Below are 71,839 nucleotides of genomic sequence, written 5' to 3'. Positions count from 1 at the left end.
TTGGTGCTCATTACCTGGGATGCAGGGCTCCCAGAGATGGGACTTTATGTACAAGCTTATAGGCAACATTCCTTTAGTGGTTAACTCGTAATAGGTAGAATGCAAAGGCTCCTTCTTTATGATGCATTCAGGCCAAAGCTTGGAACTGCAGGGCACCCGGGGACAGCGGGAGAGGCCTCATGGGGTGCCCATTCCACCCCTCATAGCTGGCTTGCTGACAAAGCAGCCTGTGTCTTGACTTCTGGGGAGCACCTGTTTGCCCTCTTCTCTTGGACAGTGCTGGATGTAAGGTATAGATTGGGCTGAGGCAGAAAATGAGAGACGACCTCAACGGAAGTAGGTGACCTTTATTCAGGCAAGGAGGGGTGGCAGTCGGCCTAAGGACCAGGCTGAGCCTGAGAGAGATCAGGGAAGCTTCATATTTAAAGGGAGCTTTGTGGAGGTGATAAGGGAAATGTTAGTCAGGCAGGATGTTTTGGGTATTCTTTAGTTGAGATGGCATTTGTAGTTGGGCAGGGGGTGATAAATCCTCTGGACAAGGGGTGATAAGTCCCAGGTAGATGCAACCAGCCTGGAGCATCAGGGTGGGACCTAAAGTTTGGTTTTGTTTCCCCCAAGTTAGATGATTCAGCAAGGGCCTTTGAGACTGCTGTTTTCTTTTCTAGGCCCAAAGCCTCTTTCACTTGTCAGAAGCAACACTCACCTGTGCCCTTCCCTGATCAGGCCCAAGCAAACCAGCTGCCCTCACCTGAAAGGGTGTTAGTCTCTCAATCATGTCCCTGTGACCCCATGGACTATAGCCCACCAGGCTCCTTTGTCTGTGGGATTTTCCAGGTAAGAATACTGAAGTGGGTTGTCATTTCCTTCTCCAGGGGATCTTCTCGATGCAGAGATCAAACCCAGGTCTCCAACATTACAGGTGGATTCTTTACCATCTGAGCCACCAGGGACATGCATAAGAAACTGCTACCTCCCAAAACTGGGGTCAGAAGGCTGGGCATGTGGTTCAGGCTCTACAAGGCATTTCCCATCCTCCTAGTATCTCCTCTTGTCTCCCTAAGAAGCTCTTACATCTCAGGACACCTCTAACCAATACCTTCTTTTGGTGGGAGCTAGTGCTCAGCGGTTAATATTTTCAGCCTAGAGAGACACAGCCTGTGCTTTAGACCATGGAAACCCTCCCAGCTAGCCCCAGTCCATCCAAATCTCTCCTGTTCCTCAGATCCCATGGCCAACAGACAGTCCCTGAGTCTGTTCAGAGGACAGGCTCCCACAGTGTCCAGAGCTGAGGCTTCTCCCACCCCCGTGTCCCCTTGGCCCTGCATGATGAGCCCGCACCCCTGGAATGGAGGGTTCCCTGTGCGCTTCTTCTGGGGCTGCTGCTGGGCCTTCTTCCTCCTTCAGGCAGAGCAGGGAGCTGGCTCAGGCAGGCCCATGAGTAGGGGGAGGAGGGGACAAGCTGTCAGTCCCTCTGTCTTCTGCAGGCCGCGGCCCTGCGGGAGGAGGCGCTGGGGACTAAGAAATGGGCTTGGCCTGCTCAGCAGTCAGGACTCAGGGCGCCTGCGGGGGAGGCTGAACCTACTGGGGAATGAGACAATGTTGATGGTGACAAGCTGTTTCCATCTCTGTCGAGCTGGTCCAGTTCACCAAATTCTCTCAGAACTAACACCTGTATATAAACACTCTTCCTCTGGCAACAGGGGGTGGGCTGAGTGTTTTCCAGGAAACTCCTCACTAACCTCTGGGAAAGATTCTGACAGAGTCTCTGATGATGCAACAAATGTCCGCTTTGGTTAGGAATCAACAAGGACTCCCTGTGTGGCACATGGATGTCAATGCTATGTAGCAGCCTCGATGGGAGGGGAGTCTGAGGGAGAAAGGACGCATGTGTGTGTTTGGGTGAACTGTTCCCCTTGGTGTCACTTGAAACTGTCACAACACTGTTTGTTAACGGGCTACACCCCAAATACAAAGTAAAAGTTAAAAGAGAACAACATGTGACCAAACACAAAGAGAAGACACTGGATGATTTGAACGTTTGCTTCAAAAGTGCACTTTGGTAACACAGAAAACTACAGTATTTTAAAATCCTAGTTTATGATTTAGAGTCTATGATATTTAGGTGACTGATCAATTGTTTAATACAGGCACTGATAAGAATACAAGCTAAAGGCTAAGCAGTTTTAATATCATTAATTTCACACTACAGTCTAAAGCCAGGGCACATAAGTCTACTTATCTGTCTCCCTCCCTCCAACTCCTCTCTACAGTTTTAAGATTTGTGTCACCAGTGAGCTCACTCCAGCTCTCCTGCAACACACACCCTTCATTCTGTGGGAGAAGTGATAACACTCATTTACACTAGTGTAAGTGAGGAGGTGATGCATGGTGACAGAGGAAGGAGACTGGCGGGGGCTTGGCCCGGCCTTGGCCTGGGGGCATTGCCCGGACCCTCACTCCCTCTCTCACTGCTGACAGTAACAGGGGCCTGGAGAAGCCTGTGAGGAGCCCTGGCCAAGAACCTTCATGCACGTCTTGCCATTTACATCGTGAGCATGAAGTTTTCTCAAAGATCTTCAAATTTCTGTTTTTTTCTGACTTCTTTAGTCTTCATTAGTCTTCTCACCAGGGGTGTCGTTAACTAAATCAGCCTATATATTATTAATATTAACATATATCATTGATATATAAATATTATATTAAAATAACAATAGTACATAACATTTTATATTTATTTACATTATATGTGCATACATTTATGTAGCATTATGTTGTACTAAATTAAATTAATAAATATAAATAAACTAGCATAGCGATATGAGTATATCTTACTCCTCAGAGGCAGACCTTTGCCTTTTATGCAGTCAACTCTGCCTGCTGACCATATTTTGTTTGCCAGAAAAAAATGAAGACAGGCCAGAGTGAAAAGTGAGGGGAAGGCAGGCAGAGAAGACCCAACCTGAAATTACAGGGAGGCATAATTGAATCACTCAAGTGCAACAAGAAGTGTCTTCCCGAGACCAGCCTGAGGTGAGGGGAGTGGATGCGACCCCGCACCTGGCCTGGCCGGTGGGCACCTTCTGGGGTGGGGTGAGCGGGAGGGCGCCTCCTCCGGGTGTCTCTCCGCCGGCTCCTCTGAGGACCCGCTCTTCCTCCCCAGGCTCTGCCGCGCCCTTTGTGCTTTGCCTCCAGGAGGCCCGTTTCCTGCCCTGCACTGTTCTCCTACCATCTCTCTTTCCTGGATTCTCTTGGCTGCTACCGGCCAGGCTGGAGACACAGGCATCACAAGACCTTCCCCGCAGCCCATGAGCTGTCCTCGCCGCGCCCTCCTCCTTTAGCGCTGGGTTAACGGGGTGCCTGGTGTTCATTACTGAGACTTTCCTTGCTCCCAGTTTCCTCCATTCCTGATGGCGGGATGCGCAGGGCAACTGAAGACATTTCTGAATTTCCCCGAATGTGGATGCTAGATGAACCTAGTTTGCTTATAGCAGAATCGTGTTGTTCTAAAGAAAGATTTTCATATTCGTATTGAAAACCACTGGAAAAGCTCCAAACAAGAAATGGTGACAACTCAGTCATACTGTTACATGACAAAAGCAAGTTGTAAAACAACACACATTATTTGTCTGACTGAACTAAAAATGAACCTATATTATCTGCGTGTAAATAAATATATATTTGAAAATGTTTTCTAAAAAGCTGGAGGAATATATACAAGTGAACCACAGATACTTTGATAAGGATGAAAGAGAAATTCTACTTTTACTCTAAATTATCCAGTTTCTTTTTGGGTGTACTTTTAACTCAGGAGGAATTTGAACGAGAGTGTATATTGTTTGCATTTAAATAAACAGTTTACATATGATTGTACAGAACCAGCTTATCATAAAAACTGAATCAATGTATTTCCGAGTCAAACAAATGATAAGCTGCATAGAGAGTGAATATCTGCTGAAGGGCTAGAGACAGAAAGAGCACACGAGCAGCACAAACAGTGAAATGCTGGCTGCACGCTGCTGTCCCCTCCAGTCACTGGGCCATTCCCTGAACGCTTGCTGGGTTTAAGGCAGCCTGGAAGTCAGTCACCTGTCCAAGGCAAGTCTGAATTGATGCCAGGCCCATAGTAAAAATGTGTTTTAATTAGTATCTCTCAGAGGTAGAAAATGCACACTGTATTCTCTAAACTTATTTTGGCCCGTTCTATAATGGATTGTTTCACTAAAAACAAAACACTCAAACCAACATTAAAACCACCCTTTTGGTGTACCTGAAAGCTTTTGCCATTTTAGAGCTTTCTCTTTTGCTGTCATCTCTTAAACATGTAAAATAAATACAGTCAAGTCCCCTCAGGAGGGGCTACTCAGGGAGCTCTGGGCCTCAGTCCTTACTAGGAATAAAAGTGGCAAAGAGCAGTTTTGCTCCAGAACTCTCAAGGCATTTTGGTGTGGGATAATCGGGACCCGTGGAAAGCATATGAAAGCCTGATACTGTTTCTTACATCTGCCACAGTTCAGTGATTTTCAATATCTTACTTTCTTAAACCAAAGATTGAGAATGCTCAGGAGAGAGCATAAACATAACTACATAACTCGTTATAAATAGCATATAAGTAGAAAGTATAGTTAGATGTGAGTCTAACTTAGGTTAATATCCTAGTTTCTGTGGCTCTCAGTCCATAAGGCTCAGACTACATTTCTCGGGCACCTCTGCAGATTGGACAGTAGGTGGCGCTTTCAGCCTGTTTGAAACAGTTCACGGGCTTTGGCTTGTATACTTGCTTTTTAACTGTTTTACCACCATTGCACAGAAAACAGAGTAATTTGGTACATAAGTGTATGAAGTCCAGATCAATGTCATGGGAGCAATTTCAGAAGAACACAAAGCCATATAACTGGATCTGTAGGAAGCATTTACAAATATCCACAGAAAAGACTTTACCTCTCTGTAGATTCAAACTGAAAACAGAAAGTGAAAGTCACTCAGTCCTGTCGACTCTGCGATCCCTTAGACTGTAGCCCGCCAGGTTCCTCTGCCCATGGAATTCTCCAGGCAAGAACACTGGAGTGAGTTGCCATTCTCTTCTCTACGGAACCGTCCCAACTCAAATTATCCAGTAATAAAACACTTTAGGGTTTGTGTCACAGATGCTCTTTGCTACCTTGATTCCTGGTAATTGCAGAATCTCAGGCCGACCGGGGACCCGCCCTAAAGCAGTTTGTGTCCTGTGACCCTGGTCAGACACATAGACTTCAGTTCGGTTTTCTTGTGTGGAAACAATTTGACCTAGCTGCTCACAAGCGAAAAGCAAACTACTAGATGTTAAAATGTTCCAGTAGAGTACAGTCAGGTGCTCTTGATTCTAGGTACTTCAAAGGATGTTTTTAAGCCGTGTCAGCCACCAGCTTCTCTTGATTCTGAAAGCTGGGTTTACTAGGGACCGGCAGCAGTGGAAGTGTGATGAAATCACTGCAGCGGTGTTGTGCTTCAAAGCACAGGGTCTGTACAGACTAGGAACAAAGATAAAATATTCTGAAGGGGTGAATCCAGGGCATTTACTCTTATCTGAACAAAAGCTTGTGCACAGATGCATTTTATGCATCACTTCAGGGAGGGCACAGGCTTCCTGGGCTCTCCAAATCCCTCAGGTTAAGAGCTTCTGGCCCGGGAGTGAAAGAAAGCAAAGGCAGCCCTTCCATCTTCCCTGTTCCGATCTCTGGTCCCATCACATTCCGACCTCTGGTCCCATGAGAGGGACCGTGGACGCTCAGCGCGCTGTCCCAGCCGCACGGCTGCCAGAGGAGTTACAGGAGCAGACCTGCCCAATGGTGCCTCTGCTTCCTGCCTGCTGCCGGGCGCTGTGAGAAGGCCCCAAGGAGATCTAGGAAAAGCAAAGGGGAGTCCAACTCAGCAGAGCAGCCCCGAAGCACAGGGATTTAAAGAAACAGGAAGCATGAGTCAGGTCAGGGAAGGACCCCTTTCTGACAGCTGCGCTGATAAGGGCTGTGGCTAAAGCGTCCCGCTCCCTGTGCACGTGTCTCTGCGTCTGCAGGCACTTCCGGTTTGCCTCACCGTGAGCGGTGGCTGCTTGTCAGAAGTCAGATCTTTTTTCTACCATCAATAAACTGTCTTTTCCCCGCTGTCAGCCCTGTAGTCTGGCACTATATGCACCTTGCTCCATTGGCTGCTAACACTTCTGTAAAGGGAGATCTAACTGTCGAGAGTTCAAAATTCCAGGGGTCTGTGGAGTCCCGCCACCAATTCACTCCCCAGAGCTGTGTCTGAATGAAGTAAAAACGCTCATTACAGGCTTCGAATTGAAGACACTAAAGTGAGAACATGAATGAATTTAGAACGTTTGGAAAGTCTGATTTTAAAAGTACTTGTTTATCTTTAAAGTCCAATAATAAAAATTTACTCTTGCTTGTCTTGTCTGAGGAATAAACATGGAAAGATACTTACTGAAAAAAAGCTACAAAATCTGAGGCTTTGAAGAAGGGAATTAAAAGAGAATGGGTCTCATGAAGAGTAACTCCTTTCAGACGGAGAAGCTGAGAGGAAAAAGAAATTGATTTAAGACAAGATCTTACTATTAGAGCTGAGGCCATCTGCCATTTAGTCAAATTTGGTTTTCTGCATGCAAGGTCACCTTATACAGACTCGTACAGACACACAACACAGCTACCATCTCCACTGATACCCAGAGGGGTGCCCTGGCCACCGCTTCAGACCACCTTGTGGGCACTCAGGATGCTCAGGACTCTGTCCTGTGTGTCCCTGGGAAGTGACTCCCAGGAGGTCCATCCACTGAACCGAGTTCCATTCTGTTTTCAAGCAGCCCTTTAAATCCCTGAGGCCAGCGCCCCTCTCTCACCACGTAAAATGTACCCCCACAACCCCATGTCACTGCTCCTCATCAACATGGCTGCTGTTTTTATAATCAGTCTTCAGATATGGTCACCTGATTCTATTATTTTTTATTATGCTGAAGTCAATCAAGTGTTTTATATCTTACTAGCATATTAATATGTCAGATTCAGAGAAATAATTCAAGTATGAAGTCAACTGATTATCCTCCTATCCATATGAAGTATAAATATAATCTCTGGAAGATGGTGAAGGACAGGGAAGCCTGGTGTGCTGCAGTCCATGGGGTCGGAAAGAGTTGGACATGACTGAGTGACTGAACAATGATAAAATATTATCTCAATTGATAAAGAATGTACAGTGCATAAGAGAAAGTGGGAGAAAAGTATTTTAAAAATTGGACAAGCTTAGCTAATAAAATTAGCGGTTGCAAATATTGTTTGAGGGAAGAACATAATGAATTATGAATTAGGAAATTCTCCTCTTATGTGAAAGGAAAACAGCAAAAGTCACAGAACATTCTCATGAGTAGACATATTTATTTATTTAGAAACTGCTTATTTTCTGTGAACCAATTTTCATTTTAAGAGTTTGTGGGGTTTCCATAATGGCTCATGGTAAAGAATCCTGCCAATGCAGGAGACATGAGTTCAATCCCTGGTCCAGGAAGATCCCATGTGCCTTCAGAGGAACTAAGCCTGTGAACCACAACCATCAAGCCTGTGCTCCACAGCCTGAGGGCCACAGCTCCTGAGCCCACTCTCTGCCACCACTGAAGCCTGGGGGCCCTGGGGCCCACACTCCATAACAAGAGAAGCTGCTGCAATGAGAAGGCAGGCACCACAACCAGAGTGCTCCCCGCTCACCGCAACCAGAGCAAACCTGTGCAGCAGCAAGGACCCAGCACAGCCCCCATTGAAGAGAAGAGCCTGTGAAAGAACAGCTGAAGCGCACCCAGTGCTGTGCCTACCCGTCCAGTGGCCTGAGCAGTGGGCGCTGCAGGCCAGCCTTCAGGGGAAACTGCGGAGTAGGCAGTGAGCTCACCTGCCCACCTGTGGACTAGGCCAGCACCTCAGATCCAGTAGCGTTGCACTCAGCTGCTGAAGTGACCCATTCACGGTGAAGTCCTCCTTGGTCAGAGCTTGCTCAGCTGGCACCTGCTCTTCCCTTTTAATCTCTTCAGAATCTGCAGATGTAGAGATCAGGCACGACCTCCCAAGAGTGTTCACAGGAAACGGTGCCGCGCACGGGCAGAACTTCCCGGGTGAGCATCCGCCAAGTCAGACCCACCGACAGCTCCCTGGTTGCCGGGAATGGGTCGTCTCCAGAGTGCAGAGGAGAGTCCGTGTCACACAGACCGATGGTAAGAAGTTCACATACATGCCTCTGGGAGAGGCCGGCGGTCAGCCCTGGCCTCGTAACCACCAGGAGTCTTGGCTCCTGGAAGCTGCCTGGGTCTGGTTAGTGGAGGCTCCAGGAGCTAAGCGGCTGACCAGAGGAGCGGCGGCAGCAAACTGCAGCTCAGCTCGCTGGCGAGGGTTCCTGGAGGACGCAGCAGGGACAGCAGCTGGGTTTTCAGTGGCAACGATGGCATGAGCTGCCTACAGAAGCTTCTCCCAGGTTCTCTTCGGATTCCTAGTGTAGACACCGCCACTTTTCCTTCTGTAGATGTACTGCTCCGTTGGGAAGTAAAGGTCGGTGCTACCTAAGTGGGCCCCTGCTGCAAGGAACGTGATGGTGTCGTCCTTCATTTGCCGGACATCAAGGACCCAGGATAGTGTAAAAGATTCACTTCCCGTTATGACAAGAATCCAGACAGTGCCCTATGGACCACTGTCTGGGTAGCATGGGAAAAGCCCGAGAAGATGTTTTAGAGAAGCCAGATAATCTTTCTGATAAAACAAACTTGACTTTCATTCAGTTTGTAGAAATAACGCTGTGAGTTTTATTCTTTAGAGGTTTAAATTTTTTTGTAATGTCTTGGCATTTCTGAGAAACTTATAATACATGTACAAGGTTCAAGAACCTAGAAATATAAAATACTTCATATTACATTGTTCTTCCTACCGCCTCCCTTCTTGTCAAGGCCCTGCTGCTTCCACAGTCAGCCACGTGTTTTGTTTCTCAAGAATAGCTTCCGGAGGTTTATTTATTTTTTCTAATTATTTATTTGGCTGTGCCCGTGGGACGTTTGCCATGGGAACTCTTAGCTGTGGCATGTGGGCTCTAGTTTCCTGACAAGGGATTGAACTCAGGCCCCTAAAATGAGAGTGCAGAGTCTTAGCCCCTGGATCAAGAGAGAAGGCCCAGAATGTCATTTTATGGATACACAAGCAACTATGAATATCTATTTCTTCTTCACTCCACATGTGGTGCTAATGGTAAAGAACCCACCTCCCTATGCAGGAGACATAAGGGACTCAGATTAAATCCCTGGGTCCGGAAGATCCTTTGGAGCAGGAAATGGCAACCCACTCTAGTATCCGTGCCTGGAGCATCGCCATGAGCAGAGGAGCCCGGTGGGCTACAGTCCATAGTGTCACAAAGTGTCGGATGTGACTGAGTGACTGAGCACAACCACATGTAAAACCATACATGGTCGCACACTGTGCACAGTGTTTTATGTATCTTGCTTATATTCAGCTGACAATATCTTGGGAATATTTTCTTGGGACACTATTTTCCACAAATCAGTCCACTGAATAGATGATGTACTATAATATGCTTTACTGGTCCACATTGGAATAAACACTAATATAAAATGACATCTTGACATCACAATAAACAATGTAATACATAACCTTAGCCTAATTTATTCCATTGCAGGAAAATGTATAAATTTCTAATGCATATGGAATTTCTACAAATCTAATGGATTTGTAGCCTGAAGTATTTCCAACTGAAATGTAGCATCTGATAGGATTCTGCTGGTAAACTAGCACGTTGCTGGATTCCCCGCCCCGCTCCCGAGGAGCTATGCAATGATCATTTCTCTTTCCTTAAGACTCAACCTCTCCTCTCCCAGATTTCTCCCTGATCTGTTTTTAAAAACATTCTCCAACCTCTTCTGCCCTTGTGACTTCTCTACAATCTGCTCCTCTTCTTAGCACTGTCCTTCATTCTCACAACCTCATTGCCTGGCCTGGTCTCTACCTGCCATCTCAACATTGCCCATCATTGCTCCACCCACTCCCCTGGAGATGGTATCAATATGACCAGATAGTTGGTTGAGTATAGAAAAATTGTTCGTGGATGATACTGAATCACTGAGCCTGGATGAGAAGGAGACATCCACAGGGGAGTCTAAGGTAGCTGGGGAAGAAGGAGAATTTAGGTTTTATCTGTGGTCTTCACTCAGGGGAAGATGCTACAGGGCCCACCAGGGAAGGAGAAGTCCGAGTCAGAGGTTAATACTTGGGAGGTGGTGTCCAGAAATTCCAGCAGGAGCTCTGGAGAGAAGAGTGAGGGAGAGCACCTGCTGTGAGGCTGCTGTGAGTGTCGGGCAGGGACACACACGGGGCAGCAGAGAAAGGAGCAGGAAGGTGATAACAGGCTTCCCAAGGAAGGGAGGGTGTCAGGTGATAGTGATGTGCACACAGTTACACATGTCACGGAGATGAGGGAGGATGGAAGAGAGCCAGTGAGAGGGAGGGCGGGTGCAACTAACACATCCTGTATGCTGTTTCCTGAGAGGCCAGGAGCAGAGGCCGAGAGAGGCTGAGCCAGAGCACAGGACACAATGAAGGAGACATGAAAGTTGATAAATAAAAACATAGGTGTTCAAATCAAGATTTTGTGAAAACACTCTTTTAAGGAATACAGTTGGGATTTTAAGGAACTCCTTTTAAGGAATACAGAAATAAAATTGCAGGTGAGATATTAATTCTTAGATGATTCACAAGAATGACTCCCCTGCCTAAAAAGTGACACCATCAGAAGCAGTTCTGTGCAGAGGTGAGCGGGGAGACGGCACAGCACAGTGGTGGAGACACGTGGTCGATGGAGACGCTGGGCCTTCACGGGGGGAGGGGGGTCCTGTAGACCCCACACGCTGGTGTGCTGAGAACATCGAGCAGGAGTTACTGGAGCCATTGAGAGTCACTGTACTTGAAGGGGTTTTTGTTTAAATATAATTTTATTTCCTTTTGGCTGCCCCGGGTCTTCTTTGCTGCATGCAGGCTCTCTCCACTTGTAGCGAGCAGGGCCTGTGCTCTAGTTGGGTGGCTGGGCTTCCCGCTTTGGTGGCTCCTCTTGCTGTGGAGCACTGGGCTCTAGGATGCCTGGGCTCAGTCTTGGCGGTGTACAGACTTAATTTCTCTGTGGCATGTGGGGTCATCTGGGACCAGAGATCGAACCGGTGTCCCCTGCACTGCAAGGTAGATTCTTAACCACTGGATCACCAGGGAAGCCCCTGTACTCGAAGTTTTCATTGGAGCTACCTAAAACATGATAAAAGTGACCTCAGCAAAAGGGGGAAGGAGCAGTGAGTGCACGGCCTGCCTTCCACCAAAGAGAGCCTGCTGGGTTTGCACAGACCCCTTTCTGTTTCTGAACCACACTTGCCATTTACTCACTTCCTCTTTCTCCACCTAAAAACCACACATCTCTTAATTTCTCCAAGCAGTCTCCCTGGTGGCTTTCTTCCATGGGAGTAGAATTTCTAGGCAAAAGATTCTGTGCAATCTTTCTATGTGAATATCAGAATAAGGTGAACATTTTGTTTGAGGTAATTGTTCTGGAAATTCAGAATTAAATATGTTTCAGCTCACATTGGCCAAACATGCTGTACCTGGCCTCAGCCTCCTGTATTGTAGTTGGCTCACTGATGTCATTAAGGTCCTGGGATCTCTCTAGCCTCTCAACCACTGCATCCACCTCCTATGGCATGGCGAAAAAAGCCTCTCTGGTACCATTAAGATCCATGTTGATTGCAGATCCTGTGATCTTGCTGGTGCCTTGACTTACTGAAGCTTCCTAAGTGCTTACCTAGGATTTGTTGGCATAAAGTTCAACCAGGAAAAACAGAAAACAAAACCTGTTTTAATGTGTCTCTTGATATTTGGTTTTGTTTTTACATTTGCAAGAGCAAAACAGAGAAAATGAAGCAAAGGATACTTTCAAACATGTACGGTTAACTGACTTAGAATTACTGATTCAAAGAGTGTCTGTAAAAATAAAATGTGACTTCCACTTCCAGCTTTAAGAGGAACAGTATCTGAACATGCTCACCTGGCACTGGTAATTACAAAGCTGAACAAAATACTTGAAACAACTGTTTTCAGATCCTGGACAGCAGGCCATGCAGGACTAAGTTCCTAGAGTGAAGATGGATACACAAATCCATTTGATGATTCCTGGCTGACTGCCTTCAGGCAATTTCCATGCTGCGGGTACAGGGAGGGGAACCCAGATGCAGCCCAGCAAAGCCCTGATCTGAGAACACAGGTGAGCCAGGGAGGTGCAGAAGGTGATATGTGTGGGGCAGGGCATCGATAAGAGAGAGCTACTCAGACAGAAAGAATGATTACAAGTGCCTAATGAGCCCGTTGAGTCTGTCATCTGATCACACACAGGTGAAATTCAACAAGGCTGGGCAGGAACAACTTTTGAAGAAAGAATGATTACTGGAGACCTATTCATTGAGTGGGGCCGGATGCCATGATCTTAGTTTTCTGAATGTTGAGCTTTAAGCCAACTTTTTCACTCTCCTCTTTCACTTTCATCAAGAGGCTCTTTAGTTCCTCTTCACTTTCTGCCATAAGAGTGGTGTCATCTGCATATCCGAGGTTATTGATATTTCTCCTGGCAATCTTGATTCCAGCTTGTGCTTCTTCCAGCCCAGCATTTCTCATGATGTACTCTGCATATAAGTTAAATAAGCAGGGTGACAATATACAGCCTTGATGTACTCCTTTTCCTATTTGCAACCAGTCTGTTGTTCCATGTCCAGTTCTAACTGTTGCTTCCTACAGGTTTCTCAAGAAGCTGGTCAGGTGGTCTGGTATTCCCATCTCTTTCAGAATTTTCCACAGTTTGTTGTGATCCACACAGTCAAAGGCTTTGGCATAGTCAATAAAGCAGAAATAGATGTTTTTCTGGAACTCTGTTGCTTTTTCCATGATCCAGCGGATGTTGGCAATTTGATCTCTGGTTCCTCTGCCTTTTCTAAAACCTTTCCAGGTTGAACATCAGGAATTTCACAGTTCACATATTGCTGAAGCCTGGCTTTGAGAATTTTGAGCATGACTTTACTATCGTGGTGAGATGAGTGCAATTGTGCAGTAGTTTGAGCATTCTTTGGCATTGTCTTTCTTTGGGATTGGAATGAAAACTGACCTTTTCCAGTCCTGTGGCCACTGCTGAGTTTTCCAAATTTGCTGACATATTGAGTGCAGCACTTTCACAGAATCATCTTTTAGGATTTGAAATAGCTCAACAAATAGATGGGGAAACAGTGGAAACAGTGGCTGACTTTATTTTGGGGGGCTCCCAAATCAACGCAGATTGTGATTGCATCCATGAAATTAAAAGATGTTTACTCCTTGGAAGGAAAGTTATGACCAAACTAGACAACATATTAAAAAGCAGAGACAGTACTTTGCCAACAAAAGTCCTTCTAGTCAAAGCTATGGTTTTTCCAGGAGTCATGTATGGATGTGAGAGTTGGACTATAAAGAAAACTTAGCAGAGAAGAATTGATGCTTTTGGACTGTGGTGTTGAAGAAGACTCTTGAGAGTCCCTTGGACAGCAAGGAGATCCAACCAGTCCATCCTAAAGGAGATCAGTCCTGGGTGTTCACTGGAAGGACTGATGCTGAAGCTGAAACTCCAATACTTTGGCCACCTGATGTGAAGAGCTGATTCATTGGAAAAGACTCTGATGCTGGGAGGGATTGGGGGCAGGAGGAGAAGGGGATGACAGAGGATGAGATGGTTCGATGGCATCACCAATTCAATGAACATGAGTTTGGGTGAACTCAGGGAGTTGGTGATGGACAGGGAAGCCTGGTGCACTGTGGCTCATGGGGTTGCAAAGAGTTGGACACGACTGAGCAACTGAACTGAACTGAACTGAACTGAATGCATTGAATAATGTGCAACATTCATGTGGGGCTGAGAATCCTCACCAGCCAGAGTGAGAAACCTCCTTGAATATGTGGGGCATTCAACTGAGACAGAAAAATTCAACTGAGACAGAAAATGCATGTATTAGAGCTGAAACTAAAAAAAAAAAAAAAAAGAGAGAGAGAGAGAGAGAGAGAGAGAGATGAAACTAATCACAAGCCTTAAAATAAAGGGCACATAGAATTGTACTAATAAACCTTAGCAATAATCCTCAAACGTGTCTGTTATGAAGGTAATCATTTCCTACCAGGAAAAAACAAAATTAACACTTTCAGGAATCATACAAAGAAAACAAACCAAAAGACATTTCTATCCCCCAGGAAACTTCAAGACATTTAGGGGTCCTGTGTCAGACAACAGGTCTGATGTATATTTCATATTATCTCATACCCACCCACAAAAATGAATATAAACCCCTTTATATACACTGCAAATATATGAGAATATTCAAGAAATTGACTACTTTCTGGAAAAATATGAATTCTCAAGACCAATATTTAAAGTAGCTGTAACAAAAGAAAAATAAGCAAGGAAGGCTATAAAATAAATTTTTTCAAGAATTATTTCTGAAAATCATGTGAAGGCTATGCAAGCAAAGAACAACTGACTACAAAAGCACCACATAATTTTAGAGAATCAAGAATAGAGGAACAGAAGAAATCTGTATTTTGTGAACATAATTTAACCCTGATATGAGTTGGACAGGACTGAGTGACTTCACTTTCACTTTTCACTTTCATGCATTGGAGAAGGAAATGGCAACCCACTCCAGTGTTCTTGCCTGGAGAATCCCAGGGATGGAGAAGCCTGGTGGGCTGCCGTCTAAGGGGTCGCACAGAGTCGAAGCAACTTAGCAGCAGCAGCAGCATGAGAACTTGACATAAGTGACATAAAACAAAACCACACACCAATTTTACCTACTATTCTTGGTCTCCTAATCCATTGAATGCTGATTAATGCTATATGAATCATTGCAGAGAAGTTCTCCATCTCTAAAAAAACTTAGGTTTACTTACAGCTTTTGTTCCTTTAAAGGAAGTCAAGCTGTACAGTCTAAGAAGTGCTTGCTCCAGAAGATGTGGAATATATATACAATGGAAAATTACTCAGTCATAAAATCAAATGAAATAATGCCATTTGCAGCAACATGGATGAACATGGTGATTTCACTTTAAGTGAAGTAAGTCAGACAGAAAGAGACAAGCATCGTATGACATCACACATGTGGAATATTGAAGAATGATACAGATGAACTTATTTACAAAGCAGAGGTAGAGTCACAGACATAGAAAACATGCTTATGGTTACCTAAGATGACACGGGCGTGTGGGAGAGGTGAGTCAGGAGTTTGGGGTCAGTACACACACACTGCTGTATGTACACCAGGTGACACAAGGAGCTGCTGTGTAGTGAGGGAGCTGTACTCATTATCTTGGGACGACCTGTAACAGGAAAGAATCCAGAAGAATATATAGTCGCTCAGTCGTGTCCAGCTCTTTGGGACTCCAGGGCCTGTACCTGCCAGGCTCCTCTCAAAGGAGGGATCACAAGGAGCTGGACACAACAGAGGGACTAACCACACAAGTCCTACTCTGCTCGTTCTCAGCCAACTTGGAGAAAGACAGGACGCCTTGTCAGCACTGCAGTAAGTTCTGCTCTAAGATGCCTGCCCTGTAGGGAACAATTTGAGCATATTCTGAACTTCAGTTGTGCTTGCAAGTAATTTTGTCAGGAGAAAGAGTTCGTGAAAGAAAGCACAGCTGACCCAGAGGAACCTAGCCAGGCGGGAAAACACAAAACACACGCTTAACACACAATAAACATTAAACTGACTGAGGACATTGCGGGAAGTGTCCTAATTCGTTCTCTATTTGTCCACACTTCATTGAGTGTGCTCAGTTAAGACACTCTGTGTCTAGAGTGCACTGTCATTTTTGGCTAATTTAAAATATAGTGTATTAATAGGAAATTGGAGGCATAATAAGGCAAACAGATCAGGAGACAACTGTCCTCGAAAAGAGAGTTGACAACTTAGAGTTCCCAAGAGGAGGGACAGGCCATGCCATTGGGCCACATGGGAAAGGACCGGCCTTGTCCAGAGAGGGAGGGAGGGGAACTCAGCACAGGGGCCTTGACTGTGACTCCTCAGGAGGGAACAGTGAGCTGGGTGCGCAGGCTCAGGACTGGCTGGTGCGTGTGATGTTAGCGGCCATCCTCGGTGTCTGCCTCTGGGTGACAAGGGAAGGGGACAGTGGCCCAGAGCACAGCTTAAATGTCACCTCCTCAGAGACACGTCCCCGTGTGCATCTGCAGTGACAGCTTCCCCATGTCTCCTGCCCTTACCACCTCGGTCTTTCACGGCACGAGGGCCGGCCCTGTCTGCACCCACTGGGGCTCATCACCCATCAGTCCTCGGGCCTCGGGACTCCTTTCCTCCCCGCTCCCCCACCCCGCCCCAGCACCCCCTTCTCTCTGGGCCATGATCCACCCTTCACTCCATGGAGCTGACTCTTCCACAAGCTGTTTATTCTTTGTCTCGCTCCACAGCGTCAGCTCTGTGGGAGAAGCAGGATCATTTCTTTTTAAAGTATGGTGGTTTTCTGTCTTACTTTCCACTTGAATGTCAAGGACTGTGAGGTGTCGTGGCTGGGTCCCTGCCCCCAGCACAGGCCTGGCACAGAGCACATGCGCTCTCAGCATTTGGGGAAGAACCAGCAGTGGTAAGCCTTGTTGCTGCTGCCGGGGGACTGTTAAAAACAAGACAACAGCCCCAGAGGAGTTGCTTAGTTAGGAACCATGCTAGCAAAATAGACTTAAATGCAGTTTTGGCTCTTCCAGAAATGAACTCTTTTTTTTTTTTTTAGATGCTCAGTTAAATGTTTATTTTCAGAATTCTCTTGACCAGAAAGAAGTCTGTTTGATAGGTGAACATCCAAACTTTTAATTCCCCAAACAAGCAAGTAAAACATAACAAAACACAAAATTGAACTGGAATTTAAGGATATGAAAACTATTTCCCAGTTTCCCTGATCCAGAGTTAAATATACAGCCAAATAAACCTGAAGAATCTTCTCAGGTCAAGAAGTAAAAAGTTGCTATAAACAGCTTGAACTATTTCATCTGTCTTAAAAGAGTCAGAACTGCAGTCCTAATTCAATTGCTAGAGACATGAAATTTTGTTGGAAATACAAAGAACCACTGGATAGAACATGAGTGTGATAAAGGCAACTACTGAAGAGAGAAGGAAGACTCTTCCTCCAAAAAACAGCCCCCCGCCCCTGCTCCTCTGCTGGGAGAGCTCTGCTTTCAGATTTCCCATTTCCTTCTCACTGCTACTCTGACAGAAGTCAATATCTGGAAGCAGTCCAGGTTTCTGGATAGAGCCCATGGCGTGGTTGCTGCAGTAGCTGGGTATAAAAATGACATCATCAAGCAAGGAACCAGATAACCCTGATGGTGAGATTTAAGGGCAAATTAGACAAGAGATTTCTGCAGCAAGTCCAACAGGGGTTCAAAAGAACATCCTGCATGTCATTTTCTGCAAGGTTCTACTTTGGGGACATCTAGAAAATTATAATTACTATTATATCAAGATATAAAATGGTACTAAAAGATGTCATGCATTGAAAGGTCAAAAAAAATCTGTGCATTCATTTCAGAAATGAACTCTTGAACCAGTCAGCCAGGAATCTTCTGATTATCACTAGTTAAGTCATCTGCCTGAGAAAGCTTTCCAGCCTCTATTGGAAAGTAACCTCGCAGTAACCACTTGGATTCTTTGCCCAGTACAACTTCCTTGTTCCTGATCCCTTATGCCTATAAAAGTCTTTTATTTTGTGCAACTCCTCAGAGGTTCTAATTGCTAAATTGGATGCTGCCTGATTCATAAATCTTTAAATAAAGGCACTAAGATTTTAAAATTTTACTCAGTTGAATTTTATTTTAATAGAGCTTATAACTTATTTTGGAGAAGGCAATGGCACCCCACTCCAGTACGCTTGCCTGGAAAATCCCATGGATGGAGGAGCCTGGTAGGCTGCAGTCCATGGGGTCGCTAAGAGTTGGACACGACTGAGCGACTTCACTTTCATTTTTCAAATGGCAACCCACTCCAGTGTTCTTGCCTGGAGAATCCCAGGGGCAGGGGAGCCTGGTGAGCTGCCGTCTATGGGGTCACACAGGGTCGGACACGACTGAAGTGACTTAGCAGCAGTATAGCTTATTTTAAGATTATATTTGGCTTTTAAGAGATTGTTATAGATTCAATCGAGCTTACTGTGAACGATATCGGATTCAGGATCTCCGAAGAAGATTTAGCTTCAGGACAAGGGACCAGGATTGATCACTCAAGAGCGTTTGTGTAGCAGAGTTTTATGACAGTGGAAAAAGGTCAGAGAAAGCTTGTGACATGGACAGAAGAAGGGATTGAGAGTGCCCCCCTTGCTAGTGTTAGCAAGGGAGGTATATACTTTTTAAATTAGTTACTACAATAAATCAAAAGAATGTCTCAGGTTTGTGAAAGTTTTACCAGACCCACTCCCACAATTAACATTTTAGGATAACAGGATTAGAATTTAACAGAAAGATCCTACCAGACCCATTCCCATAATATACATTCTAAGATATCAGGATTAATTGGAAGGTTTTCAGGAAGGAGAAACTGTCCTCAAGCAGGATACATGGTTGTTATATAATCCCTAGTACAGAGTTTAAGTGGCTCAGATGGCAAAGCATCTCCCTACAATGGGGGAGACCCAGGCTGGATCCCTGGGTTGGGAAGATCCCCTGGAGAAGGAAATGGCAATGCCCTCCAGTACTCTTGCCTGGAAAACCCCATGGACAGAGGAGCCTGGTAGGCTACAGTCCATGGGGTTGCAAAGAGTCAGGCATGACTGAGCAGCTTCACTTTCTTTCACAGAGTTTAAACCGAGTTGTGTAATCGTCAGTTCTGGGCCTAAAGAAAGAAAGAAAAATGTTTTAAGTGACTAAGACTAAGGAATGTAGAGGAAAAAAGATGTTTGTCCTTTCCTCCTCCTTGAGAACTCCAGACCCTCTCTCCTCGGCTTCCCCCAGACTTCTTATCAACCTGCCTACAAATTGACTCTCTCACTTTGAGCACCTCTTCAGCCTGTGAGCTCCATGAGAACATCAGGCGAGAAAGAGAAAAGACCTGAGTAAATGTCATGATGACTGAATAGCTGTACAGATAAAATGATTAAACAGAGTCCATGTGAAGGTTACATTCACTGAAGATTAGCTTTTTCTTCCTCCTCCCTCCCTCTTTCCAGAATAGAAGTTCAAGGGACCTTATATCACCCTCACCTCATAAGGAACTCCAGTGGTCTGGGTGAGTTTTATCTTTTCTTTATTTTTACACTGGAAGACATTTCATGACTGTACCCCTCAAAACTGAGAAAATTACTACTTGAGGGGCAGGGACCCTCCATGTTGTCTGAGTCAAAACAGAACAATATGTGAACACAGGATATTGAGGAGGTGGCTGGGCCCCTGGGCAGCTGGAAGGAGGGAGACAAAGGCAGAGGGGTGCTGTTTCCACCTCCCTCCTCCCAACATGACACACTTGTCCCTCTTTGTACTTAATCAATCCGATCCTGATTATCTGGAGATTGACATGTCTGCTGGCAGATGGTGTGGTCTTAGGTCACAGCATTAAGGCCACCAGACCTCAGTTCTGAGCTGTTTGCCAGACCTAGGACAAGTCTTCAGCGTCTTAGATCTGCTGTTTTATCCCTGAGCATTGACAGCGGCACTCCCTATGTGAGGCCCAGAGCCAGAGGCATCGGCACTTGGGATTGGTCACGGAAAGGCTGCAGCCCCGTGAAGGCTGCGCCTAGAGTCCCAGCCGGAACACGAGTGGTGCATGCAATATCTGGATGAAGCAGTGAAGATGTCAGCGAGAGACATGCAGTTGGTGCCAGGACAGCATTGAATTAGAGCACTGGGCTTTTCTCCACTCACTTCCAGAGGGTCAGGCCCTATTGCCACTGGCCACATACCCTGAGTGATAACCATCTCCTGGGAACTCCAAGTCACAGCCTGATGGCTGGGCCTCCACAGGGCTGAAGGATGTGTCAGGAGAGGTTTGCCCACAGATGCTGGGCACCTCAGGGCTCTGACAGGGGCTGGTGAGGTTGGCATGTCAGGGCCCCACAGCACAGGGTACTGGGGTGCCTGGTCGGGGCTGCCATCACCTAAGGCCATACCACCATGAAGGCCCCTGGTAATTTCTGAGCTCAGAAGCTAAAGCAAGGTTGAGCCTGGCTAGTACTTGGTTGCAAGACCAGCTGGAAAGACCAGGTGCTGTGGACTTTCCCGCTTGTCTCTCCTTTCCTCTCTCTCACCCTTGGCCGCCGCCCCCTCCCCTGGCACAGATGGGCTCTCCTTTGGCCATTGGGAGGTGCACCTATTGTTGAGCCTTGGCCTGGGTGGGTGCTGTGGGGGTTCTGACAATGGGCAGCACAGTTGGGCTGGCGTCCTCTGTGCTTGCTGGCCACTCTGGGTTGGTGGGCAGGTTGAGTGCCTACAGGAAGGCAGTACTTTACAGCATGGAACTGTCTGCATAAAATGGTTCTCATGGTGACATTGGACCTCTGTGTATTTTCCACATTTAAAGAACTGTAGCATGTCTCTCTGTGTGTGTGTGTGTGTGCATGTGTGCATGTGTTAAAGACTTAGGAAAATTCTGAAGCCAAACAAAAAATTGGATCACATGATAAAATATGAATAAGCTTCAAAAACATGACACTGTGTAAGAAACTGGACCTAAATGGCCACAGTTGTACAAACCCATGTGCTTGAAATACACAGAATAGGCAATTCCATGAGGATGAAAGAGTGAGGAATGTGGAATTTAAAGTGACTGATTAAGGAACACTAGGTGTCTTTGTAGGGAGATAAAATATAAAATATTCTGGATCAGATAGTGATGATGGCTACACAACTATATAAATAGCCAATCAATAAAATATAGTGCTCAAAGGAGAATTTTTTGGTATATGATATATATCTCATCTTAAAATGATTAATTTGAATTTTTTTTCAAAAATAACAAAACCCACATATTATCCTCAGTGCTTTATTTGGTTCTCACTCTAAGCTCTGTAGATATAAATGAAGATGCCTGTGTCTGTGTGTGCATGGTCAGTCGTGTTTGACTCTTTGTGACCCCACAGCCTGTAGATGCCCAGGCTCCTCTGTTCATGGAATTTTCCAGGCAAGAATACTGGAGTGGGTGGCCATTTCCTACTCCAGGATATTTTCCTGCTCCTTCACTGTTTCTTCAGAATTTGTCTCCAGAGCAAGGAGTCAGCCACCACCACTCGCCTAGTCTGAGACTCAGGGCACACAGAGGAGTGGGGACGCGCTCTGGTGGGAAAGAGGGAAAGCGTGTCCTGCTCAGAGCATGTAATGTGGGGTAGCCGGAGGCAGGCTGGCAGGAAGAGGGCCGTCCCAGGTGACTGCTTAGATGACAGATTTGGTTTCCCCCATTTGGTACTAAACAGAAAGGAAGGAAAATAAAGAAGGTGGCACACACTGGATCCTGGAGCCTATTGCTGCAGGGGCTGGGGTCTGGTTTTCCAGGTCGGTTGCTGCAGGGCAGGGCCTCCTGCCTGGAACGAGAGGTTCCCCGAATTCCCAGTGTGTTAAGTAAGTTCTTCATTTCAACATCCTTCTCTGGTCGTCTTCAATTGGATACTCTGTGGATAAACTTGAAACAGTGTTTCTTAATTAATTGCAAACAAAGGTAATAACTACGTTATTGTTGAGTAACAATGATAACGGTGATTTTCATTATAATTAATTTCAAGATTTCTCATTGAATACCTACATCACAGTACACATACTGAAAAAAATCCCCAACAACCTGTCGGGCCATCTGGTCAACCTCGCCACAGCAGCCACCAATCTGTGGGCTTTGTGATCTTCACATAGATGTATCCATGTCTCACACCCGCGAAACACAGCGCCTCCACACGGACACCATCCTTTCCACTTCTGAGCCCGAAGAGAATAGTAGGGACGCCTGGCGCCCCTAGAGTAGATGCAGCCCGACCCGCAGGAAACCCGTCTGCGGAGTCCTGAGCACGTGACTGGGAACCGTGGCCACTTGGGAGCAGCCTCAGCGCCGAGAAGGCAGTGGGAAGGCCTTTCCCCCAAGGTGGCAGGGGAGCGCTTCCGGGCGCCCCTTGGGGAGGAGGACGGGCGGCCCGTGGTCCCTGCCGGTGCCTCCTGTTCTGGACACCAGGGCCGACCCTCTCCGGGGAGAGGACACACGTTGTGAATCGGGACTATCGGGGTCCATGGGGGAGGCTGGGAAGACTGGACATGTCCGCGTGCATCCATGTGGTCCGCACCTCCGGGTGAGTGAAACATCGAGAAGGTGTAACCCCGCGGACGCCGGCGCCGTGACCTTTCCTGCTCGTGCTCAGGTGCCCCGGCTGTGCCCAGGGGCAGAAGGGGCCCCGCGGCGGGATGGTCCACCGGGCCGGGAAGCGACACCGCCCGCCGCCGCCCGCCCAGGCCGCGGACCTGCAGCCCGAATCTCCGGCGACAGCAGGCTGTTCCCGGGTCTCATGGCACCGGGAACGTTGCCGCTGCCCACCCACCCCCCTCCCCCCCCGGCCTCTGGAGCTCTGCCCCGGTCTTGGGCCGAACCGTAGCCTTCGCGGGAGTCGCCAACGTTCCCCAGGAAGGGACCGGCTTACGGCGGCAGCTGGGTGGCTCCCGACGGGCGGCGCACACGGCCCCGGGGCGGACTCTGACAGCAAGGCCGCCCTGACGCCCCGCTTGTCCCGCGCGTCCGCCTGGGAGCCGGCTCCCGGCCCGGCAGGGCGCGGAGACCCAGACACCAGACGGGAGGGCGGGAGCTGGGAAGACCTCCCCGGGCAGCTGCGGGAGAAGGCGCGCTCCTCAGCGATTCCCGAGGCTCGGAGCCAGGCGGCCCAGAGGGCAGGCCCTGCTCCCGGGCGGACTTAGGAATTTAGTGAGACTTAAACTGTGTGGTGGAGAAGGAAATGGCAACCCCACTCCAGTACTTTTGCCTGGAGAATCCCATGGGCAGAGGAGCCTGGTGGGCTGCAGTCCATGGGGTCGCTAGAGTCGGACACGACTGAGCGACTTCACTTTCACTTTTCACTTTCCTGCATTGGAGAAGGAACTGGCAACCCACTCCAGCGTTCTTGCCTGTAGAATCCCAGGGACCGGGGAGCCTGGTGGGCTGCCGTCTATGGGGTCGCACAGAGTCGGACACGACTGAAGCGACTTAGCAGCAGCAGCAGCAGACTGTGTGGACTGCAAAACTGAAACCATGAAAGGATTCGGTAAAAACATGTATGAATGATTTTTATTCTGTGGAATAAAATGAGTGGAATCAAGATACAACATTAAAAAAAAAAAAGTGTCTTCAGAAGCTATCAAAGAAATGAATAATAACAGCCATAAAACCACCTCTTCATATTCCACACGGAAGGTCCAATGATAACAACTGAGCGTGGGAGGAACATTTGTGCAAATACTTGTGTAATAAGATTATTGATATTAGTATCGCTCAGTATAAAAACAGAACATTCAGGAAACAGCCATTAAGAGGGATCTGGGAAGGAAATTTGTATCGGTACTGACTTGGAACGATCTGTATGATGAATTGTTGGATAAAAATAGCCAAGTTATAGGATTTCCACTGGTGCTAAAGAAAAAATACATACATTTGTACATTTATCTTTTATCCATGAACTAAGATGGAAAGGCAAATGAATTAGAACACCTAAAGCAGTTTTATAAAAAGAACACAATCTTTCCCATAGCTTGGCACCTGGTGCCAGAAAGAAGTGTCTTCAGAAACCAAGACGAGCCACACCGTCTGCTTTTCTGCCCCCTCCTCCTGTGGCCTCCAGGCAGGCAGCTGGCATCCTAGCCCCTTAAAGTCACTGCTCCACTCAGACAGACGCAGATCCAAGGAGGGGTTGGTATAACCTTGGCTCTGCAGACTTGAGCTCCTCAGCCTCTTGCCTCATCCTGGGAGCCCCCAGCCAGTCAGTCATCACCCCAGTCTTTCCCACCAGAGGCTACTGGCCCCACTCTGCAGGGGGCAGCCCTTGTCTCTATCTGAACTGTTTTCCCAAAGGAAGGATTTTCCCTTTGCACCACAGGTACGAAGCAAGGGGATAACTGACTTTTTGCACCTGGACCCAATCTGGCCCCAATTATCCCCATGAGGGTAAAAGAAGGCCGTTCCCTTTACATAGAAGGTGTGAGTCAATGGGACGCCTGAGCTTTTACATCTGGACCTTTCATGCACATTTGGTATGCACCACGCTCCTGAAGACACAAGACAGAGACAGGGTTAGGCCTCTTAGCGTGGTGTGGTCATTGCTCTCATGAAATATCCAGGGTCACTAAGCACCTCCAGGGTGGCAAGAATAAAGAAGCAGCATGCAATCATTCATGCCACACACACATACACACACACACACACACACACAGGAGAGGCTATGGAATCCACCTGATCCTAAGGGAAAATCCAACTCTGGAATCAACCATGTCAATACGTCATGCAGAAGTAAAATCACCTAAATGACCTGATTCTTTAACAAATTTTCAAATATCAATAAATATTTGATGTCCTTGTGTTTATTCTGAGATTACTGAGAGTAACGTGGCCAGTTTTACATTACTTAAAAAAGATTTATTTTGTGGGGCAAAATGTACTAAAATTTTACTTGCTTCCAGCAAAATTCCAGCGTAGAGTATTTAAAAATACTACTTTCCTGTGAGGAGTTGTGAGCGAGGACACTACTTCTGTTATGTCCGAGCGGGCAACAGCCAATGTTATAAGACGGATGATGCCAAGGTGACCGCCTGAGAAGAGACTGCTGCCCTGAGCCAGAGCGCCTAAGTCCTGTTCTACGCCGGGGAGGGTGCGTGGGAAGGGGGTGCTGGGGGAGGGGCAGCAGCCCCCGTCGGCGCTGACCCCACAGACCCCGGGCAGCCTGCAGGGGATGCCAGCGGCAGAGCTCCTGGGTCGGAGGAGTCCCCGGGGGACACAGAGGTCGAAGGGATGAGCTCAGAGCAGTGGAGACGCCTGCAAGAACACAGCCGACCGAAGCCGGCCTTGGAGCTGCGGAAGGTCCAGTCTGCCCTGCCTGCCGGCGCAGTCGTGATTCACCAGTCCAAACACGGAGGAGGGAGAAACCGCACGCCGCCCCAACAGGAGCACGAGCGGCTCGACCGTCCCAGCACGGACACCCCGCCTCCGGGGCCGAAGAACGTCGGCAACGGCCCTTGTGCCAGCGGGAGGGCCAGAGCCACCGAGGGGAAGAACAAGAAGCCGCGGCCGTCTCTGGGGCTGTGGCGGTAGGTCGGCTCTGACGCACATGCGTGCAGACGCCCAGGCACACGCTGTGTGCGGCACGCCCTGTGTGACGCACCAAGAGTTCCGACGAGGAGCGAGTTCCTCTCGGCCGTGTGCGTGCTGCAGCCTCCTGGGAAAAAGCGGGGCCTGCCTGGAGTGTGCCCGGGGTCTCGGTGTTCACTTGGGACGGGCTCGTGCCTGAGCGGCTGAGCTCTCTCAAGGGCTGGCTTTGCTGAAAAGTCACTGGAGAGGATGGGGTGATGGGGTGCACGAGCGGGTCTGGGCACGGTCCGAGGGCCTCCCACTTCTGCGAGGGTGGGAGAGTCCTCTCTGGATGGGACTTTGGGTGTGGGTTTGCCTTTCTTTCCCTGTCTCCATTCCCTGGCAGCACCGCTGGCCTCGGATGAGTGACGCGGCCTGGAGACGCCTCACAGAACGCTCCCAGCCAGCCAAGCAAGGAGACGATCTCCGGAGCCCTTCGAGGGTCAGGGAAGAGCGGCTGCAGGTCCACGGACCGTGTGCTTCCGGCCGGTCAGGCTCTTGAAAATGCCCCAAACATCGAGCAGCGTCCGGGGAGAAGATGGGCAAGTAGTCTTTATGGGTGGCTGTCCTTGGGAGGCCTCGTGCTACTTTGCAGAGGGTCCGGCAGGAATGAGGCGGGGATGCGTGGGTCCCTGGCAGGACACTTGTCCACAAAGATCCCTGGGGCTCCATGTCCGGTGCAAGGAGTATGCTGGAGAAGCTCCAAGTGCCAAACAGGAGAAGCGATCCACAAGGCCATGAGCACCACCACCAGCGCCACCAGCACCACCAGCACCAACACGAAGGCCAGGGGGAGAAAGGCAACCCAACCAGTCCCAAAGAAACTTCTCCACCAGCATCGCACCGGTGCCTGAGTGGAGATATGTCGCGCCACGTTCATTTCTGAAAGCAAAGTTCCTCTCCGCACTGAGGAAAGACCCTAGCCTACCCTAGATTGTGATAGCAAGACAACTGGACTTCCGACTCCACCCATCCTGTCTGGCAGTCTCATCCAGCTGGGCCCCGGACAAACGCTTCTGGACGCCAGGAGATGCGGCCGGCCTCTGAAGTTCCTGGGGCGGTGGGGAAGCTGTCCTCCCCTAGCTGCTTTCTCGACTGCCTCATGGGCCCGTGACCCGCTGGAGGGGCACCTGAGGCCCCTTATCGACCACCTCTTGCGTTTTCTTTCTTTGGCTTGGCTGATGGCTTCAAACCCCAAACCCTCCATCAAACTTTGGCAGACCGGGAATTTGCGATGTAACATGTCCGACCTCGAGGGCCAACTCTGGCTCCTGACTGCGCTAGTCGGCGTGGCAAGGAACAGAGAACGTTCCGATGGCTTGTTTCCCCCACATGGCTACCTACGCCGCACCATGCCCTCCGCACGTAGAGAGGACAAAGAATGATGAGCAGTATCTTCCCCCGAGAACACGAACAAGCGTGCCCTGCACGAGGAAGCGGAGCCACCCACAGTCCGCCCTCATCATCACCACGCATCTTCCTCCGCCCCATCGTCTCAAATGGACTTACTGCTTGCCCCATCCACACCCTCTGAAGAAGGAGGAGGAGGAGGAGAAGAAGAATGTCAATTGGGGTGGCGTGACAGAGGGAATGGGAAGGTGGCCTTATGCTGGGCGAAATCCGTGCAAAAGAGAGAAAAATCCTGGCTGATCTCGCTTCTCTGTGCTATGGGAAAGAGGCAAGAGGACAGCAAGGGTGTGAGCACTTGAATCATAAAGCACAAAGCGGTAGGCTCCTAGGATGGGATGGGGGAGCGGGAGGTGGGAGGGGTGCAATAGGCTAAGGAAGAAAGCGAGGTCAGGGCTCTTCTTTCGTAGTAAGGATCAACGGAATCAACACTTCAGCTATGGTGAACCCGTGGACGGTCAAACCCCCATAGTCCTGGAAGGCAAGCATAAGGTCCAGGACAGGAGAGCAAACAAACACACCTGTCACACACCAAGAAGGAAAGCAAGAGTCATCCTCCTCCAGGAGGGAAACCTTTTTTATACCTTGAGTTATAGCACGTTTTGAGCCCTGGAATCGGAAAGACGACTGTATGAGTCAACTAGTGTATATAAAATAGAGAAACAGAATAAAAGCAACAAAGAATAACAAAATAGACACAAAATTTAAAGAAATGGAAAAAAAAAAAAAAAACAACCCTCAAAAACCCAAAAGAAACCAACCGGGGGCGGGGGGCGGGGGGGGGGGGTGTGGAATGGAAGAAGGAAAAGGAAGAAAAAACGGCAGCGGAGAGAGAGAAGGAGCTGCAGAAATGAATCCAAAGTTTCAGGAAGCCTATGCCTTTCTAAATGAGCTCGCTTTGGGTCTTGACCAACGGCCTTGAAGGGAGAAAAGCATATGTGGCACTCTGCTGGCATCTTTTGGTGCTAGGACCCTGAACGCTAGAAGAGTGGCCATTGAGAACGCATAGAAATTGGGGAGGACCTCACTGGAGAGCAACGTTGAGGCAAGGGTTGATTGTTGTCCGGGGAGGGGTTGTCCTCAGGCAGGGGTCTGGGGTGGGGAGACCCCTAAAGGGGAGAGGGTCAGTGGGCAGACATATGTTTCCACAAATGTGTTAGGATGTGAATGGTGAGCCCACGAAAGTCCTGTCCAGCCGGCATTTGTGTGCTGAACTTGGAAGCCCCACAGTGACTTTCTAGAAGGCAAGGCTGGAAGGCCCAATGACCCCGAATCATTTGCATCCTGAGCCCTTTGGTCCAGGGGGTCAGGTAGGAAGTGCGTGTGGGGCCTCTTCAAGGGGACTACCCCGAGAAAAGTGTGGGTGGTTGGATGGCGGGAGTGGGAGTGGGCACGCCCTCGGCCGCCTCAGCCAATGAGGAGCCTGCACGTGCGGGGGTGGGGCTGTGGGGAAGCCCCCAGAGGCCCGAGGGGGCGGGGCCCAGGCCCTTTTCTGGAGCCGGACCGCCTGAGGGAAGGAGGCATCAGTGTGCAGCTGCAGGTAGGAGATGGAAACCCTCGTGGGCCTTGTGTGCAGAGCCCCAGGGGCTGCTTCTGAGTAAGGGGAAGTACGTGTCCATCTCCCTTCGACGTCTTCCCCGGAGGGTAAGGTTGTGGGCCCAGCGCCGCTGGTGCGGATGCGCTTCCGGGACCCTCTGTCCCTGAGGGGCCGTCGCCGGCGCTTGGGTGTCTGTAGCGGGGTGACTTGGCTCCTGGGTCAGCAGGGCTGACGCCTGGCCAGAAAGGCGCCCTGAGTTGGCAGGGGCCGTGGGGGGTGGGGGCTGGGCTTCAGAATCGGAAACACCTGCTACGTGAATGCGGCGCTGCAGTGTCTGAGCCACACGCCGCCCCTGGCCAGCTGGATGGTGTCCCAGCAGCACGCCACCCTCTGTCCGGCCCGCAGCGCCTGCACGCTCTGTGCCATGCGAGCTCACGTGACCCGAGCCCTCCTTCTCGCGGGAGAGGTGATCCGGCCCCGCAAGGACCTGCTGGCGGGCTTCCACAGACACCAGCAGGAAGATGCCCACGAGTTTCTGATGTTCACTCTGAATGCCATGCAGCCAGGGTGCTCGAGTGCATCCCAGCCGTCGAGCCATGCCTCCGAGGACACCACCGTCATCCGTCAGATCTTCGGTATGTAAGGTTTTCACAAAAGTCGATCAGGGTCCTTGGCTAAGAGGAGACTGTGCCTTGGACTTGCTGGTGTAATAAACTGCACTCCACTGTCTGCACGCCAAAGCCTTTGACTGTGTGGATCACAATATATGTGGAAAATTCTGAAGCAGATGGGAATACCAGCCCACCTAGCCTGCCCTTGAGAAACCTGTATGCAGGTCAGGAATCAACAGTTAGAACTGGACATGGAACAACAGACTGGTTCCAAATAGGAAAAGGAGTATGTCAAGGCTGTATATTGTCACCCTGCTTATTTAACTTATATGCAGAGTACATCATGAGAAACGCTGAGCTGGAGGAAGAACAAGCTGGAATCAAGACTGCTGGGAGAAATATCAATAACCTCAGATATGCAGATGACACCACCCTTATGGCAGAAAGTGAAGAGGAACTAAAGAGCCTCTTAATGAAAGTGAAAGAGGAGAGTGAAAAAGTTGTCTTAAAGCTCAACATTCAGAAAACTAAGATTATGGCATCCAGTCCCATCACTTCATGGCAAATAGATGGGGAAACAGTGAAAACAGTGTCAGATTTTATTTTTGAGGGCTCCAAAATCACTACAGATGGTGATTGCAGCCATGAATTTAAAAGATTCTTACTCCTGGAAGGAAAGTTATGATCAACCTAGACAGCATTATTAAAAAGCAGAAACAGTACTTTGTCAAAAGATCTATCTAGTCAGAGCTATGATTTTTCCAGTATTCATGTATGGAGGTGAGAGTTGGACTATAAAGAAAGCTGAGAGCTGAAGGATTGATGCTTTTGAACTGTGGTGTTGGAGAAGACTCTTGAGAGTCCCTTGGACTGCAAAGAGATCCAACCAGTCCATCCTAAAGGAGATCGGTCCTGGGTGCTCATTGGAAGGACTGATGTTGACGGTGAAACTCCAATACTTTGGCCACCTGATGTGAAGAGGTGAGTCATTTGAAAGACCCTGATGCCTGGAAAGATTGAGGGCAGGAGGAGAAGGGGACCACAGAGGATGTGATGGTTGGATGGCATCACCAATTCAATGGACATGGGTTTGGGTAGACTCGGGAGTTTATGATGGACAGGGAGGCCTGACCTGCTGCGGTTCATGGGTTCACAAAGAGTCGGACTCGACTGAGTGACTGAACTGAACTGACTATCTGCATTGTCCTTCTGAGTGAATTTGTTTCCTAGAACGCGTGGCTACAACAGATTTGCTAAATGAGGGAAAAGCACAGTTTGATTCCCTACCTGACAAGCTCCAAGGTATGCCGGCTGTACCCCATTGCTTCAGATAGCTATTGGTTCCTTGGAATTAACTCTGGACGCCTATTCTGAAATGGCGAAAAGTCCATAGATTTTTCAGTTCCATCTTCTGTTTCAGTTATTTGTGACTGTGATCAAGGTTGTATAGTAGTTTAGAAAATTTTATTCCAAGCAGAGCAGCTGTCCTCTGTGTCTAATGGTTAAACATCCAGTGGAGAATCTGATGGTGGATACTGGGGGCTTTTTTCTAGGAATTGAAATGGATATGGTCACTGTGGCACAGAAAAGAGGCATTCCCTACCACCCCCCGCCCCCTGCCCCAGAAGACCTAAAAGCCAGATGACACTCTTATTCTTCTAGCATGGCTCCAAGGAGTCGGGCACACCCTAGGCATGAGAGCAGGCATGGCTGGATCAGAGCATCACAAGTGCCATCTGCAGATAGGCTGAGCACTGAGATTTTCCGTGACTTAACATTCATGAACAGTATGAAAAAGCAAAAAGATATGACACTGAAAACCCCCTCAGGTTGGTGGGAGTCCGGTGTGCTATTGGAGAAGAGTGGAGAAATAGCTCCAGAAAGAATACAGAGGCTGAGCCAAAGTGGAACCAGCGCCCAGTTGTGGAGGTGTCTTGTGGTGAAAGTAAAGTCGGATGCTGTAAAGAACGATATTGCCTAGGAACCTGTAATGTTAGGTCCATGAATCAAGGTACATTGGAAGTGGTCAAACAGGAGATGGCAAGAGTGAACATCGACATTTTAATCAGTGAACTAAAATAGATGGGAATGGACCAATTTAATTCAGATGACCATTATATTTATTACGGTGGGCAAGAATCCCTTAGAAGAAATAGAGTAGTCCTCAAAGTCAACAAAAGAGTCTGAAATACAGTACTTGGATGCAATCTCAAAAATGACAGAATGATCTCGGTTCATTTCCAAGGCAAACCATTCAATATCAAAATAATTCAAGTCTATGACCCAACTACTAATGCTGGAGAAGAACAAGACCTTCTAGAATTAACACCAAAAAAAAAATTTTTTTTTTTCATCATAGGGGTTGTTGTTCAGTCGCTCAGTCATGTCTGACTCTTTTGTGACCCTATGGACTGAAGTACAGACTCTGTCCTTCAACATCTCCCAAAGTTTGCTCAAACTTATGTCCATTGAGTTGGTGATGCCATGCAACTGTCTCATCCTCCGTCATCCCCTTCTCCTCCTTCCCTCAGTCTTTCCCAGCATCAGGGTCTTTTCTAATGAGTCAGCTCTTTGCATCAGGTGGCCAAAGCATTGGAGGTTCAGTTTTAGCCTCAGTCCTTCCAGTGAATATTCCAGGTTGATTTCCTGTCAGATTGACTGGTTTTATGTCCTTGCCGTCCAGGAGACTCTCAAGAGTCTCCTCCAGCCCAACAGTTCAAAGGCATCAATTCTTTTGTGCTCAGTCTTTTTTATTGTCCAACTCTCACATCCATTCGCAACTACTGGGAAAACCACAGATTTGACTATATGGACCTTTGTAGGCAAAGTCTTTCTGCTTTTTCATATGCTGTCTAGGTTCATCCTAGCTTTTCTTCTAAGGAGCAAGCATCTTTTAATTTCATGGCTGCAGTCAACAAACTACAGTGATTTTGGAAACCAAGAAAATAAAGTCTGTTACTGTGTCTGTTTTCCATTCTATTTGCCATGAAGTGAAGGGACCAGATGTCATGATCTTCATTTTTTTTTTTTTTTTTATGTTGAGCTTTAAGCCAGCTTTTTCCCTCTCCTGTTTCACCTTCATCAAGAGACTCGTTTTTTCCTCTTTGCTTTCTGCCATAAGGGTGGTGTCATCTGCATATCTGAGGTTATTGATATTTCTCCCGGGAAATCTTGATTCCAGCTTGTGATTCATCCAGCCCGGCATTTTGCATGATTTATTCTGCATATAAGTTAAATAAGCCGGGTGACAATATACAGCCTTGACATACTCCTTTCCCAATTTCAAACCAGTCAGTTGGTTCCATTTCATGTTCTAACTGTTACTTCTTGACCTGCATACAGGTTTCTCAGGAGGCAGGTAACGGGATCTGATATTCCCATCTCTTGAAGAATTTTCCAGTTTGTTGTGATCCACACAGCCTAAGCCTTTAGCATAGTCAAGGAAGCAGAAGTAGATGTCTTTCTGGAACTCTCTTGCTTTTTCTATGATCCAAACGATGTTGGGAATTTGATCTCTGGTTTCTCTGCCTGTTCTAAATTCAGCTTGAACATCTGGAAGTTCTTGGTTCACATACTCTTGAGCCTGGCTTGGAGAATTTTGAGCATTATTTTGCTAGCATGTGAAATAAGTGCCATTGTGCAGTAGTTTGAACATTCTTTGGCATTGCCCTTCTTTGGGATTGGAATGAAATCTGACTTTTTCTAGTCCTGTGGCCACTGCTGACTTTTCCAAATTTGGGGGGCATATTGAGTGCAGCACTTTCACAGCATCATCTTTTAGGACTTGCAATAGCTCAGTTGGAATTCCATCACCTCCACTAGCTTTGTTTGTAGTGACTGGAATGCAAAAGTAGGAAGTGAAGAGATACCTAGAATAACAGGTAGGTTTGGTCTTGGAATAAAAATGAAGCATGGCAAAGGCTAACAGAGTTTTGCCAGGAGAACACGCTGGTCATAGCAAACACCCTCTTCCAACAGCACAAGAGATGACTACATATGGACATCACCAGACGGTCAATATTAAAATCAGATTGATTATATTCTTTGCATCCAAAGATGGAAAAGCTCTATACAGTCAGCAAAAACAAGAAAAAGAGTTAACTATGGCTCAGATAATGAGCTCATTATTGCAAAATTCAAACTTAAATTGAAGAAAGTAGGGAAAACCATTAGGCCATTCAGGCATGATGTAATCAAATCCTTATGGTTATACAGTGGAGGTGACAAATAAATTCAAGGGATTTAGGTCTGATAGAGAGTCTGAAGAACTATGGGTGGAAGTTCATTAAACTTTACAGGAGGCAGTGACCAAAACCATCCCTAAAAGAAAGAAATGGCTGTCAGAGGAGGCCTTAAAAAGAGCTGAGAAAAGAAGAGAAGTGAAAGGCAAAGAGAAAAGGAAAGATATACCCATCTGAAGGCAGAGCTCCAAAGAATAGAAAGTAGAGAAAAGAAAATCTTCTTAACTCAACAATGCAAAGAAATAGAGGAAAGCAACAGAATGGGAAAGGCTAGAGAGCTCGTTGAGAAAGCTGGAGATATGCACGATGTGATAGTTGCCAAGCTACATTTTATTTGGGGCAAAATGAGGACTGAGCCCAGGAGACAGCACCTCAGATAACTCTGAGAGACTGCTCCAAAGAGGCAGTGGGGGGAGGTCAAAATATAGGATTTTGGTGAATGGGGAGTTCCGTGCAATCAAGCACTTATTTTACAAAAGGTTTTCTGCTGGTCATGAGGAGCTGATGTCACCATGAAGGGATTTAGTGATTTTTCTAGATATGAACAAATGTAAGAGTTGGGATCAAGAAATCAGTTCCTGAAAATATCTGACTATCTAAAAGACCCGTTCCACCAGTTTCCCTGGAGCAGAGTGCCTGGCTCTCCACCCTGAATTCCCCTCAGTGGATGCTGACAGTCGGCAGCTTCAGCAGCACAGGGGTCAATCTCCGCAGAGGCAGCTGGCAAATCCCCTGTTGCAGGTCAGTCTCTGGCCAATGCTTGTCACAAGTGCCAATTTGTAGCTGACATAGATATCACGTGGACGTAGTCGAGAAAATACTGAAAAGGTAAAGCAGAGATGTATTAAAGCGCGCTATGTTAGGTTGTCAACCGCAAATTGGCACTTGCAATGGTCACTTGCCTTGCCTTCCACCTCTACAAGGATCAAATAATGTGCTGCTGCAGCTGCTGATTTTCAACGCCCCCTGAAAGGAGTTCAGGCTGGAGAGCAGAAATGAAGCCCCCTGTGCTGTGGAAAAAACTGGTGGAACACGTCTTCAGATAGATATTTTCAGGAGTCAAGTTTATAAGGCCAATTCTTGTATCTCCTGGTATCTAGAAAAGGGCTAAAATCCTTCATGGTGGTTAAGTCGACAGGTTTTATATTTAAGGAATCAGAACTTATTATACTTTGGCTTTCCCATTGAGAAATGGAATATTTCCTGCCATGTCAGTAACAAATGACTTCACAGTCATCAGTGATTGCAGCCACCAGCCAAAGGCGAGCTGGTGAAGCCCTGAGGGGACTCAGGAGGGAAAGACTATCTGCCCTCTGGCAGCCTTCAGACTGCAGCTATGCCCCATGGTGAGCCCCGAGGGAACTCAAGATGTGAAAATGCGGTAGGATGTAGATGAGTCCCAGGCTGCACACCTGGTGATTGTCAAGGGGAGTAAGGTTGGAGCTCTGCTCTCACCCAGACACTCCAAGGACAAAGCTAGTGGCAAACACTGAGCTCTGCTGAAGTAGAGATACAGTGCCCACTCCTTAGGTCAAGGAGGACTTCTCTGTGCACACATGTGCAGGAAGGCTTGTTGAGGGTCAGAAAGGGAAGGGAGTCCCACCCCATAAGTGTGGACATACACCTACAGGCTTGTGTGGTGGAATCCATATTAGCAGAAATTTGCACAAGCCTCTTAGGGGCGAAGGACCAGCCAGGTGTGAGAAAAGAAGCAAAATAATTGGCCAAATGTAAACTAAGACCCTATATAAGGACACTCCTATATAAGTGTTTTAAATCAGCTTCTTACTGCACTCCCCGTTCAGGACACCGTGTTCCTCTCCCAGTGTGTGTTACTGTCATGCTTCTGACATAAATAAATTATTTCTCTGAGTGCTCTCCTATATGTTGCTCTGTGTCTCTATATAAAAATCTTTGCACTTGTTCTGCAGTTTTTGCCTCCTTGAAACATTTTTGCTTTCAAATGGAGTAAGAATCAAGGAACTTCGCTTGTAGCCTCTAGCCACTGGTGGACTGGCAGCTGGGTTCATTTCCTAGATGGGGAAATAAGATCCTACTTCAAGACTAAGACTGTGCCCCCAATGCAGGGGGCCCGGGTTCCGTCCCTGGTCAGGGAATTAGGTCCCACATGCCACAACTAAAATGTCCCACGTGCCACAGCCCAGTCTTGGCACAGCCAAATAAATAAATAAGTAAAGACCGCTATTCCTTCCAGAACAAAACCACAGGATCCTGTCCCCAAACAGCTGAGATGCATATCAAAGGGATGATTTCAGTGAGCCCAGCCTCTTGCATCTTCCCACACAGAAAAGTGCTGAATTCATTCACTCGAGATATCTGGCTTTCTTTTAATTAACAATAATCTTTGATGTTCTGACTACTTGCCCTTTGTGCAAAACCTCTATATAACCTGGCTCTCTCCTCACCTCAGAGCAGTCCCCTCAGGTTTTCTTGAGGTGCTGTCTCCCTGTTTTGAAATCCTAAAAATTCCTGCTGAAGAAAAGGTAACGCTAAACTTTTAGGTTGTGCAGAATTTTTAAGCCAGCACTTTACTGTCTTTAAGGAATAAAATTATTTCTTAGGGGCTTCTGTGGTGGCTCAGATGGTAAAAAGTCCACCTGTCAATGCAAGAGATTTGGGTTTGATGCCTGGGTCAGGAAGATACGCTGGAGAAGGAAGTGGCAACCCACTCCAGGATTCTTGCCTGGGAAATCCCATGGACAGAGTCTCAGAGAGTCAGACACACTGAGTGACAACAGCATCTGCAACAACAACGAGCTCTGCCTAAACTTGCTTGTGTCCCATCCATCACCTTATCTGTCCATGGAGAAGGTTTTGTGTGGACCTGAGAAGATGTGGGAAACAGTGGAAACAGTGTCAGACTTTACTTTTTTGGGCTCCAAAATCACTGCAGATGGTGACTGCAGCCATGAAATTAAAAGACACTTACTCCTTGGAAGGAAAGTTATGACCAACCTAGATAGCATATTGAAAAGCAGAGACATTACTTGGCCAACAAAGGTCCGTCTAGTCAAGGCTATGGTTTTTCCAATGGTCATGTATGGATGTGAGAGTTGGACTGTGAAGAAGGCTGAGCGCTGAAGAATTGATGCTTTTGAATTGTGGTGTTGGAGAAGATTCTTGAGAGTCCCTTGGACTGCAAGGAGATCCAACCAGTCCATTCTGAAGGAGATTGGCCCTGGGATTTCTTTAGAAGGAATGATGCTAAAATTGAAACTCCAGTACTTTGGCCACCTCATGTGAAGAGTTGACTCATTGGAAAAGACTCTGATGCTGGGAGGGTTTGGGGGCAGGAGGAGAAGGGGACGACAGAGGATGAGATGGCTGGATGGCATCACTGACTCGATGGATGTGAGTCTGAGTGAGCTCTGGGAGTTGGTGATGGATAGGGAGGCCTGGTGTGCTGTGACTCATGGGGTCGCAAAGAGTCGGACATGACTGAGTGACTGACTGACTGAGAAGATGTGTATTCTGGTTGCATTGGGTGGAATGTTCTATATATGTCTGTTAATTTAATTTGGTCTAAAGTTTGGTTTAATTCCAACACGTCATTCTTGATTTTCTGTTTGGATGATCTATCCATTGCTAAGAGTGAGATGCTGAAACCCCCTACATTGTTGTAATGTTGTCTGTTTATTTCCTATAGATGTGTTATTATGTGCTTAAAATACTTAGGTGATCAAATGTTGTTTTATATATTTGCATATGTATGTGTGTGTGTGTGTGTGTGTATACTTTTTGATGTATTAACCCTTTGTCATACAATGGCCTCCTTTGATGTTTGTTATCATTTTTTCTTAACGTCTATTTTGTCTGATGTAAGAATTACTATGCCCCCTTTCTTTCTGTTTTCATTCCTGTGAAATACCTTCATCTAGCCCCTCAATTTGAGCCTTTGTGTATCCTTAAAGCTGAAGTGAGTTTCTTGTAGACAGCATAGAGTTGGGTCTTTTTTTTTTTTTTTTTAAGCATCAGTGTCTTTTTATTGGTGAACCCACTCTATTTGCATGTAGACTGGGTATTGATATGTAAGAACTGACTCCTGCCATCTGAGTGATTGCTTTCTGGTTGTTTTTTGTTTCAATTGATTCCCTTTCCCTTTGTTTCTGCCTACTTTTGTAAATTGGTGGCTTTTCATCGGGGTATTGTTTCCCCTTTCTATATTCCTTGCATCTACTCTAGATTTTTACTGCGGTTACCATGGAGCTTACATTAAAATTTTATACCTAAAACAGTTTGTCTTGTGCTGATTGCAACCTGGTTTTTTTAGCCAATTAAGTGGCTCTGCCATGTAACTCTTCCTCTGCAATGTTCTGATGTTCCGGGTCTCTCTTTTATTCTGTGTGTTTGGTAATAAGGTGTATTAGGTGTAGTTACTTTCAGTCATCCTTTCCTTGAACCTTTATACTTGAAGTTGTTAATATACCATTCTTCTAAGTAACTGGAATTAACTAAATCTGACTATACATTTTTACCTTACTAGTGTGTTATATACTTTTGTGTGTGTTCATGTGTTACTTTGCGTCTTTTTTATTCTGCTTGAACTTCAGCATTCTTTGCAAGGCAGGTCTGGTGGTGATGAACTCCCTCAGCGTTTCTTTAGGAAAACCTTTATTTTCCCTTCATATTTGAAGGATAAATTTGGTGAATAGAGTTTTCCTGGTTGGCAATTTTTATTGCTCTGCCCTCTGAATATTTCATTTTACTCTCTCCTGGCCTGTAGTTTTCTTCTGAGAAATCCCCTGATAGCCTCGTGGGGTTTCCTGTGTCAGTTATAGTCATGCCTGTAAGTAAATCAGACATTCCTATTTTAGATAGGAAAATTTAATCAGTATTTTGGAACAACAGTAAGGAAAATTGTCGTGGTCTGGGCTCTGGTTGGAAAAGAATTTCCTGACATGAGACAGAGTGAGAGGGAAATAAAGTTTCTTAGCATGAGAGACGCTATTAGAACAGTGGGCCAGATCAAGAGAGAACCATCTTTGAACAGGGGCCCTTAGTCCAATTTTATACCCAGGGTACAGGGAGCAGAATGTGGGTCATTGCTGATTGGATGGGGGGGGGGGGGGTTGCGGAGAGTAAAGCAAAGACCTTCTCCCTATGGGCTAGGAGGGGAGACAGGTTGTACTGCTCAGGAGGACCTGAAATCCGTTAGTAGTTACACCATGGGGGAGGGAAGGACGATCAGGGTCTGGTTCTCGTTCCTGTATTCTGTTCCCCCTCTATTTTCTCTGCTCTTCCGTCCTTGGGTCTCCACCTTCCTCCCTCTCTTTATTTTTAGGGCCAATTCTTTGGCCCCCTTTGATACCCTGCTCACGTCTAACCATCTACCTATTTCCCTTCTCAGGCATTTGGGAACCCGGTCTCAGGGGAAAAGGGGAGATGACCACTCTGGCTTCTTCAGGCTGTAGGGGCTTCGTGGGGCTCTAGGTTCCCTTTGCCTGCTCTCTGCCAGGATGCATTTACAGAAGGAGATGAGAGTCCATGGAATGATAAGGCGGCTTGTTTCAGCGTTGTCTGGGTGTTGGCCAGGGAATATTCTTGTCAAACTATCACTTGGAGATTTGCTGTATTCTAGAAGAAGCCAACTTAGCAAGAAAGTTAAAGAGACATGGCCCAAAGATTGAGAGAAGCCGAAAAGCTCCCGAAGAGCTAGCCAGGAGAACCAGGGCCAGACATTGGGTCATGACATTAGTGTTTCTCTGGGTGCAAGAAGAGGCGAGAAGTTGGGCTCATAAAAACCTTTACCTGAAAACATCCGACTCCCTGAAGGCCGGTTCTTCTGGGTTTTTCCCAGAGCACAGAGTGCCTTATTTCTGATCTCCACCCTGAACTCCTTTCAAGGTCAGCAGTTTGCAGTGGTCATGATGTAATCTTTGTAGAGACAGCTGGCAAGTGCCGACTTCCAGTCAGCAGGGTCCCTTCATAATCACATGTTTGACCATGCTTTGGGGGCATTTCAGGGCCCTCGTGTCCCAGGTCTAATGAAGATTCCATTGATAGGCCATTGTGTGCTGTTACTAGACCAGACCTTGCAAGTAGCAAAAGTCTCAGGACCATACCTGTCTTACTAGCCTCTTGGCCCAGGAGAATATTCCCTCTTGTTGCTTCTTTCCATATCTAGAGTTACATTATTACATTCATTGATCTCATCAGTTCATTTCAGTTCACTTCAGTCACTCAGTCGTGTCCAACTCCTTCCAACTCCATGAATCGCAGCACGCCAGGCCTCCCTGTCTATCACCAACTCCTGGAGTTCACTCAAACTCACATCCATCGAGTCGGTGATGCTATCCAGCCATCTCATCCTCCTTCATCCCCTTTTCCTCCTGCCCCCAATCCCTCCCAGCATCAGAGTCTTTTCTAATGAGTCAATTCTTTGCATGAGGTGGCCAAAGTACTGGAGTTTCAGCTTTAGCATCATTCCTTCCAAAGAACACCCAGGACTGATCTCCTTTAGGATGGACTGGTTGGATGTCCTTGCAATCCAAGGGACTCTCAAGAGTCTTCTCCAACACCACAGTTCAAAAGCATAAGGAACTGCATATCAGCATTTTATCACGTCAGCCACACATTTAGTTATGTAAGAAACAATCTCCTGAAACAAGAAACATGGAAAATAATATAGCTAGCAGGTATTAGTAAGGTCACAAGCAAGAATTTAAGTCAAGAACTTTCATTAGGTAGAGCCCAGTATACCCCAGGTCATCTGACACAGTTAAGTGAATATAGCCAGGTGTTAATCTCCTGATTGTACATCATGGAGGATCTGACCTTTATCCAAAGATTGGTTACTAAGATAAGCTTTAGAAAAAAACGTAGAGTGTCCTTTTAAATAACTTAACTAATTAAACCTTTTAGCAATATAACATAACAGCAAGAAACTATCTCAGAAGTGGGTCATGGTAAACACAGACCTTAACTAACAAAACTAGAACTTAATATTAAGTGAAATATATATTTTTTGTCATTGTGAGGGCATTAGCCCTGAAGCCAGGGAAGGCTTTAACCCATCAAATAAAAATGAGGTTTGTTAGGGAGCCGGGAAAAGCCAATCGGCTGCCTTGGATTTCCCATAGCTCTGACTCCTTGATTTACAGCTACTGTTCATGCATTTTTAATTCCCCATTTTAGGAGTAGACTGTTGCCATGTTTTAAGGACATCAGAATAGCAAAATCTAACAGTGAGGGGTTATTTTTTTGTGGAAGCAGAATGAGCTTTTACATGTTCCATAATCTTCAGATCAGATCAGATCAGATCAATTGCTCAGTCGTGTCCAACTCTTTGCGACCCCACAAATCGCAGCACGCCAGGCCTCCCTGTCCATCACAAACTCCCGGAGTTCACTCAGACCCACGTCCATTGAGTCAGTGATATCATCCAGCCATCTCATCCTCTGTCGTCCCCTTCTCCTCCTGCCCCCAATCCCTCCCAGCATCAGAGTCTTTTCCAATGAGTCAACTCTTCACATGAGGTGGCCAAAGTACTGGAGTTTCAATTTTAGCATCATTCCTTCCAAAGAAATCCCTGGGTTGATCTCCTTCAGAATGGACTGGTTGGATCTCCTTGCAGTCCAAGGGACTCTCAAGAGTCTTCCCCAACACCACAGTTCAAAAGCATCAATTCTTCGGTGCTCAGCCTTCTTCACAGTCCAACTCTCACATCCATACATGACCACTGGAAAAACCATAGCCTTGACTAGACGAACCTTTAATGCTTATTTACTTTACCAAAGTAACAAAAGATTTAAAAACAAATATAAATCACTTAAAGGCAAAGAAATTCATAATGTTTTGAAAGCCTCATTCTAAGAAAACTTTGTTCTCTTAACAAAGAGAGTAGACTAAGTCCTGGTCTTGTGCCAGCTTACCAGATAACAAACAAACAAAATGTGTTTATCGGTGAATGTTGGAAGTCTTTTCCATAAATCTTGAAGTAGCAGTATTCTTGCAAAAGAATCAGAATGAGACCATAGAAGGCATGTTTAAAATCTGATTAAATTGCAATTGACATGCACAATGGAGTATTACTCAGCCATTAAAAAGAATATATTTGAATCAATTCTAATGAGGTGGATGAAACTGGAGCCTATTATACAGAGTGGAGTAAGCCAGAAAGAAAAACACCAATACAGTATACTAACGCATATATATGGAATTTAGAAAGATGGTAACAATAACCCTGTATACAAGACAGCAAAAGAGACACTGATGTGTAGAACAGTCTTTTGGACTCTGTGGGAGAGGGAGAGGGTGTGTTGATTTGGGAGAATGGCATTGAAACATGTATAATATCATATATGAAACGAGTCGCCAGTCCAGGTTTGATGCATGATACTGGATGCTTGGGGCTTGTGCACTGGGATGACCCAGAGGGATGGTATGGGGAGGGAGGAGGGAGGAGGGTTCAGGATGGGGAATACGTGTATAAGTTTGCGGATTCATGTTGATACATGGCAAAACCAATACAATATTGTAAAGTTAAAAAATAAAATAAAATACAATTAAAAAAAGAAAAAGAATGTATATATGTGCATAACTGAGTCACTTTGCTATACAATAGCGATTGGTATAAAATTGTACATCAGCTATCCTTCAATAAAAAAACAATTAAAAAATTGCAATTGACAAAGTAGCCTGGTCATTCCTGTGATATGTAACACTTTAATATGATAACTAGAATTATAACTGACAACATTTTACCAGGACATATCAGATTTTCATGAATTTCACATAATTTCTAGGATATCTATATTAGTAACATCAACCATACAATGTAACTGGACAAGATTCACTACTCCTCCAACAATAATTCCCATGTAATTTAACATGTCAAATGAACTCAGGTAGTTTAATATCTCCCTTTGGGATGTCTCAGGGGCCCTCTGAAGCACCCCAAAGTTAGCCAGAAGTCAAATGATTTAGGAAATGTTTTCAATAAATATCAAACGGGTTTATAACACTCAGTCTCATAGGATCATATAAGTCGCTATGAAACAATAGTTACTCATTTAGCCAAAATTAACAAAAGATTTCAAAGGTAAACATAGATCACTTCAGAGATAAAGAAACTTACAATCCAGTATCAAAGGCAGTTCAACATGTCAAGAAAACTTGTATTTATGCACAAAACTCTTCTCTTGGGGTCCACTTCCCATAAAACCTCATCACGTTCTGTACCCATTACTTTGTTCTCCCGCCTGAAACAGCCACCTGTAAGTCAGACCCACTTCCTTCTCTCTTCGTAAAATGTAATTTCATGTCTCATATCTTTTTTACTGAAAACACACATCCTACTTTCCTTAAGCAACCAAGAACTGACCTTTATATTAGCATTCTATAGATTGGCGAACATAATTACCAGTGATAATTTCTACAGAAAATTCTAGAGAACATCTCAGGATGGCATCAAACATTATTCATTAATCGTCCAAAATCTCTAGTTTCTCTCTAAGAGGAAGTTAGTGTTCAGTAATGAATGTTTCCAAATCTTATTTTATTTGGAAATGACCTAGCTATTCAATAAACTTCTGTCACTTAGTTTAGCACATCCCTGGAAATTCTAGTTGAGAAGGCAATGGCACCCTATTCCAGTACTCTTGCCTGGAAAATCCCATGGATGGAGGAGCCTGGTAGGCTGCAGTCCATGGGGTCGCTAACAGTCGGACACAACTGAGCGATTTCACTTTGACTTTTCACTTTCATGCACTGGAGAAGGAAATGGCAACCCACTCCAGTGTTCTTGCCTGGAGAATCCCAGGGATGGGGGAGCCTGGTGGGCTCCCATCTATGGGATCCCACAGAGTCAGACACGACTGAAGTGACTTAGCAGCAGCAGCAGCAGCAGCAGAAATTCAAGTTACCCCAATCTGGAGAGACTATTTTAGACAGGCATCCCTAAAATATAATCAGTCTTAATAGTTTATCTAAAAGTTCATATCTCATTTACATTTTTTACGAGTTTTTTTTTTTTTCTTCTAGAGGTACTTTCCTTCTTTACAAACTTGTAACAGATATAACAATATTTAACTTATAATAAACCTAGGCACAACGAAAATATTAGGCTTAATGTTAACGACTCTTGACATGTCTATATTAGATTAGCAAACAAACATCAATACTAGATATTTCATATTGAATATTTCCCAGTTCACGTGAATCTGATATTCATTTAAGTTAATTTCTCTTGTATTTAGAATTGTCTGATTTGTAAGTACTTATTTTTCTTTGAAGTGAAGTGAAATGAAGTCGCTCAGTCATGTCCAACTCTTTTCGACCCCATGGACTGTAGTCCAACAGGCTCCTCTGTCCATGGGATTTTCCAGGCAAGAATACTGGAGTTGGTTGCCATTTCCTTCTCCAGGAGATCTTCTCAACCCAGGGATTGAACCCCGGGTCTCCTGCATTGTAGGCAGGTGCTTTATCATCTGAGCCACCAGGGAAATGTGACCCACAAATGTATGGCCAGCTGGCTTTCAACCAGCATCCTGAAAGGACAGTCTTTTCAACAAGTGGTGGTGGAACAACTAGAGAGCCGGTAAGTGAAACAAACCAACCAACTCCCCCCAACCCTTACTTTAAGAATTTTTATTCTTCAACTTTTCTTTGGCCAATTAAATTAGAACTCATTTACCTTTTTGGCAATATTATTAAAACAAACAAACAAAAGACACACACTGAGACATACAAATTGAGACAGACAGACAGAAATCTCATAGTTTTCCACTTGACATTTAAAATGTCTCTTTGACCACCCCACCACTCACCCCCATTTTTTTGAAGTTCTAATTTGCCCAAGGCTGAGGTCTCAGGCAAAGTGGGCTGTGTATTTCAGGGACATGAAAAGGGTTAACTTCAAGCTTTTCCCTAGGCAGTCTTTTTAACAAACTTGTTTTTAATTGCATATGCAAAAATACCTGGTTTTCCAGTTTTCAAGAAAAAAAAAAATTTTCAGTTTAACCAGTTTTCTCCAGAGTCTAAAGAATATCATGGCCATCCTGTGCCAGAAAGTCACCTTTCCTTTCTGTAGTCATAGTTTTATACCTGAATTATAGGCCAAATGGTGCTCAAATTGACTCTGCTGTCAGGGGCAGATCAGCTGATACAAATCTTGGATTGTACCTCTGGTGGGAAGGGAGGTCTTTGTCCCATCAGAAGGATCTGAAGGGTTAAGGGAATTTGCAGGAGTGGGGGAAGCTTGGTCCTTCCCCACCCTGAGAAACAGGAATAGTTACAAGGGAATTCTTTAGGATGTTCAGGGGTGGGGGAAGCTTGGTTCTCTCCCGACCTGAGAGATAAGCATAGTTAGAAGGGGATCTTCAGAATGTTAGGAGAGCTTTTGATCCTTTAGGCTTTTGAATATAGGAGAAAGACCTGGACCAAAGGGAACCTCAGAATCCTTTCCAAGAGATCATGTGGGCATGAAAGGTCGAGTAGGAGTCGTCTAGGAAACCTGATGAAGAGAGACAGAGGGGGGCCGGAGACAGGGAGGCAACAGGGAGACATGCGGCATGGGTCCCTGAAATCCGGGTTCTGACTGAGGGCCCCAAAGGACTGAACGTAAGGAGATTCTGAGTGCTCTAACTGCTTTTGGCAAAAGCTAGTGTGCCCTTCAGAGGCCATTTTTTTGGGTCCCCCACAGCGCAGGAGTGTGGCTGGGAGGAGCTACCACACGTCCAAGGTCAGGGGCGGCAGCTAAGAGGAGCTACCTCATTTCCAAGGTAAAGAGGAGCGGCTGCACTTTGCTGGAGCTGCCGTAAAGAGATACCCCACGTCCAAGGTAAGAGAAACCCAAGTAAGATGGCAGGCACTGAGAGAGGGCATCAGAGGGCAGACAGACGGAAACCACAATCACAGACAGCTAGCCAATCTGATCACATGGACCACAGCTTGTCTAACTCAATGAAACTAAGCCATGCCCGGTGGGGCCACCCAAGACGGACGGGTCATGGTGGAGAGGTCTGACAGAATGTGGTCCACTGGAGAAGGGAATGGCAAACCACTTCAGTATTCTTGCCTGGAGAACCCCATGAACTGTATGAAAAGGCAAAAAGATAGGACACTGAAAGATGAACTCCCCAGGTCGGTAGGTGCCCAATATGCTACTGGAGATCAGTGGAGAAATAACTCCAGAAAGAATGAAGGGATGGAGCCAAAGCAAAAACAACACCCAGTTGTAGATGGGAATGGTCTTCGAAGCAAGGTTCGATGCTGTAAAGAGCAATATTGCAGAGGAACCTGGAATGTCAGGTCCATGACTCAAATTATATTGGAAGTGGTCAAACAGGAGATGGCAAGAGCGAACATCGAGTTGGACTATAAAGAAAGCTGAGCACCAAATAATTGATGCCTTTGAACTGTGGTGTTGGAGAAGACTCTTGAGAGTCCCTTGGACTGCAAGGAGATCCAACCAGTCCATTCTAAAGGAGATCAGTCCTGGGTGTTCATTGGAAGGACTGATGTTGAAGCTGAAATTCCAGTACTTTGGCCACCTGATGTGAAGAGCTGACTCATTTGAAAAGCCCCTGATACTTCGAGAGACTGAGGGCAGGAGGAGAAGGGGACAACAGAGGATGAGATGATTGGATGGCATCACCAACTCAATGGACATGAGTTTGAGTAAGCTCCGGGAGTTGGTGTTGGACAGGGAGGCCTGGTGTGCTGCAGTCCATGGGGTCACAAAGAGTCGGACACGACTGAGCAACTGAACTGAACTGAGTTTGTATTTGGGCCAGGCCTTTTGCAGGGCTAAAATTTCCAGTTTCTGAGAATGTAGCCAAGGGGTGAGTCTGAGAGAGGCTCCCGGAATGTACCAGAGCTCACTCTTAGCCTATCTGCCATAAAATGGGGTACTGAGAGTCACAGGCTGACGGAAAGGCGTCCCTTTTGTCCCAGTGATCTCCCCGTGTGACTAATGCACGAAAATGGCCGACCGACCTGACAGTCGCGACCAACAGTGAGAGGTGATCCCTAAGAACCGTGCAGCTAGGGCACCGTGTGACTTGGGCAGAGACAGATTCCATACTTTTCACAAGTGCACGGGGCACATTCTCCAAAATTGACCATATGTTAGGCCAGAAAATAAGTCTACTCTAAATACACTCAAATCATAGAATGGAACTTTTTCCTGTCACAATGCAATGAAACGAAATTAATAGTAGAAGGAAAAGTGGGAAAATCCACAAGGATGTGAAGATTAAACACACTCTTAAATAACCAGCAGGCTAAAAAAAAAAAAAAAAAAAGGAACTTGGAAAATACCTAGAAACAAATCAAAATATTAACAGAACATACCAAAATGTATGGGATTCTGCAAAAACATCACCAACAATGAACTGTAAAGCTGAGAATGCATACATTAAAAAGAAAGCTCGAATAAGCAACCTATCTTTACACCTAGGCAGAAAAGGGAGAGCTGACCAAACTCAAAGCTAGAAGAAGGAGGGAAAATAGTAAAGATTGGCTCTCAGATAAACATACAGAAGAGGAAAACCAAAGAAATCAATTTTAAACAAAAGTTACTTCAAACAGATCAACAAAAGTAACAAATCTTTAGCTATATCGACTAAGAAAAAAGACAACTAAAATCAGTAACAAAGAGGAAACGTAACTGCTGATATGAGAAAATAGCACAGTAAGGGAGAGCTCTGAGCAGCTGAGCGCTGTAAGATTGGATAACCGAGATGAAATTCTGTTATTTAAGCCTCAGTCTGTGGTATTCTATTCTGGCACCCCTAGCAAACTAGCATAGCTTTACCCTCTTTCTTGCAAATAAAAGTTATGAAAATAGTGCCAAAACCCACAAAGTATATAAAGTATCCGAAAGGAGGAAAAAAGAAAAGGACGAACTACCTAGGGTGTTGAGAAAAATCTTTTTCTTTGTTTCTTACCAAAGTTAAAATAAAAATGTCAAAACCACCAGAAAAGAGTCATGAATAGACATTTTAGAGAAGTCAAACAACAACCGTGGTAAAACAACCAGAAAGTCATTCCATTGGTAAAAACAGTAAAATAATATATAAAATAAAAACAGTAAAATGCATTTTATTCTTTGGAGGTTTTTAAAAGTTCAATTTATTGAAAATTCCAAAGAGGTTATAATACAGGTTCATGATTCAAGATACTGAAAGTACACTTTGCCTTAATCTGTGCCTCCTGTCATTTAGTCTGTGTGTCCGGGGCCATCTGACCTCCACAGGTATTATTTTGTTTCTTACAGATCCTTCTAGAGTTCCTTGTAAGCAAACATGAAAATATATTTCTCCTTCATGCCCTAATTCAAAACACAAATAGTGGTATATTAAGCATGGTGTTTTGTTACATGTTGCTTTTATTTATTTGACAATGCCTTGGAAGTTGTCCTCTATCAGGACATAATTTCCTGCACAGCAATGCACTGAGTGGATGATGTAGTAGTATAATACTTCTTGGCCATCCACTTTGGGATGAACACTGATATGCAACACTCTGTTTATATTACAAACAATGCTGCAATGGAGAACTGTGACCTGTACTATTCTGCTGCTAGCAAATGTGTAGGATATATTTCTAAAGGATTTGTAACCTGGAGTATTTGTAACTGAGAGAGCATTTGATAAGATGCTACCAGTAAGAACCTTCTGAGCCAGCAAAGAGCCTTTCTGTTTAAACTGCAACTTCTCTATCACACCACTCCCCCACCTGTGTTTAAAACTGCTTTCCAGCGTTTTCTAACCTTTAGAACACTCTACAGTCTTTCCTATCATCAGCACTGCCCTTTATTCTTGGTGCATTTAAACATCACCAGGTACGTACCTGTTGTCTCCACTCTCCTCTGGGTCCATCACTGCTCAACTCACTCCATTAGAGCTGGAGCCAACGTGGCCAGATAACTCCTTGAGTGTAGAGGAATGGGTCATGGATGATCTGAACCAGGGAGCCTGGTGCCCAGGAGAGAGAGAGTGTCTGTAAGGGGTGTAACTGGGGAGAAGGAAAGGTATATTAGGTTTGATCCACAGTAATTTCTCAGGTGAAGATTCTACAGAGCCCACATGTGGGAGCAGGAGTCTTGGTTGGAGAATTTGTACTTGGGAATTTGTACCCAAATAGCACAGCTAAAATGGGAGGCAGGGACTCCAAAGGGAACAACATGTGAGTGAGTCTGCTGTGAACCTGCTGTGAGTGCCAGGGAGAGACACACACGGGACAGGATGCAGCAGAGAGGCAGGAAGGCAACAGCAGGCATTCCAAAAGGAAGGAGAGAGCATCATGGCAATAAGGACGTGTCACAGAAGCATGTGCCACAGAAGGGTGGCGGTAAATGGAAAAGGGATCAGAAGTCATTCATAAGTCTTGGCAAGTTGCTTTATGAGAGGCTAAGGGCAGAATCAGACCATAGGATACAATGAAAGACAGATAAAATCGGTAGCTAAAACCTATTCATGTTCAAATCGAGATTTTGTTAAAATGCTCTCTTAAGGAACATAGAAATACAACCTCACACGGCAGGATGTTGAAATTTAGGTGATGGCTGACAGAATGACTCCCTGCCTAGAAAAGATGCCGTCAGCAACAGTTCTGTGCAGAGTCGGGCAGAGAGCCCATGACACCGGCGGACAGATGTGATGGGAGACACGTGTGGTAAAGGCTGGTGACCTGAGGTCTTCAGGGAAGAGGGTGTTCTTGCAGACTACGTTCACCACTGTGCAGATAACATCAAGGGGGGGGCTTTTTGGGTCTTAGGAATTACTTAACCTGAAAAAAATTACTTAAACTGAATTTTAAATTGGCACCATGTAAAGTGCAATGGCTTCCCTGGTGGTTCCGGTTGTAAAGAATCTGCCTGCAATGCGGGAGGCACGGGTTTGACCCCTGGGTCAGGAAGAGCCCCTGGAGAAGAAAATGGCAACCCACTCCAGTATTCTTGCCTGGAGAATTCCATGCACAGAGGAGCCTGGCTGGCTACAGTCCATGGGAAGTCATTGGAGGAATAAACCCAGCAACATGAGGAAGTGTGCTGTGTGCCAGGTTTTTCAGGACAAAGCCTGCCGGCTTTGGATCAACCCCTTCTGTCTCTGAACTTCTCTTGTATTTCATTGTCTTTCTTTTTAATAATTTAAAAGTCACATTCCTTAAACTTTCCAAGCAGTTTTCCTGGTGGGCTTTCTCCCATGAAGTAGGATTTCTAGGCATGGGTTCTATGTTTCCTTTTTACCTAAACTTCATAAAAAGTCCAACATTTTTTTGAGGCAACAGTTCTCAAACTGTAGAAATAAATTTATTTTGGTCCATACTGGCCAAGACTACAAAAATTGCTCCTCAGTCTCCTGAGTTTAAAATAGGCTCTGTGGTACCATCAAGGTTCCTGCTGATCTCAGATCCTGTGATGTTGCTGGTGCCTTGACTACTGCATGCACTCTGTCTGACTGCCAGGGCCCTGTGTCATCCATCTGTGTGGGCACATGGCATCAATGTGCTGTATTTATGGAGAAGTATTCAGAGCAGGATCAAATCCTGGGATCAGGGACTGCCAGCACTGAGCTAGCACTGACTCCGCCCCCCACCCCACCCCCTTCCCATCACCACATGTGCGCTCACTCATGTCAACTCAGCCCCGATGTGTTTCCACCCTCCAAGTTGGTGCCCATCTCAGGACACTGGTACCTGCTCTTCCCTCTCCTAGAATGCCATTGTCCTAGAGCTTAAAGTGGCTGCTGTTTTCTGCTCAGCTGGATGGCAGCTCAGATATTAACCTCTTGGATGGGCATTCTTGGACCAGCCTGTCTAATGCTGGTGTTTCCCGTTTACCATCCCTCGGGATCCTGATGTTTTCCATCAGTGTTTTTGTTTAGTCACTAAGTCATGTCTGACTCCTGCGACCCCGGGACTGCAACCTGCCAGGGTCCTCTATCCCTGGGATTTCCCTGGCAGGAATACTGGAGTGGGTTGCCATTTTCTTTTCCAGGGGATTTTCCTGACCCAGAGATTGAACGCGTGTCTCCTGCTTGGCAGGTGGATTCTTTACCACTGAGTCACCTGGAAAGCTCAGTTTTTTCTTTATAATGCTAATCAAAACTTTTCCCCAATTAAAATTTTTATTTATAAGAGTCTGTGTACTCCAGAAAGTCACATGAAGTCAGGGTCCCTATCTGTTCACTTATTAATGTGCCTCCAGTGATTACAATTCTCAGTTGATAAGTATTTATTGAGTAATGAATACAAGAGCCTTAAGGTCCCTTTAATTCAAATTCATGGATTAAAAATGAGACGGGAGCTGCCAGGTGTCACACAGGTGGTCACCTCAAGCCAATCCAGAGATAGTGAACTGCACACTTTAGAGCAGAATGAACTGCTAATGACTGAAAAAGAAGATGGACACTGGGATTCCGGTGAAAAAAATTCTCCACAATATAAACTGTGGGAAAATTTAGTGTGACTTATTAGACCAACAGATCTTATGAAAACAGGAGCAAAAATGGCCTCAGTGACTTGATATACCTGAAGAATTCAAACTCAGAGACTCCTAAGGCCTTACCCAGGATTTATTGGCATAAAGTTCTTCTGGTGTGGGGGGGTGGAGGAAGCCATCTAAGTGTGTCTCCTGATATTTTTATTTTAACATGTTCATGAACAAAAAAAAGAATATGAAACAAAATACACCTTCAAGACTATATGGTTAGGTGATTTTAAATTATTGATTCAAAAGTATAATTTTCTCTTGAAATGAAATGTGATTTCTGCCTCTAAATACAAGAAGGAGTGTCTGGACTTCGTCACCTACTACTGGTAATTAGAAAGCTGAACAAAATCCATGAAATGAACCTTGAGTCAGAATGCTTGGCCAGAGGCAACCTGGAAACCAACCCCATCACCATAAATCCTGAGACTGCAGGTCACGTGGCAGAGAAGTCCCCTGGGCTTCCTCGCCCTGCTGCTGTCCTCCTGCCTGCCCTTCCCAATCAAGTCTCTTGCTTTGTCAGCACGTGTGAGCCCACTCTAGGGCCCTGGGAAGGGTTTCCCTTCCTGCAATGATAAGAGGAACAGCGTCTAGACTTCCTCACCTACTATTGGGAATTAGAAAGCTGAACAAAATAGGAACCGATTCTCAGACCCTGAACAGCAGGCAGTGTTAGGCTCCAGGACTAGGTTCCTCGAGTGAAGGTGAGCACACATGTCAACCTGATGACTCCGCAGCTCTCTGCCTTCAGGCGGTTTTCACGCTGCAGCTGAGGGTAGAGGAACCATAAACATTCTGGCAAAAATCTGAATTGAGAACACTGGTGAGCTGGGAGGCCACGGAGGCTATAATCTGTGTGGCAGAGCATCAAAGAGGAGGGAGCTACTCCGAGAAAAAATTCCACAACTGCTTATGCTATGCTATGCTAAGTCACTTCAGTTGTGTCCGACTCTGTTCGACCCCATAGATGGCAGCCCACCGGGCTCCCCCGTCCCTGGGATTCTCCACCAAGAACACTGGAGTGGGTTGTCATTTCCTTCTCCAGTGCAGGAAAGTGAAAAGTGAAAGTGAAGTCGCTCAAATTGTGTCCGATTCTTAGCGACCCCAGGGACTGCAGCCTACCAGGCTCCTCCTTCCAGGAGATTTTCCAGGCAAGAGTACTGGAGTGGGGTGCCATTGCCTTCTCCACCACAACTGCTTAACGATCCCTTTAAGTCTCTCAAATATCAATATGAAGAGACACAGGTGAGGTTCCATAATGAATAATAACATAAAACATTGGTTTCACGAGCAAAAAAACAATTCCTTCTACATTAAATTTTTTTTCAAAATATGGCAATTAAATGAAGGATAGTGCGTAGTACACACATAAATGGATATGTTTCTAGAAAGCAATTTTTTTAAAGACGTCAATAAACCTCTTGTCATTCCAATTTTAGAATTCTACTAAAAAAGTGAAAAACTGTGGCAGTATGTCTGCATACAAAAGACCTTCAAATAGCTTTCGTATTCTTTTAATTTTTTTTTAATTGGTGGAAAGTTGTTTTACCATTTTGTGTTGGTTTCTGCCATACAACAAAGCAAATTAGCCAATAATTATATATATACGTGTATATTTGTATATCACTTGCTTCTTGAGCTTCTCTCCCCTCCTTCAATAGCTTTAGTTTTAGGATGGAAAAGTTATAAGGAGCCCTCCATTTAATGTCTAAATACTAAGGAAATCGTTAACAATGTCACACATGTTCCTAACTCAGTATTATCCTTCCATTACGATGTTTATGAATATTTAAAAATACCGATCAGTAAGTGCCTTGAGCAGCTACTATTTGCATTGCAAGGAGTCAGCCAGCACCACTTGCGTTAGGCTGAGACTAGGGGTACACATAGGAGTGGTAGCAAAACAGGAAGGCGTGTCCTGCTCAGAGCTTGTGATGCAGGGAAGTTGGAGGCTGACAGGAATAGGGGCCCCCACGGGCTTGCTTAGAGGAACAAATTCCCGCCGATTTGTTTCTAATTGGAAAAGATAAATGAGGAAACAGTCACTGACCAAGACCGGACCTTGAGGCCTATTGCAGCAGAATTTGGGGGTGTGGGTTTCCAGAATAGTTGCTGCGGAGCATGGGACAGGGCCTCGTGGGTTGTAGTTTCCTCTCCTTTAACTGAAACTCCTCTTTGGTCATCTTCAACTGAGCAGCTAGCTATGTTGTGGGTAAAGTTTATCATTGACTACACATAATGGTAATAACAACAGTAACGTGGAATGATAAAGATAATAGTAATTTTCATTATATATTTCATCTACGATATTGTGTCTTTCACGTAAAATCTACACTATTGCAAATTTCAAAGCACCAAAGTCTGGCCATTTGGTCGACCTGTCTGCGGTGATTGCCCGGCTACAACCAAACAGCATGAACGCCAGCGGGACAATCTCGAATCGCAGGGCGGAAAAGGCACAGCACCACCACTCCGCACTCGTTTCCTCCGAGTTCGCCGGAGTTCGCATTTCTCTCCTCTGAGCGGTCTCCCGTCCGCGCGTGTTGAGAGGCTCTCCCAGGACTGAAGACCGCGCCAGGCTCGCGTTTCCTTGTACCCTCACCGCACGGCCCCGGCCACTTTCCGGGTCTCAAACATTTGTTTAGTGCTTCTGACCACTGTGCCCGGACAGGACTACAGCCGCGCATTGGGCGACCTCCTTGCTCGCCCGCCTCGTTCCCTGTTGTCACCCGCGGGAAGGGACCCGTGTGTGGTCCACACAAACGACGAGCCCGCAAGGTGAACAGAAGAAACTACAGGCGTTCTCCGCGAAGACGCAGCCCGGCCTCGGACGATCGCAGAGCTTAGTGACACGACAGCTGCCATCGCGGAGCAGTTACCCCGCCGCCCGGCCCTGGTGCGGACCTGGGCCCCCAGGCGGCGAGAACGTGGGGCCGTGAGATCCAAGCACAGGGATGTCGGTGCCGCGGGGAGGGCCGGGCGCGCAGCCCAGCGACGCCTTGTTCCGCGCGTCCGGCCAGGCCCCACTCCGTGTGAGGACGCCCGGGATCCAGGGTTGGCCGGCGGGAACCCTGCGCCGTCCGACGACGGAGACACAGGGCCATTCCCAGCCGAGGAGTGAAAACGGAAAATGTGGCCCCAGGACACCGCTCGGGGCACCATCACTCTCCTGGGCGCAAGCGGTAACCCAGGCGTCCCCGCGGGCGGAGAACACGTTCGGATCGCCGTAGAGCTTCTAGATATACGGCCGTACTCGCCACGCAAGCCTCACCGTTCAAGTCCAGCGGGAGCAGGACGCGTCCAGGGCTGGAGACGGGGCCCAGGCGGCCCGCCAACGAGCCCTCCAAGCACGGACTCGCCCGGGCTGGCCAAGCTCTAGAGCCTGGAGCGGGGTACCGAGGATGGGAAACGAACGCCCCTAACGGTGACGCAGGAGCCTGGCCGCCGAGCCACAGGAATCCTGGTGCGAAGACTCTGCCCCTACTTGCTCCAAGGCCCCGCGAATAGAAGGACGCGGGGAGATGCTGGTCGACCCCAAGCGCCAACCACCTCGCCCCGCCGCAGCGCCAGGCCATCTCACGGACACCTGCAGAATCAATCTTCAGCAGGAGCAGGCGTGCCCAGGTCTCCGAAGCACCGGGGTTATCGTCGCCAGTGCTGCGAGTCTCTGGAGCTCCGCTTCGCTTTCGCTGGCTGAGACGCAGCCCTTATGAAGGTCGCCGAAGGAAAGGAACGCTCTGAAAGCGGCCGCCAGGGGCGCCCGACAACCGGTTCGAGTGTCCCCGGGACGACTCGCCGGCAGGCCGCAGCGGCGCCGACCGCCCTAACGCCTGAGCTCGCCCGGGGCCTCTGCCTCGGAGGGGGCTCCCCGCTCGGGACAGCGCGACGCGGCGTCGCGGAGCGGCCCAGGCGGCAGACGAGGGCGGGCGGAGAGCGGGAGGCCGCGGCGGAGAGGCCCTCCCCGCGAGACTGCAGGGCCGCAGGCCAACCTGAGCAAGGGAGATTCTGCAGGGGGCTGGGCTGTGTGAACTGTGAGCTGAAACAGCGAAAGGAAAACGGAAAGAACGAAAGTAAAACAGAAAGAACGAAAGCACGGAAGACATTTTAATCTGTAATTTCAGAGTTGAGATGTTACTAAAGCACAAAAATACAAGGCTCAGAAGCTAGGAAAGAAATGACTGGAAACTTGACTATGTAATTGGTCTTTTAGTCTTCACCAAGCAAAGCCAGATGACAAGAAACGGGTGTGTGAGAACATTTGTGTGACTACATGTATATTAAGAATGTTGACATCAGCATTACATAACAGAATATTTAGAAAACATGCAAGGCACCAAGTAAATTTTCAGTGCATTCACATAACACAAGACTATCAATTTGCTTTTGGTTTATTGCTGTTGTTTAAATGAGTTAGATCCATAGGTACTGACTTGGAAAGATATCGATGGCAAACTGTCAAATGAAAACAAAGTGTCAGCACTTCCAGGGGTATATATATATACCTTTTTAAAAAATGAAGTGGAAAAATAAAGAGTTAGAATAGCTAAAGCGGTTTTAAAGAGCAAGAATCAAGTCTTCCCTGTAGCCTGGAGTCTGGACAGAAAGACGTGCCAGAAACAAAGATGGGCCACACTACGTGCCTCTCTGCTCCCTCCTACTATAGTCTTGGGAAGGCAGCTGGCATCTCAGCCCCTGCACCTCTCTGCTCCACTAACACCCACAGCCCCTGCAGGCAATCAGAACTCTGACTCTGCAGGCCTGGGATCCCTATGTCCACAGTCTCTTCCTTCATGTCAGGGGCCTGTAGCAATACACTTGGTTTGCCCAATCATCCATGCCCAGAGCTGCTGGCTCTAACATATACCTGTGCAGTCCTTCTCTCTATAAGCTTTGAGCTGATATCCTAAGGGAAGACCATTCCCCTCACAAAACAGGTATGAACCACGGGAACAACCGGAAGTTTGCACCTGGACTGATTATACAAACTCTGTGTGCACACTCAACTCCCAAAGACTCTATCCTTTTCACTGTGCTGTTTGCATGGCATGGCCATTGCTTACTTGAAGCATCCAGGCTCACTTATGCGGCAGGAAGAAATACGAAGCACACACACACACACGTACAAACATAGAGGCACACACACACCCCAGGAGCTAATCTGGACTCCTGCTAGGGCTGGCAATGGTGGGAGCAGAAAAGAGATCACTGTTGCTGCTTCTTGGGTCCTCTGCACTGGCAGACCCTGGTTGCTTTGCTGACTTCACCGTGGGGAGTCCGGGGTTGGGGCGCCCTAGTCTGCAGTTTGCTGTCCAGCGCCCTGTGCTTTATTCGGTCCACTCTACCCTCTCTCCTCAATGCACAGTCACCATTAAGAAATAAGTATCAACACACATTGCATTTAATTTTCAAACTTGAACAAAGTTTAAGAACAGAGGGAAACTGAGTTATTGTGAAGAAGGTAGTGAAAACTTTTATTTATCTTTTTTGTAGCTACCAAAATGTTCAAATATAGTCTATAAAAGCTTACTATTTTTTAAAATTAGGAAAAGTAAATAATCTCTCATTGCTCCTTCTTGCCCATAACCACCTCTGCCCCAGCATCTGTCACACTGGGCTCACCTGATGACATGCCTATTCTCCTGGTTGGAGACTTCTTTCACACTCATCACTATCCTCTATGCTCACTACACACCTGAGGCCATGGTAGCCATTCACATGGTAAGTCAGGGGATTTTTCTCTAGTAAGCCTGAGGGTTGTATTTTTTTTTTTAAATTTTAATAGAAACCTCTCCTATCTCTCCTCTAAAGTCACAACCTTTGCGGATGCTGTAACATTGGGTGTGAATGACAGAAAGAGGCTGTTTCCATATCAGTCCCTGAGCTGCCATATGCCTAACAGAGTGGTGGATGTTACTGGCATTAGTATTTCCTGGGTGGTGTTAGAAGATCCAGGCTGAGAGGAGAAATTGGACAATTTGGCAAGACACAGATCAAACCAGGAGCTAAAGCAAGTCCCTCTCATTGTTTCAAAGTCAAGAACTCAGCCACCACTGTCCTCCTCTGCATCCTCATGCAGGACGGTTGAAACTGACCAGATAAAGCTGAGGAGATGGAAAGAAGTTATGACAGCCAAACCTCTAAAGCCCTGCTAGATACTCCAGGCATGAGTTCCCAACCACTCACCTGTGGCCAAAATAAATTAATCAATTAGTTAATTTTTTAAAAGACTAAATCCAGCAAAAAGAAAAAAAAATGAAAAATGACATTTCATTTCTCTTTATTTTCATTCTTCTTCTGACATTCTGTACCTGATTCTGTTAGATATTTAAGATGCTTACAAAACTCAGGTCACAGAAAAGGACGAATTCCCAGTGTGTTTAGTGTCTCAGGGAACAGGCACACATCACTTGTGCTGAATAGTCCAAGGAGATGTGAGGAGAGCAATGAACCAAAACCACCAGAAAACTCCAAGAGGAGAGCAGCCCATGGACCCCAGAGCAACTGTCTGCGGGCTCACTCAGGGGTAGCAGAGGACCCGCAGGCTGGCTGGGCTTCCTGAGCCCCCAGACTGCTGGGGAAGGCTGCCGTCTTTCAATGATGATTCAGACTCCCCATCAGGAAAACCAGGCTTGATCTCAGCATCTCTGACTCAGTAAATACCTTCAGGACCCACCCCAAGTCCACCCTCTCCTCCTCTCTCTCAGGCAGAACGAATCAACTGCATTCAGTGTGGGCTAGGTTGCTGATCATCCTGGGGTGCGAAGGCCAGGACTGGCCACCTAACTCACCACCTGGGGATTCTTGGGGTCATAAGAACTTACCTAATTCCTCATTCAGGGTGAGGAACAGCAGTGGCTGTGAAAGGAAGGAAGGCCCAATAAGGCAAAGGGACAGGCAGAGTCAAGGTGAAACGACAGGAGGCTGTCTGTGCGGGAAGCTAACCAGGGCAGCATGACCAGCCCTTCTATTCAGGGACAGGCAGGTGCCCTTGTCACCAGAAGCAAATGCAAATCAACCAGGGTCCCAGGGCTGTGACTCACAGCAGGTAATGACATCAGCTTCTTGGTCCCTGTACCAGATGGGCACTTGTGAATCTGGGATGGCCAAGGAGAGCCAAGCCAGGTGGAAGATTAGCCCATGGAGCCTGCAGACCTTGACACCCACTGGGCGGAACACAGAGAGAAGGGCTGACAGCTCACCAACTCTCAGTGAGGGGAGGCAGCAGGAAGCTTTGGCCTGAGTCTCATTCCTAGGACCTACCTACAAAGTTAAAGACTGACCTGACCATTACTAGATTCTTTTTAACAGAAGCCCAGGATTCCTACTATACCCAGTTTCTAATGGGCCATGGTGAAGATTGAAGAAAATGTTAGCATCATTCCTTCATCATTCATTTGTAAATTCATCCAATATTTACTGGACATTTTTATCACTAGTGATAAAGAACAAAATCTCTCTTTGAGAAGCTCATTCTCTGCTGGTAATACAGAAAGTAACCCCCATCACAGGGCAGTGGAGAGTCCACTCGCTCCACTCAGGAGTCTGGGGGCCCTGACAGTCTCATAGAGGAGGGCAGGTTCAGGTGAGTCTTTAAAAGTGAGACTTTTTTACCTGGAGGTGGAGGCAGCTAGTGTGAACAGGAACGTTTGTGAAAATGAACCTCATCCCCCCCGCCCCCCAACCCCCGCCTTCTCCTCTCAGGTGCTGGACCACATGGCACCCCGGGCTGTTCTTTGAAATCCCCACGCTCCCCCAGTTACAGAGCATTTCCCTTCTCTCTGAAATTCCCCTGAAACACACTTCTCTTCCAGTGACAGACAGCTCATTCCTTCACTGGCTTCAAGCCTTTACTTAAACACTCCATCCTGGGGAGAGATCCCGCACCTCACACGGAAGGCATCAGCTCCATCCTTCTCTTCCACTTATCCTGCTCTCTCTCTCTCTCTCTCTTATTTCTTGCATCTCTGACAGCCTCTAGGGATGGGGCTGTGGGTGAAGGGAGATGTGGGGAGAGGGTAGGGTGGTATCTTCTCTCCACAGGCTTTGCTGGAAAAGAAGCTGTTTTTCTTCAGACAAGGCATGAATATAAATTGCAGGTAAATTGAAACTTAAATTGAAGGTGTTAATAAATTGAATATTAAGTGTGAAAGACAAAAAACATGAAACCTTTTGGAGCATACCTAACAGAATGCTAATATGATGTCTGGGGGATGAAGAACTTCTTTAAAGAGCCAAACAAATGAGTAAGCAAAAATGGATAAATATGATCATGTTACAAGTAACAACTGCTGCTCATCAAAAGACATCATAAAATGAGGAAAGCAAAAGCCAGGGAGTGGGAAGTGACATGTGCAACAAGTGTAAAGATCTTTAACCAATAAATATATTTATTTTAAAGTAGATGTCAAAAACACATTAACAGGCATTGCATGGAAGGTGAAACATGGAAGTCCAATGAACATTTAAAATGTGATCAATTTCATTTGTGATAAATTAAATACTAGATAAAAGTGCAACAAAACAGCATCTCACAGCTCACAGTTGAGCAAACATTTGTGAGTGACTATGAAAGGCTGGCTCAGATGTGGAACAGAAGAAGCTGTCATTCCTTGTTAATCAGAATGGCAACTGTTGTAACATAGCACAGCTGCACAAGTGCACACCCTAGGTTTCATTAATTCCCATCCAGCTCATAAAACAGATACATGTGAATGATATTCTTAAAAGCAAAGAGCTGTAAACAGCGCCAACATCCAGCAACAATAGAATGGATAGATCTGGTACATTTAAAGTATGGACTACTATATAGCAGTAAAAGTAACTCAATGGCATGCATATGAATGAATGAACCTCAGAAACCGATACCACACACAAAATAAGTACTATGTCACAAAAGGATAATCACTGTGATTCTACTTACATAAAGGGACAAAAGAGGAAAATCTTGTGTACTGTTTAGGAACTCATAGGCATGTGCCAATCTCAAATAAAAGGCAGGGAATGACATAGAATTGAGATATCCAGAAAAATTAGGATCTTTTAAAATGAGAGTGGGTGTTGAGAACATGAGAATTCACTTTACTATTATCCTGCAAATTATGTACTTATATTACCTACAAGCTTTTCTTTGTATAATCTATTTCTCAGTAAGATTTGTGCCACATATCAAAATAAATTCCAAGTGGCATTTAATATAAAATTTGATACCATAAACCTTAAGAATAAAGTATAAACATGTATGCAGTCTTGAGATGGGGAAGACCTTGATAAACTCAGATGGACTGGGTTGTGTCCCCCCAGGTAAATGTGTTGAAGTTCTAACCTGCAGGGACTCAGAATGTGACTGTATCTGCAGACAGAGTTTTTAAAGAGATAAATCAATTGAGGCCTTTAAGTTGTGCCCTAATCCAGTATGACTCTTGTGCATGTAAGAAAAGGAAATTGAAAACAGAAAGAAACCCCAGGAAGGGTGCACACAGAGGAAGGGGCAAGTGAGGACCCAGAGAAAGCCATTGTCTGCAAGTCAAGGAGCAAGTCCTTGGGAGAATCAACCCCAACCACACCATGCTCTTGGATGTCCAGCCTCTGGAGCTGTGAGAAAACAAATGTCTGCCATTCAAGCTTCTGGAGATGTGCGATTTTGTCATGGCAGCCCCAGAAAACTAATATATAAGCATTACATTGAATGTCAAACTACATAGAAAAGTCTTCATAGGTTTTACTACAACATTGCTAAACACTTACATGTCAAAAAGGAAAAGGAAAGTTACAAACTCAAAACTATAATACACTTGACAAAGTCTGACATTACCAACACATAGCTCCTATAAGAGTGTAATAAAACAATCTAGCAAAAACTTTGACAAGATCCATAAACTGAAATGTTCATATAAAGAAATACAAATGCTTGTTAGAAAACAGAAAAAAAAAAGTCAACTTCCCTCAACAAATTAAGGCTGAGGTATTATTTTGTCTTCTATTAAATAGAGAGAAATTCCTCATAAAATAATATCATACACATTTAACAAAGATTGCAGCTATCATCCTTTGCAGATCTAAGTATTCAACATTCCTTCTTGTTTGGTCCTTTGAAAGTACATACAGATCAAAAAGCTGTAAAAATGATTTCTGTTTGGTGTGGAAGTTTAAAGTCTCACTTCTGGGAATTTATACCAAGTAATTAGGTAAATATTTTGACTATTAGAATATGTACTCTAAAATGAGAAATAATCTTTACTCTCAGCATAAGGATTTGGTTAAACAAGGATAGCAACTTTCACACCATGGAAATGTTTAAATTGGAAAGGAAATAAACCAAAATATGAAGCGAGATCATCTCTGATAGGTAGATTTTCTGAATTGTATACAGGTAAATTTAAATGTCTTCTTTCCTAGTTATCAGTATTTTTCAAAGTTTGCTACAATAAAGTATAGATTGCTTTGATAATAATGTGGTGGTGGTTTCATCACTAAGTTGTGTCTGGCTCTTTGGGAACCCATGGACTGTAGTCCGCTAGGCTCCTCTGTCCATGGATTTCCCAGGCAAGATTACTGGAGTGGGTTGCCATTTCCTTCTCCAGGGGATCTTCCTGAGTCAGGGATGGAACCCATATCTCCTGCACTGCAGGCAGATTTATTACAGCTGAGCCTCCAGGGAAGCCCGAGAAATCTATAAAGTCACTTCAAAAAAACCATGAAAGCAATTGCCGAGGTGATCTGAGTAGAATGGGAAGTGGACCTCCTGTGGGTCTGAGACCCAGGGACAGGACTCCTCTGCATTTGAATCGTGTTTACTCTCACTTGCTCTAATCTTGGCTGGGTTTCTAAAAGTACCAAAGTCTGAGTTTTGTCAGCTGCCTCAGAACCTTGTTTCCTGAACTCAAAGGGCTCAGAGTGGGCACAGAGAAAGGCTGCTTCTCACCAACTCCTCCAACCTTGTACAGTGAAAAGTAGATTTTTAAAGCTGAGAGTAATAAGGTCTTTTTGAACCAAGGGGGATGCAGAAGTGGAAACAGGCCAGATGGATGCAAAGAATCCAAAGCAGGACCAGAATCCAGAGGTTGCTAAGCATGATCCCCCTGTGCTCAGTATCAAGAGTCATTCCCTGGGATCTGGGGGGATCGATAGCTACCCTCACAGATGTGAAGAACTGACTCACTGGAAAAGACCCTGATGCTGGGAAAGATTGAAAGCAGGAGAAGGGTACAACAAAGGATGAGATGTCAGGATGGCATCACTGGCTTGATGGACATGAGTTTGAGTAAGCTCAGGGAGTTGGTGATGGACAGGGAGGCCTGGTGTCCACGGGGTCACAGAGAGTTGGACATGACTGCGTGACTGAACTGAACTGAGCTACCCTCATCTAAGTGCCAATACATGTCTTATCTCATGTAACTTTCCACATGGCTCTATGATGCAATAGGATTGTCATTTCTACTCTAGAAGTAAAGAAACAGGTGATTAAAGACACTAGGTGTCCTGTCCAAAATCACACAAGTAGACAGGGGTAGCCATAGGATGTGGATGTTTGTGTGACTCACAGCCAGCTCGTGTTCCCCCGACTCACACAAGCACAGTTAACTTCAGGTTTGTGCACTGAGAATGCCTGGCTTCTTACCTCAGCATTTGATAACATATTGCTGTCACTTTCAGCTAGGTGTCAGAAGAGAAAGATGCAAAGCTAAGTTTCCATGGGGCACGTTGTGATATAAGATCATTTTTTTCCCCTGGTTACTCTTTCCCTCCAGTGGGACCCCCCCGGTTCTGGATGCTCATCTTTGAGGGACGGTGCTCACCTGGTGGTCAAGATGCAAGGCCCCAGGAGCCCCCTTGTGCATCACCCTCTCTCAGCTCAGCTGTCTCCAGAGCATCTCCAGATCTAAGTAAGATCTTGAGTCCAGCCTCCTAGCTGTTTCCCTGAGGCTCCTCTGCCCACAGTCCCTTTCTGCCCCCAGGGAGGGCCTTTCATATCTACCCACATCTTCCCTTCCCTCTTTCTCAGGAGCGTGGCTTCTGAATTGCTTTTCAGAGGATACATATTATCAAATTACCTTTCCTCATTCTAACTCCCTGATACAAAGAAATTCTTCCTACCAGTAGGGGGGCCATGTATCTTTTAAAAAGATACATTTTTTAAAGAAAACACTTTTAAATGTTAAAGAAATTCTTCCTACCAGTAGGGACCCATGTGTCTTTAAAAAAGATACATTTCCCTACCTGTATCCATTTCTTACTGCTGGTATAACAAATGAGCACAAGTTCACTTTCTCATCCATCTGGAGAAGTCCAGTATAGATCTCACTGTGCAGAGAAGGCAATGGCAACCCACTCCAGTATTCTTGCCTGGAAAATCCCATGGACAGAGGAGCCTGGGAGGCTGCAGTCCCTGGGGTCGTGAAGAGTCAGACACGACTGAGCGACTTCACTTTCACTTTTCACTTTCATGCACTGGAGAAGGAAATGGCAGCCCACTCCAGTGTTCTTGCCTGGAGAATCCCAGGGACGGCGGAGCCTCGTGGGCTGCCGTCTGTGGGGTCGCACAGAGTCGGACACGACTGAAGTGACTTAGTAGTAGTAGTAGTGGGGACATCGAGGTGTCAGCGGGGCTGGGTTCCTTCTGGAGGATCTGGGGGTGTTCTTTCTAGGGGTCACCGCAATGCTCATTTGTGGGCCCAGCAGCCACTTCAGCCCCGCTCTAGCTCATGTCCTCACGTCTCCTTCACCAGCTGTGACCTTCCAGACTCCCTTTCAGACTTCTGAGGACCCTTGGGACTACATTGCACCCTCACCAGTAACCCAGAGGGCCTCTGGGTGTAGATCCTTTCTTTAATCACACCCACACAAGTCCCTTTTGCCATGTGAGTTAACAGCCACAGGTTCTGGGGATTAGGGCCTGGACGTCTTTTGAGGGAGGGAAACTGTTGATCACACTACTCTTTCTGCACAACTTGAGAAAAAATTACTTTAAACAATTGCGAAGTACCTTCACAACAGCTCAGAGTATAATCACCTACGATAGTATAATACACAGATAATAAAACAATTGGATCATAATGTGGGTCACAATAAATAGGCCTAGAAGAATGGTTTCCTAATTTTTCACCAGCGAGAAACAACGATCAGATTGTATTTGGGTGACACCTGTCAGGGTCGTTTCCTGAAGCATGAGGTCGGGGAGGGTGGGTGGGGTCTGCACAGACAGGGCTGAGCCTGGAGAGGTCCCGGTGAACACAGGCACAGAATCCAAGGGACAGCTAGGCCTCTGCAGGGTTCAGGCAGGAGGAGCCCCAGACATTAGGGTGGGAGCTGGGTGGGCAGGATGTGGCTGCGGGTGTGGGGGTCCCTGAGAAGCCGAGTCTTCTCACCACCTATTTGTGCAAGTGCCCACCCTCTCTAACTCCTAGTTCCCCCGTGATGTCCTGATCTACAGCGTCCATTCAACAGAAAAGCACAACGTGGTAACAGCAGCGTGGCAGGACTGCAGAGGGCGGTTCGGACCGCTGAGATCAAGAAGCACTTGAGAAAGAGCAGCGCTGCTGAGCCCGGAGCCCCGGGACACTCCTTCCGCGCCGCCCCGTCGGTGATCCCCAGCCCCGGAGCTTCCCTCTCCGGTCCTCTTCTGGAGAGGGGCCCGGGCGCCCGCACGTCTGAGCCCTGGGCCCCGCGACCGAGCTCGGGTGTGTCGCCTGCGCCCTTTCTCCCGGTCCTCCTCTCCCAGTTCCCGAAGCGGCCGGAGGCCCAGGGTCGGGCAGGGGCAGGCGAGGCGGGCGGGGACGCGAGGCCCCGTCTGTGGCCGCGTGCGGGGAGCGGGTGCAGTTTCTCCCCGCGGGGACGAGCCCGGTCGGTCGGAAGCCCTTAGCCCGGGAGAGGGGTCGCTGTGCCGCCGGCGGGATCCCCGGGTCGTCCACATCTCCGGCCCGCGAGGCATCGGAACCGTCTCTGGGGCACGGAGACCGCCCCGCTCTCTCCTCGCCGCCTCCCGGCTTCTCGGGGCGCACCCGGCTCCCGGGTTCCAGCGGCGGCCAGGGGCCCGGAGCTCCTGTGGGGACGGGACCCCAGATCCCGCCCGGCCCTGGGCCCTCTGTGCGCGTCGCCTGCCCCGCGGGCGCGGATACCCTGTGCAGCCGGCCGAGAGGTAGCACCAGCCAGGGAGATGCGGCCGCTGGCGGCGTCGTCGGACGGGGACACGGGGCCGCCTCGGCTTCTGGCTGCGCCGGCCGCCCCGTCTGCAGCCCGAGGGGGACACCAAGCGAGGCGGCTTGGCCGTCTGCCCGTGGAGCGCAGGGGCGGCCCCAAAACTACGACTTGGGGTCAACTGCACGCCCGCCGCTTCTTTGATCCATGTCTCTGGTGTGAAAGAACCCAGATTTCCCACCCTGGGCGGAAGAAAGGTTCTTTATAAATGTTTTGTAGAAGGCGTTCTTTCCCCGGACAAAATAAGGCGGTTGGTGATTTGAACCGCCACCTTTACCCACACAGTTGGCGGTGAGCCTGAAGGGCAGGTCTGAGCCCGACCCTCTGTGGGTGCGCGGAGCACAGAACACGGCCAGCCTCGGCTGGTCATCAGCTGTCAGAGAGGCAGACTCTCAGGGCTGGACTCCAGCTCCAGGGCTGGGGCTGGAAAGGCGGCTTCTGTCCCTCTGGGAGCCTCAGCAGGTACTGACGACTTGATGGGCGAGGAACTCTGCCCAGCAAATAACTGCTGCTCAAAACTCGATGGGCGCCAGCGCGCAGCAGAAAAGGGGGTACCTGACAGCACAGCTTCACTCCCTGCTGGAGGCTGGGGACGCACAGATGAGGTTGTTGCAGCAAAAATAGAAACGAAGTGTTTCCTCACCTGAGAACAAGGACAGTGAACAGCGAAGCCTGGAGAAGAAACACGACCGGTCGTCAGAGCTATTCGCTCCTAGTTTTACTTGAAGTGTTACTAACCTGTAGCGTGTGTAACCAGAAGCCCCTAATTCTACGTAATTTTCATCCTGTACTGCATTTTTGCTCTCCCTGCACCCTTGTAGGGCTGTTTGCATTTCGGAAGGAAGGTGGCAGGCTGAGGGACCCGGGAGACCCCGGCTGTGTACAGTCTCTCAGGTCCCCCGGGTGGGGACAGGGCACTGTTCCTGGGGTGCTAGCCTGCTGTGTGCCCCCTCGGCCAGCTGAGGAGTAAAGCCGTCTACTTCCTCCAAAATCCCGTCTCCGTATTTTTTAATTGGGCATTGGTGGGCAGAGAAAGGTGAGATTTTGGCAGTAACAAGGCGGCCACGCATGAGCGGGAGGTGGAGGGCCGGGCAGCATCTGGGGAGGGGGAGGACTTGAACCCCTCACACCTCAGGCAGCTTTTTGGTAATTTGGGTTTTGATTTTTGATTATAGGTTTCATAGTCACAGCACATAGCTCCATCACTCTGTTTTGGAATGGTGGTCCCTACGGGTGGGAGAGTCCACTATAAATGGATAGAATAGGCCATTGCGTCTTATGTTCCATGGACCAAATTCCACTCCCAGATTGTGCTGGTAGGGCCTGAAAGCTAAAAATGGTTTTTATATCTTTACATGGTTGAAAATAATTCTTAAGGATAATATTTGCAGCATGAAAATTATATTCATTATACTCATATTCATCCAGATTTCATGGTCTATAAGCAGTGTTTTCTTGAAACAGGCTCTTTCATGTACTTTTTATCTGTGGTGCTTCTTGGATATAATGACTGAACTGAGAAGATGCAACAGATGTCATATGGCAAAGCTAAAATACTTACTCTCCGGATCTTTATAAAAGTTTGTCCACCTCCACTGTAGAAATAGGGTAGGTTTTTTGTTTGCTTGTTTGTTTGTTTGAACACATATGCTGAGAGCTATACTTTAGAAACATTGTGAATTTTGTTCACATTACAAATTAATGTGAACTTAATTCACATTACATTGTGAATGCTGTTCTTTGAAACAAACCTCCTGTAGGCAGATGTAACACTGGTTACATTGCTCTCAGTAATCTCAGCCAGAGTGAACACTGAGCCTGTGTACTCCGTTGCTACTCAGTTGCTAAGTTGTGTCTCTTTGTGACCCCATGGACTGTAGCCCTGCAGGCTCTTCTGTTCGTGGGATTCTCCTGGCAAGAATACTGGAGTGGGTTGCCATGCCCTCTTCCAGGAGATCTTCCCAACCCAGAGATGGAACCCGGGTCTCCCCCATTGCAGGTGGATTCTTTACCATCCGAGCCACCAGGAAAACCTCTCAGGAGAATGGTCAAGCTGAATCGAGCTCTCAGAGTGATGTTCACTCTACTTTCTGTCTCAAATGTCACCCCTTAATTGAATCTCCCACCCTTTTCTGCCTGGATTTGTCAAATTTTCCATCTCTGCCTGTCCCCTGCCCCCAAAGGGTCTCTCTGCATTCCTTCCAACCTATCCTTCCTACAGCAGAAAATATAACTAAAAAATAAAAACCCAAATCCTCATTAAAACTTTCAGTAGTGTCTCACTACCACCAGGCCCAAGAGTCCAGGACCTTCCATGAGTGACCTCGGTGTTTCTCTGCACTCTAATCTCCCTGCCATCCTGGACTTCTTTTAGGGCCTGGCACCATGTTTTCCCCTGAGTCATTGCTTTATATACACTGTTCCTCCTGTCTGGGGAGCTCTTCTCCCTACCCCTTGTTCCACCAGCTCCCCATCATTTCATCTTCATGTTCAATACTCCTTGTTCAGGGGAGTCTTCCCTCACCCTTCCATCAGCTCTCAGAGCACCTGCATTCACCCTCTGTAACATTCATCAGATTGCCAGTTCTCATGTAATCTCCTGCTGGACTGAAAACTCTGCGAGAGCGGGGCTGTGTCTTGCTCACGGTTCTTTCCTGGCTCCTGACACGAGTTGATTCTCAGTCACTGTTGAATGGATGGTTGAAGGATGAGTGATGGGGGTGTGCTGGGAGGGGCCTGGCTCTGCGATGATCTGGAGATGCCACACATTTTCGGAGGATTTGGAGACTGGAGTAGGTAATTGCTAACGTTCACCAGCTCTGACATGTATTAATCTTTAGGCTCACCCTCAGCCTGTTCCATTTGCTCCTAGATATTTGGTTGAACATTCGTTGTACTGAACTTGATATTCAAGATTAGGCTGTGGATGAAAGAGTTAAAAGCGACAGCTGCTTGGTACACACATAAAACAATCTGCATAATTTCTGTGATCTTTCTCCAGTTACACAGGTCAGAGAACAGCCACCACAATCACATAGTCATGCATTTGGCCATAGTTTCCTGGGTACTAAAGCACTGTAGCCAAAGAACCAAGTGTCATCTCTGAAGGTCTAGGAACTAGCCATGCTTGGACAATGGAGAAGGTAACTTGTGGTAGTCTTTATCTTTTGGTAAATACTGACACTGGAAAGGGATTGATGATCAACTGGCTTTAATTCCCTCACCCCAGGTCCCTCTGGGGGGACTAATCAATCAGGTTGAAACTTGTACTCTAGAAACACAAGGGGTCCTCCACATGGGAATTTCACTTTTTCAAAGCTTTTAACAATCTCTGAAATGGGAAATATTCAGGGCAAAACTCTGCCAGCCATACCTGCAATTAGAATTTGAGAAAGGGTTAAGATCTTTGCTGGTGGCTTTTTATATGGGTAAATTCTCATTCCTATCTGTCCATAGATTCCAAGAGCACAATTAATGTTCTCTGAGTTACAGAAGTCAGTTCTGCATCACCTAGGATTAGGGCAGGTTCAAACCCACTCCTGTGGTTGAATTAATGTAAAAGCAACCTTCTGTAAAGGCCTATAGAACATGTGAAATTTTCATGGTTTGCTGACTCTGTGACTAAAATCTGGGGGAAAGTCTCCTAGGGAGTTGTTTTCCTGCCAGATGTTTGATATTTCAAAGGGAAAGATTCAAGCCTGGACTTGTGTTTCCAAACAGCAGTTGCTCTAATTAATGAAGCGTTTATCAAAGGTGATGTCCATTATCACGATTGTTAGAAACAGAGTCATTACTGAATGATCACACACTTTACTGATATATAGTAGAAGTGCCCCAGAGCCACACACCAGGGCTGGGAGAATATGCCCCAAGACAGGCGGTAACAGATCACATTCCCATCTTACCGAGTTTACCATCCACTGAATGATCATTCTCACACAGCAGCCCAAGATTCCACATGAATGTTGAGAGGGTAACAGATCCAGGACCTACTAAGACCTGCACTAGTCCTACAGGTGCACAGAAAAAGGGTGAGCTCACTTACATGTGGCATCTTAAAAAAATAAACAAATAAAATAAAAAGCAAAGCACCAAGGTCCTCAATACAGGGCACAGATTGGTGTTTGCAGAAAGTGGGCTGTGGGGGTGTGTGAAGTAGGTGAAGGTCATCAAAAGGCACAAACTTCCAATTACAGAAAATAACTCATGGGATCATCATGTGTAGCATGGCAACTATAGCTAATAATACTATTTTTTTAAATTATTTTGTATATTTGAAAGTTGCTAAAATAGTGGATCTAAAAAGTCCTCATCAGGCACACAAAAAAGATGTAGCAATGTGAGATGATGGACATGAGATGGACTCATCATGGTGATGATTTCACAATACATACAGATATTGAGTCATTGTGTTGCTCATCCAAAATGAATATGAAGGGATATGTCAACTATGCATCAGTTAAAAAAAAAGAAAATGAAGGACGATATGCGCTCTCATAATTGCTGAGAAAGATGAAGCACTGAGCTTTGCCTCAGGGTCTGCAGTCTCCCCTTCCTCTCAGTGATGTAAAGGATACTTACGGCCTCTGACGCAGTGATGGGATAGGCCTGGGGTTCTGTGTTCTCACAAGCTCCCAGGAAACGCCAATTCCTGCAGACCCCTGGCTGCACGTTGAGTAGCAAGGTGTTAAAGCTCCTGAGGGTGGAGATTAGCTGGGCTGGTTTCTCAGGGATCCAGTTATACTTATGAGTACAGCACAGGGGCTTTTTTGACCTCCAATCCTGACAGTGTGAAATAGCTGTGGGGTGAGCCGAGGTGGTGTTTCCCTTGCAGAGAAGAGGAAAATGGCAACTTTCAAAAGACTGGAAATGATGCTGTTTCATGTTCATATACCGATCTCCTCAGACAAATGGGGCCCACCAGCAACGACCTTCAGAAATAAAAGCCAAAAGACCATGATGACTTTTAAAGTATTATTTTGGAGTGCTATCCACAACGAATAAACTAGATTAAAGGAAATGATTTTATGTCACAGCTCAAGTGGTTCAATTGCCTAGGAGCTTTTTTTTTTTAAGTTTTATCTTGAACCCTTCTTGGAAGTGTCTACAATTACATGAGGGCTTGACGGAGTGTGTCACTGCTTGTTCAAAGCTCTGGTGGCAAATAAAATATACAATGACAGGAAGGACCCTTCACTACACTTGTTAAAATATGGAAGGGCCCTCCTTGGGAAGCTATACATTCTTGGTCACCATGAGGAGTAGAAAGTGAGCCTGTAGAAGATGAAGCTGGGCCACAGGAGAGGAGCCAGCCAAGCTCCCGCCCCTCTCAGCCCCTCTGATGAAGGCTCTGTCTGACCCCCAGACCCTCAGACACGCCTCCTGAGGGTCACAGCCGGTGAGAGGACTGGTGTGGGTCCTGGTGCTCTCCTCTGACCTGGGGGAGGAAGCGGTGGGCTCAGGAGAGACCCTGGGTGTGGAGTGAGGATCCCGGCCTGAGCTGTGCCACGCGCCGAGGGACACCATCTACCGGCTCCGCTGGTGTCGGCTTCCACGCGTGTAAGACGAGCGGCCCGGCTGCTCTTGGGCGTTTTTTGATTCTTTAACGGTCCTTGGGCCTCAGCAATATTGGCAGAAATCAGAAATGTGTAATCTCAGGCATCCCTGCTGACTCAGTGGTAAAGAATCTGCCTGCCAACGCAAGAGACACAGGTTCGATCCAGAAAGATCCCACACGCCGTGGAGCAGCTAAGTCCGCGCGCCACGACTATTGCTCCTGTAGAGCCTGGAGCCACAACCCCTGATGCCCGGGCCTCCCAGAGCCTGTCTCTGCAACAAGAGCGCGGGGGGCTTTCTTGGAGTGAAAGCTGCTCCCCCACAGCACGGACAGTGCCTGAGATGAGAGCCAGATGGCCCTGCAAGCCTGACGGGGGAGCCACAGCCTTCAGTCACCGTGCAGGTGAGCAGTGAGCACCTCCGGGCCTCAGAGAGTCGTGGAGAGTCGTGGGGCCTGGATTCCTGTTCTCAGGAAGCTCTGGGCCTAAGAGGGGCATCAGACAAGACGGAAGTGCCCCACCATGTGGCACATGCTCACCTAGAAGAGGCACACAGGACCAGAAGAAAGACAAGGAGTTACGACACAGCCCGAGGGAGTCAGGAAAATCAGCAGAGCAGATGGTATTCAAGCCAAGGCCTCAAAGGCATGCAGTTCAGCAGCCAGGAATCCAGAGCTGGGGCCAGTGGTAGGTGTAACAGAGAGCAGGTTCCCCCAGAAAGGCAGATGTGAAGGCAGAGCGTTCATCTCAACTCCTGCATGTCAAAGGTGGGGTGGACTGCGGGGTGGACGCAGGGTGTGAGGGCTGGCAGAGGAAGGGGGCAGGGGAGAGAGAGTGAAAGGCATTTAGAGCCTGGCCTGGGATGCCACTATCCTTCCTGGGAAGTGGGAGCCACTCAGATGCTGTGAGTAGAGAATGGACATGTTCAGAACTGCAGTTAAAGCAGAGCAGTTATCACAGAGAGAAAGTGAACAGGAGGGCAGAGAGGCTGCAGCCAGAGGGTGGTCAGGAGCCCAGCAAGAGCGCCCTCTGGGAGGAGCCCAGACTGAACTCAGGAGGCGGAGCTGGAGGGAGGAAGCCTGTCAGAGCAGAGGGAGGAGAAGGAGAGGGGATGGTAGGAACATGGAGAGCAGCTGCTGCAGAGGCTGAGGATCCTCGTTGTTTGGTGATGAAGGGAAGCTCAGAGAAGTCAGTCCCTGAAGGGGGAAACCTGAATCCTCATCCCTGTCCAGATGTTTGTTTGCCTACAGATGTTAGAAGGGTAAGAACCAAGCAAAACTCAGGATAAGATGTGTTTCTTGTGTGAATTCTTAAAAAAAAACCCAATCCTCTATCAATCACAATTCTTAAGTTGGAATCTAATTCACATATCATAAAATTTACTCTGTAAAACGTGCAACTCACTGGAATGGATTGCCATTTCCTTCTCCAAATGATT

The 71,839-nt window shown here is 46.8% G+C and overlaps 2 long non-coding RNA genes and 1 pseudogene across 2 annotated transcripts; all 3 read right to left on the bottom strand.

The window, feature by feature from the left end:
• Positions 1–7,806: 7,806 nt before the first annotated feature.
• Positions 7,807–8,636, bottom strand: LOC147342689 (small ribosomal subunit protein uS2 pseudogene; annotated as a pseudogene).
• Positions 8,637–47,260: 38,624 nt separating this feature from the next.
• Positions 47,261–49,136, bottom strand: LOC147342688 (uncharacterized). The gene is made up of 2 exons (XR_015157080.1): positions 48,013–49,136; positions 47,261–47,491 (listed from the first exon to the last, which is right to left on the bottom strand). It is a non-coding gene; the product is annotated as an uncharacterized LOC147342688 (long non-coding RNA).
• Positions 49,137–68,640: 19,504 nt separating this feature from the next.
• LOC147342687 (uncharacterized) lies at positions 68,641–70,533 on the bottom strand. Its single transcript, XR_015157079.1, has 2 exons — positions 70,284–70,533; positions 68,641–69,777 (listed from the first exon to the last, which is right to left on the bottom strand). It is a non-coding gene; the product is annotated as an uncharacterized LOC147342687 (long non-coding RNA).
• Between the last annotated feature and the right edge of the window lie 1,306 nt (positions 70,534–71,839).

Source organism: Bos grunniens, chromosome 28, assembly GCF_055505025.1.
Source record: "Bos grunniens cultivar Pamir isolate PY7600 chromosome 28, Bosgru_T2T1.0, whole genome shotgun sequence".
Classification (NCBI taxonomy): Eukaryota; Metazoa; Chordata; class Mammalia; order Artiodactyla; family Bovidae; genus Bos; species Bos grunniens.
Note: the sequence above shows the minus strand (reverse complement) of the source record. Positions and strands in the feature narration are given on the sequence as shown.